Source organism: Mirounga leonina, unplaced genomic scaffold, assembly GCF_011800145.1.
Source record: "Mirounga leonina isolate KUSES-001 unplaced genomic scaffold, KU_Mleo_1.0 Mir_165, whole genome shotgun sequence".
NCBI lineage: Eukaryota > Metazoa > Chordata > Mammalia > Carnivora > Phocidae > Mirounga > Mirounga leonina.
In genome coordinates, this window is record NW_023270415.1 from 42,984,722 (window position 1) to 43,056,810 (window position 72,089).

Below are 72,089 nucleotides of genomic sequence, written 5' to 3' on the forward strand. Positions count from 1 at the left end.
CTTTGTAGGAGCTGGTGCTCTTGTTCTTCTGGTGAGCAACTTTATCTACTTGATGGCAACAGTGTTAGAAGCATGACATGGGTCCCATGCTGCCATCTTGCATTGGCATTGAGGGTTTCCTGGGTGAGGTTTGGCTCAGTCAGAACTCAGTACTACCAGTTGCCTACGCTGGTGGATGAAGCAAAACCCAACATAAAAATGTGAGATAAGTGTGGTACCTGAGTGGCTCAGTCGATTGAGCATCCGTCTGACTCTTGATTTTGGCTCAGATCATGATCTTGGGGTCCTGAGATCCAGCCCCGCCTTGGGTTCTCTGCTCAGCACAAAGTCTCTGTGTCCCTCTCCCTCTGCTCCTCCTTGTACACTCTCACTCTCTCTCAAATAAATAAATAAAATCATTTTTAAAAATGTGAGGTAAGAAATAGGGACCAGGCAGACCACCAGCTTATAGAAGTTAGTATTGAACTGGCCAGGGAAATGGAGACAAGCAGACCGAGATGAGGTGGCTCAGGTGTCTTAGTTTGAACTGCTATAACAAAAATACTATAGACTGGGTGGCTTAGGCAATGAACATTTATCTCTAACAGTCTAGAGGCTGAGAAGTCCCAAGTCAAAGTGCTGGCCAACTCAGTTCCTGGTAAGAGCCCACATCCTGGTTTGTGGATGGATGCTTTTTTGCTGTATCCTCACGTGGCAGAGAAGGATGACGGGTCATGGTGAATGAAGCAAGCTCTTTCAGGTCTCTTCTTATAAGGGCACTAATACCATCATGAGGACTCCAGCTTCATGGCCTAATTGCTTCCTAAAGGCCTTATCTCCAAATACCATCCCTTTGGGGACTAGGACTTCAACGTATGGATTTAGGGGTACCCAAACATGCATTCCCTAACACTTGGGTCACTGTCTATCAGAGTACTCAGCTTGAAGTTTCAGGAGCAAATAAGAGTACTCCATTATTAATGGTCTCCACCAACCAGTGGTTGAAGAAGATGATATTTGGCCAGGTGTCTGGGACTTTGGGGAAGGTACTATGCTAAAGGTTATCAGGGTCCTGGCCATAGACCTTGCAAACGAGAAGGGTGACCATGCCAGAGCCCATGTCCCCCACACAAAGTCAGCAGGAGACCCTGACACATAACACCTTTACATGCCCTGGATATCTTCCCATGAGGGAGTTTTGGTGGCTATTCAGACAACCTTAGCTGCCTTATCATGATGGAGCCTGTCATCTACTTTGTCCTTTCTGTGGCCCTGGCCTGCTCCAAACTGATTAAAGACAAAGTTGTCTGAAGATCTAGCCAAAAGGACTTGAGCAAGCATTATTTCATGGTCCTTGGCTTCTAATCATCCTGGATGACATGATGAACAAATCAACTACCTGTAGCTTCACTGCGATGTCTGGTGATCTGGTCCAGCTACAGCTTGCTGCTCCATCATGAGTGGTGGTGGGTCCAATGCCATGCTCATCACTGAACACCACCCGGAACTCGGCACCCACATGATTGCCATACTGCACAGTTTAGACAGGCAAGGCTCCCCTCCATGGGAAAATTTATTTTTATTTTTCACTCCCCTGAAAGCAGGAGGAGAACAAGAGAATCGCAATCGTACATTTTTTTCTGCTTATCACGCACTCGAAGAATGGCACGTGGGCCGGAAGCTGTAGCCACTGCCTCTGAGTCCACAGATCCTCAGACTCTGCAGCTCTTGAACTTCATTTCTTCTAATTGTTTTTGCCCGTGTTTGGTTAGAAGCTTCTGAAGGGCAAAAGAGTGTCTGGTCCATCCAGTTAACTGTCACTATACCGAGAAGAGTGTTCCAGCCTGGCCAGTGACTCAGCGATCACAGGCTGTTTAAAAGAAAAAAAGCTTTGCAGACTTGTCAACTTTACAGATACCTCTCATGCTCTTCATTTCTCAAACATGACACATGGGTGGAGTGGGCTTGAAAGAAGGAGAAATTTCAGTGGTATCAGGACAGCAATTTTTCAGGGCTCCATTTTGTTCCGTGGCTCACTTTTCCTGTTGTCAGAACTGAAGAAGCACCAGCTACACATACATCAAGATAAGAACTGCGCTTCCATTAATGAAAGGGGAGGGTTCACTCGGAATCAAGGAGTTCTTTACATTGCAAATGGTAAAAGGGAATTTGTTTGAAGGTCTTATCTGGCTTTTGATCATCTGGACAGGCTTACAGAAGGAGAAAATTTGTTTATTTTAAGGACAAAAATTGCTTTTTCATTGCATCAAATATGTGTTGTAGCTGCTCAGACTGTCCGGAGAGTCAAGCAGGGTGAGCCTGTTCTTCCCAGGTGGGCAAAACAGTCAGTATACTGACTAAAAAAACCAGCAGCAACTGTACTGAATGCAAGCAGTTTGTGAAAGTCCAGAAGACTTTCAAAATCCCCATCTGACTGCCTCAGTGAACAGCATCCTACAATAACCAGAGGTTAACACAGTGAATAAGCAAGTGTCCACTTGCATTAAGAGAAACAGAACAGGAAAACAGAGAGAACCATGTTCATCTGGTTCCTCTTTTCCAGTGTGGGACCGAGACTCCAAGAGAGAACAAAGCTCACCTAGACCGCCAGTGCCAGACCAGCAGTCATCTGACGCATCGGCTCGCTGCACTGCTTCTATTAACTTATTGTGGCCATGCAGATACCTCTCTCTGGCTCCCTCTGAGCTCAAACTCCTGCACTTCCCCCCCCCCCCCCCGGGTCTGCCAACGACCCAGCACCATAATGACCTCTGACTGCCGCCCTGTCTCATTAAAGCACTTCTACGCAGAAGACCACGTCTTTGCCTCCTGATTCTTACCATAGTGTTTTGCAGATGCAAATAAACTTTCACTGGGCAAATGAATGAGTGAATGAATGGGCTTCTATTAGTATTCCCGAGTGTAAATATCACCACAAGCTGTTGTCTTTGTGTACATGAGAGGAAAAATTTGAATCCCCAGGGCAGCTTCAACTCCTAGGCTGATATCCACTAGGGAAATATACTATACGCCAAGGATGCCCTTCATATATAAATGTCTAGCTAGTCCCGGTCAGATCAGCCTTTCCTCTCATCCCAACCAGCCTTATTTTTATAACCTCCAATAATCTCTTTGCTCCTGCCTCTCTTCCATTCCTACACTCAACCCTCTCCTCTCTTCAGTCACCTATATCCCTTTACACCCTTTATCAGATGTAGTTTTTTCTATGGCAAGGAAGAAAACCCAATCCAAATGGCATAACTGGAAGAGGATCGGTCTATTGCTCATGCAACTGAAAATCTAGTGCTGCACCCAGCTTCAGGCATGGAGCCCAGAGGGTGTCATGAAGACTCAGTTTCTCTCGCTATAAATTGTGCGCTCCACTATGTTGTCCATATTCTCTGATAGGCTCTCCCCTCAAGGCTGTAAAGTGTCTGTTGCCACTCCAGCTTATATCCTTCTCAGTTCTAGTCTAGCATTAAAGAAAGGGTCTTGGAATGCCCCAGTGGCTCATTCGGTTAAACATTGGACTCTTGGTTTTGGCTTATGTCATGATCTCAGGGTCATGAGATCAAGCCCCGCGTGGGGCTCCACGGTCAGCACAGAGTCTGCTTAAGATTCCCTCTTCCTCTGCCCCACCACCCCCCGGCTCTCTTTCTCTCTAATATTAATAAATAAATCTTTAAAAGAAAGGAAGGAAGGAAGGAAGGAGGGAGGGAGTGAGGGAAGGAAGGAAGGAAGGAAGGAAGGAAGGAAGGAAGGAAGGAAGGATCCTCTCCCTCAGTAGCTCAGTAATGAATCCCAGAATTGAGCTTCCCTAGCTCTGACATGAGTACAGTGCATACCCATGTATAAGCCATTACGCCCGGGGGTGAAATACAATGTGTAAGATTCTGGACCCAGCCTCACATTCCAGTGCTGGGCTCGGTGGAGTCAACTGAACACTAAGCACTTGAGCCAAACATTGAATAAGGGTGGTTTCCCCAAAACAAATTCAGGACATTCTCACATCAAGAAGTAGGTATGAATGTCAGGTGGCAAAGACAACAAACTCTCACCACCACCCTAATCTTGCTTTCTGGTTTTCTTGTCTTCTCCCGTGTCTCTGCACCCACATGACTCCCTACATTCTCTCGCTTTCTCTTTCCTTCTCTGCTGGTAGCTCTATTAATACCTCAGTCCCTTCGTCAAACACACAGCAGTTCATGTTGTCCCTGGCAGCTCTCTGCCTCTTCAGCCATGTTTCTTCTCCTGCCTCCCTGCCAATTTCCACCAAAATTGAACTCACCACTATCATCTGCAAGAATTGGAGTACCTGCTGGTGGTAAGCCTCGTACCAGAGCTGTAACTTTGGCTGGAGCTGTTTGCTTTCTCTAGTGAGCACAGAAATCTCCCTCATTCTTCATCAGCTTTTTCCTTCTGTTGCTACAACCCCATCAAAACCAAATATACCCAGGGTCCCCCCATCCATCTCAGGAAATAAAACCAACCACTTTCCTCCAGCCTTGGCTGCATGCCTGCCCCCACCCTTCTCCTCCCCATTTCCCCACCACACTGTCACCCCATCTCAGCCCCTCCAGCCTTAGACTCTCCCCACCCATCTCTGCTTTCTTTCACCAAACTCGCTTCTCACCTCCCTGAAGCTCTGTTTCTGGAGCTGCCTCCTTTCACCACCCTCTCAAAGATTTCCTCATAATCAAAATATTTGCGTCTTCTCTCTCCCTCGCCTTCTACATCCAAATCGCCCTGCATACCTTGCGAACAGATGAACCGACAGTGCAGGTGTCCCTTAGTTCCCTCTGCTACTCTCCGGTGCTTTCACCATGAAGAGTTCTCTCATGGTTCACCCTCTCCCTTGTTCCAGTCTCACCTTCCTTCATTCTGTCCTTCTGTGCAATGCTCAGAGTTCACTTGTGAAACACTCCCCTTCTCTAACAACTCTTCATGGTGAGCTGCAGGACAAAAGTGACATGCGCCAGCTTTGAACTCAGGATGCTCTTCACGTGCCCTCCTCTGTGGTCTTAACCCAACAGATACCCTGTGCTCCAGTTGCACCTCCCTGCACGTGCTCATCCTGATGGCTCCACCTGGCATAATGTCTCATCCTCCCTTCTGCCACTCCCACAACTAGAAAATTCCTAATCTTTCTTTGAGGACCCCATCAGTCATCTCCAACAATTTGACCCCTGCCCCCCAGGACCTTCATCCCACCTTCAAGGAGGATTAAGCCCTTCCTGACTGTACTCCTCTAACATCATCCCTTTGATTTGTAACTGAGTATCAGTGATTGTCTTAGAGTTCCAGACTGTGAACGCTGTGAGGGCTACCGCCATGCATCACTCAACTCTGTCTCATGCCTTGCACGGCGCCTAGCACACACTGCAAGCAAGATCTTCTCTGCGCCTCTGTTCTTGAAGCTTCATCTACTGTGTGTCTCTTTCGTCCCACAAACCATTGTCTCTCTATTGACTCTTCTGCCCCCTATTTCTGGCTCAGCCAAGAGCGAGAATCCAGAGAGCCCTCCACACTTTCTCCCATACATCTTTTCTCTGGAAAATCAATTCTGCTTCCAGGAGCTCCCTCTCAGGCTTTGATCTCGACTTCTTCACATCACGTTCTGCTTCCTCCACCTGTGCACAACTTCATCCTCCTCCCAAGTATGTATTATTGGCTCAATATTTTCATTGAATAAATATCCATTGTCCCTAGAGGTCTTGCTATCACATGGAGCAATGCATTGCTCCCTTATGGTCCCCCTCATGTCCCCTTGTGACAGGAGATCTCCAGTGAGGTGACTTTTCACTGTTCTAGTCATCCTGCTTTCTTTGTTTGCTTGTTTTATAGCAATCTCTCCAAAATCTATCCCTCCCCCTCCATATGTGTAGCTAAGTATTTGATTTATCCCTTGACCATGAACCATATGTAAACTAAGATTAAGGGGACTATATAATTTACCATCCAAGCCAGGACACCTGGACAGTGAACAAGAGAGCTAGTAATTAGTTTCAGCAGGTATAAACTGGGACCTTCCCTGGCCAATCAGTACATGTGGCCTCCCTCTTACTTGACACCCCCTCTTCCTTCTCCATTCCCCCTCAAGCAGGATCCACTGCTTTGAATGCTCCGCTGATATCTGAGCATGCCAGCATCATCATCTCCTTTCTCTTTATTCCAGCCTCAATACTTCCCCAGCCTTTAGCATCAAATTCATTCTCCTCTTCCTATAGTTTGCTGAAAGTCTACTTGATCCAAATTCTTTGTTCCATCCAATATCAAGCAGCCAAGGGTGACTTTTTTCTTCATTCATTTTCCTCTCGGTTTCTTCTTCGGGCAGTCCCCACCTAGAAGAATCACCTCCCCTTCACAGTTCCAATTTACTTTTCTCCTCCTAATTAAAACCCAACTTGAAGTTCACCCTCACTTGAAGGTTACCTTTGCCTGGAATGATAGTGAAGAATCAGGGGAGAAAATATTCCTATCCAAAGCCAAACACTGACCTCCCCATTTATTTGCATCCTTCATTATTTACAAGAGAGAAACAGAGAAAATAAAGAGGGGAGGTGGAAATCATGGTGTTTATCCACAAAATCTCTTTCACATTTTATCCTGTAAGTACCTTGCACTTAGGACTCAATGCTTTCTGCAGTTCAAACCCTAGCACATGCATACCTCAACAATAACAGTATCGAAGATATTAAGGGCTTGCTCAAGTAATTATTAAATGCACTTTGGGGGGCAGCTTCTGCTTGCCTCAACATAAATTTGCCCAAAACGGTACTTAGAAGCTCATAGCTACAAGAAAAAAAATATTGATAATTTTCTGTTCTCAGTAGCATTTTTCAATTTAACAAATGTTTTTAGTCAGGAAAGCATGAGCACACTTACAGATGGGTGCTCATTCTGACATGTGCCTGAACATTTCTCACCTTCCAGCTGAAGTTGCTCCCTCTTCTGGTCAGCACTGAGGGAAAGTGCAGAGGAAGGACCGCTCTCCCTTCCCTGGGAGGGCGCTGAGGTGGAGAGTGAGAAAGACAGTTGGTCTCACTTTGGCAAGACAAACACAAAGATGGGAGATAGGCTCCACTCAATTATCACATTTGGTTTAATCAGCTTTGTGAGGCTTTCATTCTAATCAGAGAGTCTGAAAATGCCCACCATCAGTCTCAGCAACTCCAGGGAGGGAGAACAATCACTTCCTTTCTCATCAAAGCCTGCAACCCTGCCAGGCACCATGGCTGGAGTGCGAGGCCCACCCCACTCCCTGTCAGCCCGACACCAGGGAGACCTGCCAAGCTGAAAAGGAAGGGGACGGCAGTTCGGGTCATTACAGCGCGCTGCCAAAAAGTGCTCAGAAAATGGACAATTAATTTCGGCTGTCAAAACAGATACTAGAGGAGCCCAGTTAGATTTCAAGCATTTTTTCTCTCCCAGCAAATCCAAGGCTTTGTCGGTGATAAGAGATGGAGCAGATTCTGGGGATGTTTGTGAGACAATATTACACAGTGGTTAAGATTGCTGTGGACTTTGAGATCAGATTGCCTGGTATGGGTCCCAGCTTTGCTTTTTTTGTTTGTTTGTTTGTTTTTCTGGCTGTATCCACAGGCATTTTATTTAACCTCTCTGAACCTCAGTTTTCCTGTCTGTATGTTGGGAATAGTACAGTAGAGAGGAGGAAATAGGGGAGGCACAGCAAGTATGGAAAGCACTAGGCATTGCTTCTGTCCCAGAGCAAGTGGTCTCTCATGGTTGCTGTTTTTTATGATTGTTGGTAGTGGTGATATTATCATGCAAAACCTCCTGCTTCTCTTGAAAGGTAATACGTTTCCTTTGTTTGCTCACTCTTCCTGAATGATTCCTGGTTTGCCCAAATTTCAGAAAATTTTCTGAAGATCGGTGCCTCTGGGGAACCCTCACTGGTAAGCAAGGATTTATTGACTCAGTAAAAATGTTCCACGTGAATGTAAAACCTCAAAGAAAAGAGAAATATTTTTTGTTGTTGTTCTCCCCCAGCGAGGTTGTAGTGTAGATGACACATACATAAGTAAAATGGAATTTGAAAAGCAAGAGGTAGAGTATTTTGAAAAATTAAAAGTTTCTTATAAATCTTCACGAAAATGCATCTGTGTCAACACAATAAAAATAATATCCCAGCCTACTGGTTTTCATCTTCCAGCCCTGGGTCAGCACTAACACATTAACCCTTCCACTGCGATCCAGTAGATGAGAAACCCATTGCCACTGCTCTTTAGGGCACATAAGTGAACACGCTTCCCTCACCTCCCATGGCAAACGCTTTGGCCCCGCACAAGATCATAATTTTCCAGATATCAAGAAAGCAATATCTTTTCTTTTTTTAAGTAGGCACAACACCCGGCGTGGAGCCCAACACGGGGCTTGAACTCACAACTCTGAGCTCCAGACCTGAGCTGAAATCAAGAGTCAGACGCTTAACTGAGTGAGCCTCCCAGGTGCCCCAAGAAAGCAATATCATAACTGCACATCCTACAACACCACTTAATGATATTCAAGATAAATCTTCTCCAAAATTGAGAAAAATAGGCAACTTTTTCTGGATTTTTGGTTTTGGGTTTTTTTTTTTTTTTTGAAACCTCACCCTACGTTGCTGGCTCCTCTCCTTCTCTATTTGCATTAACATGTCCCATACTATTAGGGAGAGTTCATGCAACACTGTCTTTTATTTTATTCTATTTTTTTCTATTTATTATTTTTATTTTTTAAATTAATTCAATTGTAGTTATATTAGTTTCAGGTGTACAATATAGTGATTCATCAATTCTATACATTACTCAGTGCCGGTCATAAGTGTATTTTTGATCCCCTTCATCTATTTCACCCATCGCCTCCCCCACCCCCTGGCAACCACTAGTTTGTTCTCCGTAGTTCAGAGTCTATTTTTTGGTTTGTCTCTTTCTTCTTTGTTCCTGTGTTTTGTTTCTTAAATTCCACATATGAGTGAAATCATATGGTACTTGTCTCTGACTTATTTGACTTAGCATTAAACCCTCTAGATCCATCTATGTTGTCGCAAATGGCAAGAGTTCATTCTGTTTTATGGCTGAGTAATATTCCAATGTGTGTGTGTGTGTGTGTGTGTATCTATATACCACATCTTTATCTGTCCATCTATCCATGGACACTTGGGCTGCTTCCATAATTTGGCTATTGTAAATAATGCTGCAATAAACATATGGGTGCATGTATCTTTTCAAACTAGTGTTTTTGTATTCTTTGGGTAAGTAATCAGTAGTGGTATTATTATTCTATTTTTAATTTTTGAGGAACCTCCATAGTGTTTTCCATGGTAGGTGCATTCCCACCAACAGTGCACGAGGGTTCCTTTTTCTCCACATCCTTGCCAACACTTGTTTCTCGTGTGTTTGATTTTAGACGTTCTGACAGGTAAGAGGTGAGATCTCTTTGTGGTTTTGATTTGCAATTTCCTGAGGATTAGCGATGTTGAGCATCTTTTCATGTGTCTATTGGCCATCTGATGTCTGTCTTTGGAGAAATGTTTATTCATATCTTCTGTCCATTTTTAAATTGGATTATTTGTGGTTTTGTGGTGTTAAGTTGTATAAGTTCTCTATATATTTTGGATACTAACCCTGTATTGAATATGTCATTTGCAAATATCTCCTCATTCAGTAGGTTGCCTTTTGGTTTTGTTGATTATTTACTTTGCTGTGCAGAAGCTTTTTATTTTGATGTAGTCCCAATCATTTATGTTTGTTTTTGTTTCCCATGCCTCAGAAGACATATCTACAAAAATGTTGCCATGGCTGATGTCAGAGAAATTACTGCCTGTGCTCTCTTATAGGATGTTTATGGTTTCAGGTCTCACATTTAGGTCCTTAATCCATTTTGAGTTTATTTTTGTGTATGGTGTAAGAAAGTGATCCAGTTTCATTCTTTTGCATGTTGCTTTCCAGTTTTCCGAGCACAATTTGTTGAAAAGACTGTCTTTTTCCCATTGCCTATTCTTTCCTCCTTTGTCAAACATTAATTGACCATATAACCATGGGTTTATTTCTGGGCTCTCTGTTCTGTTCTATCGATCTGCGTGTCTATTTTTGTGCCAGCACCATACTGTTTTGCTTACTACAACTTCAGAGGATTGAAATCTGGGATTGTGATACCTGCAGTTTTGTTCTTCTTTTTCAAGATTGCTTTGGCTATTCAGCATCTTTTGTGGATCCATACAAATTTTAGGATTGTTTGTTCTAGTTCTGTGAAAAAAATGCTGTTGATATTTTGATAAGGATTGCATTAAATCTGTAGATTGCTTTGAGTAGTATGGGCATTTTAACAATATTTATTCTTCCAATCCATAAGCATGGACTATCCTTCCACTTGTTGGTATCATCTTCAATTTCTTTCATCAGTGTCTCATACAGGTCTTTCACCTCCTTGGTTAAGTTTATTCCTGGGTATTTTATTATTTTTGGTGTAATTGTAAATGGTATTATTTTCTTAATTTCTTTTTCTGCTACTTCATTATTCATGTATAAAAATGCAACAGATTTCTGTATATTGCTTTTATATCCTGTGACCTTACTGAATCCATTGATCAGTTCTGATAGTTTTTTGGTGGAGTTTTTAGGGTTTACTATATACAGTATCATGTCATCTGCAAAAAGTGAAAATTTTACTTCTTCCTTATCAATGTAGATGTCTTTTCTTTCTTTTCCTTGCTTGATTGCTGTGACTAGGACTTCTAGTACTATGTTGAATAAAAGTGGTAAAAGTGGACATCCTTGTCTTGTTCTCAATCTTAGGGGGAAAGCTCTCCGTTTTCCACAATTGAGTATGATGTTAACTATGGGTATTTGATATATGACTTGTATTATGTTAGGCCAACACTCCTCTTAAAAACCTTACATGCTATTTATTTATATTCATGCCTGTTACCTCAGAGACTGCCAGTATCTTCCCAACATGCATGTTCTCCCTCCTTCCATGATTACAAAACCTCAGTTTTATTTCCATCAATAATGTGCCAGGCAAAAGACTACACTTCCCACCCTCCCTTGTAGCCAGGTGAAGCCTTGTGACTAAGTTCTTGTTGATGAGATACAAGCTCAAGTATTATGTGAAACTTCATAAAGGCTCCCTAAAGATAACCGACACTGCTAGGATGGGAGTGCACCCTTCTTGCCTTTCCTTCTTTCTCTTTCTTGCCTACTGGAACATGGATGAGATGACAGGAGCTCCAGCAGCTATCTTGGACTATGTGGCAAACTTGAAGATAAAAAGCACATTTAAATGATGAAAAATTTCTTGATATCTAAGAAATCACCATATCAACCCTGAAATGTCAAATTGCAAATTTATTTTTATAGGAGAGAAATAAACTATCTGGTTTGAGCCACTGTTATTTGGGGCTTTCTGTGTTACGCAGATGAACTTGACCCTATTGACACACCTATTTCCCCCTCCCCTTTTTTTTTGGCCCCAGGATGAATTCTCTGCATTGGCTTATCTGAATATCTGTTCTCAGAGTTTGTTCTACCCAAGATAACATAGCAAGGTTTATTACATTGCCCACCCTGTAACCTTTAAGATAGCTTACTAAAATATAAAGTCCAGGTGAGTTTGCTCAGTGGGGTTAATAAGATGTGTGTCAAAACTTTGATTCTTCAAAGGCCTATTTCATTTTAGGTAGAGAGAAAAAATAATTTTGTAATCACACTTTGCACACTAACTTGGCAACCCACCTCACCGATGTGAGAGATTACAAATCAGGGTGAATGGCTCACTAAAAACTCAAGGGAATGTCACTTTTGTGTGAGGGAGCTCTAGTTTCTCCTCCTCAGCCTGATACTCAAATCTCTAATGATACTTCCCATGTTGTGCTGCAATGGTTTTAGCAAGTCTTCTCTTTTACAAAGACTTTCCTATTTAAGTCTGTATTCTGAGTGCCAACCACAGCACCTAACAAATGATAGATGTCCCAAAAGTCACAACTCCTTAATGAATGAATGATGTCCCTTACTAGAGGCTCATTTGAACTATCATTTCTATCACCAGTCAAAAATTTATGTAACTTTCAAAAATCTATCCAAAAAATATAATAATAATGATAACATTAATTAACTTTCTACATACTAGGTCATTTGCTAAGCTTGAGAAATCTCTGTAAGAGAGCTAAATATATGTGTGTGTGTGTGTGTGTGTCTGTATTTTATCTTTATCTATGGTCCACACTTGCAGACCACACATACTCTCAAAAGAAGCTGTGTAATTTGGTGCCATGACCCAGTCATAGACCACTCCACATCCACAGAGCCTGAACTGGCTTCTGAGTGTCTTCCCGAGCATACTTTTTAGAAGACATATTTGTTCTGTAATCTACATTTAGGAAGCAAAATAATACATGAGGTTATTGGGCACTCAAGGCTTGGTCCATGAAAGGAATTCAACTGTTAACATTCATGTAGTTTACCATTTTGCCCATCTGCGGAATAAAGATCAGTGTTAAATAATGAACAATGAAGAATGTTTTAGGTGTGAGGCAAAAGATATCTTTTGAATGGCACGGCTTCACAAAACCCCACTGGAAACATCCAAATAGTGAAATATTGCTTTTGGTTTTGTTTTTTATCACAGAAAATATCACAAATATCATGATGCTAGGGGCGCCTGGGTGGCTCAGTCGTTAAGCGTCTGCCTTCGGCTCAGGTCATGATCCCAGGGTCCTGGGATCGAGCCCCACATCAGGCTCTCTGTTCAGTGGGGAGCCTGCTTCTCCCTCTCCCACTCTGCCTGCTTGTGTCCCCTCTCTCACTGTCTCTCTCTGTCAAATAAATAAATAAAATCTTTAAAAAAAAAACAGAAACAAATATCATGATGCTATATAGTTGACTCTTAAAAAATGGGTCCACTTACATGTGGATTTTTTCTGATGATACAGCACTGTAAATATGTTTTCTCTTCCTTATGATTTTCTTAATAACATTTTCTTTTGTCTAGCTTACTTTATTGTAAAAATACAGTAGATAATACATACAACATACAAAATACATGTTAATCATCAGCACCCCTACCAGTGGATTGTTCAAGAGTCAACTGTAATTTCTTGGAATAACCTGATCTTTTCCTCTATCTCATTAAAGATGTTTGATCTGGAGGCTAAGGAGGTTTCAGTTCTTCACTGTGGTGAGCCTGACTAGTTCTTACCTCTATCCACTGATTAAGAGCCCAGGTCAGCACTTCATTTCAGTCAGAGTAAGTATGGTTTTATGCCTACAACTAACGTGAGTTTTTACTTATTTTCCATCACTGATAAATGACAATGAAAGTGATATTCTTGTGACACATACCATGAGATTGCCTAGAATAAACTAATTGATAGCATTTAGGGGGACCAGAGCCCACACTGAAAATGTGGACCACATTGGGGTAAACAGAAGAGTCTGCTCTTGTGCAGAAGTGAGGCTGCTGTAGGCTTTGGCTGCCCCGGGCCCAATATCTCAGCACACCTTAATCCTTAAGGGCCCATTGATTGCAGAGCTCAGAGTTATAAGACTATGCAGTGTATTATATATACACAGGGAATCTATAAAGATACAGAATATTACTGTATACACAATAATGGGATTATTTATACCTCTGTAAGTATCTTAATCTAGATACACATATAGCCTAACAAGAACACCTGCAGGAGGAAAACTAAGGTCCAGATGGTATCTTCTACCTTCTACCTCCCACCTTCTCCCAGGAGGAGGGGTTCCTAATCTGCTTGGTCAAAGTTACCATTTGCCTTACTGGTCAACACTTCCCTTAATATGCACTTTCAGTTTAACCTTTGTTTCTACACTGAAGTCCCTAGATCAGAGTGTGCTATATAGATCCCAGACATTTCCTGGAGGGAGAGCGTGAAAGGCTTGTCTTCCAAGCCTCAGCATGTTTCTCCAGTCAAGCTTTTACTGGCAGTCCTGTGCTTCTCCACCATCACTTTAGGGACACTTGTTTTCCCTTAGAGCTAACTGTGCTCTCTGTGAGGAGCTCTCAGGGTTAGGACACCTTCAGGGAAGAGGAGGTGTAAGTGATAAGATTGGGTCCATGCCTTAAAACCCTAGGCTAGTTGTTGCCTAACCAAAAAACGATCATATGCTTTATTGAGTAAGACTACATTTCCTAGTCTCCTTGGAAGCCACGCGTGGGTGTGTTCTGGCCAATGAAAAATCAAGAGAAATGTTGTTTGGGACTTCTGGGAAGGCTGCTTAAAGGGAGCTCATCCAGCTGGGAGAAGCCCTTTTTTTCCCTTCTAGCTTTCCTCTTTCTTTTGGCCTGCGGCTGGGATGTGATGGTTGAACTTCAGCTGTCATCTTGGACCATGAAGTAACTTTGAATATGAAAGCTATGCACTAGAATGGTGGAGCAGATAGGAATCTCAGGCTCTGAAGACACTGTGGGACACTTATTAAGCCCTGGACTGCCTATCATTGAACTTTTTCTTTTTGTGTGTGGAAACTGAACTTTTTAAATTTAAGCTACTCTTATCCTGGAGGTTTCTGTTAAATGAAACTGAACAAAGGCCTAAGTGATATTACCCATCTTTTATTGTCAAAACTTTATCTCTAATTGCAAATGGTTAAAATGACTGACTCTTCAACCACCATTACCACCACTATTGTCGATAACATTATATAACTAGCAGAGAATCAAATTTCTCCACCAGCCACAAAAGCCACCAACATTCCAGCAAGAGTTAGCAAAATTCCTGCCCTAATGATGTCTCCCTCACATTCTTGAGTTTCTAGGGGAGGTACAAATTCCTTGCTACTTCCCTGCTAGAGAACAAGGGTGGACCTACACAGACCCAGGAAACATGATCTTAGGATAAACACCTACAGCCTGGGTCACATCAAGAGATTGGGAGATACTGATATGAAGGAGCCAGATCTGCCTGTCCCTGTACCCCACTGCTGGACAAACAGCCCAAATTCAAAGATTTGGCGGAATTCTAAGATAGAGTGGTTGTTCAGATCATGCCTCAAATGGGCTTTTAACCACCATGCTGTCCCAGTGCTCAATTCTGCACACTCCCACTGGCAGCTAGGCAACTAAACAGCTACCAATGTGCTGGCTAAGACGTCACCTTCCAATTAATACAAGTAATCTTTAGAAATCAGAAAATGGTTTTTTAATGAAACTATTATCCATTTATTTTGAAGAACCATTTGTTCACTGCAATGGCAGAAGTTCTTGCTCACTGGCAACCCATTCCCAACAAGCTTCAGCAGTCAGGTTTTGGCAAGAGTTGAAATCTAGAATGAATATATATACAGTTTTGTTTAAGCCTAAACCAAACATTCTCATAAGGTAAATGTCCATTTGCTCTGGACAGCAATTTTAAATTAAGCAACATTTAAAATTCTTTCTGGTGTGAATAAACTATGAACTGAGCCCTCTAACTAAGAGTCTTGAATAAATTTAAATTTTCTACCATGATTTGAATGCTAGGGGTGGCCAATAAACATCAACCACTAGTAGGGCAAAAATACTAACATAACTCAAAAGCTGAGTATCTCCAGGTTTGCTCAACTCACTGGAGATTTTAGGTATAAAACTGGAGATAAGGCAAGTCTCAAATTTGAAACTCCAAGACTTTAAAGACTATCTCAACTTAGGTAAATACTACCCTATGGAAATGACTATATTAGTTTCAAAGGAAAGGAGGGAAGACATTTGGTAGTCCAACTGCCCCTTTCTTCCAACAAATCGGAGCCCATCATTTCCCGAGAACTTACAAAAATCCAAAGTCAGGATCAAATCAAGAATTTTAAAAAAGAAAAGTTTATGGCACAACTGGCTGGTGTAAGTCAGTTGGCATTCACGAGGAAATCATCAGGTCTTCTGGACAGAGACACAAGATTCTCTCTGTTCCGAAGAGGGACAACCAAACATGGAGCTGCGGATGGCCAAATCGCATCACAGATGTCACCCCATTTGGTCATTGCCCCAGGTCAAGGGTAAATAATCCTGTTAAACTTGTTTTAAAATTCCCTGGACACATACTATTGGTTTCCTAGCTGTTTGCGGTAAAAAAAAAAAAAAAGGATACTAACTAGTCTCACATTCCTGCTACTGAATCATTATCATGATTAAGGACTCCCAATAGAAGTAAAAGAAAAATCACTTGGAAATATGAGTGTTCAAAAACAAAGTTGCATCAAGAGGTTCTAATTTCCACTCCTGTGATCATTCTGTTACATCTGGTTAAGTCTGCCATTAGTCAGAGATGACACCAATACATAACAAATATTCATTAAACCTTTTAAATCAAACACATTTTGTTCCTAATAAGTTTGGCCTTCTTGGAAAGGTTAGCATTACGCCTTTAATAATTTTGAATATCTGGATGGTAGAGAACTCATGGCTGTAAGTGTTTCCCCCATCCTTCAAAGCTGAATCCTATTCTCCCGGCTTCCTCGACAGTTATGGAGAAAGGCGGAGGAAGCTTTCAGGGAATTTGTGAGTTGGAAGGGAAAAGAATAAGCTATAAAAATGCAGAATATAGGTAAAGACAGCAGCCTGCCTTTACTCCTGGAACTCAGTTTTGGAACTTCCTGTATCTCTAGTTGGATGTGTAAAGTTTCCTAGAGCCTCACACAATGCCTGCCATGCTATGGGAACTTAGCAGTTACCTGCCAAATGAGTGAGCAGATGAGAATGTGCTCTGGATTCCACCAGATTACGTCCTAAGGCCTTTCAAGCAAGCGACTGACCCTGGCTCAGGCTCAGTTTTCTCATCTGTCAAGCAGAGTGATAATAACTAGAGTTTTCCTAAAGATTACCTCATAAGATAATAGTAGTAATAATAATAAAATTCCCGTGAACTCCTCAAGCATAGGGACTGTGTTTTCATTCATACGATTTTAGTGCTGTGACCATGGAACTAGACCAGAACAAGGGATGTGCAGCTTCCATCAGACGCCATTTTAATATCTCTAAGAGCTGTAGCTCTTCCACAAAGGAACATTACAGGAAAAAAGAATACAGAATTCTGATTACCAGAGTTTGAGAATAAAGTTCGAAAAGGTCATGAAAGAATTATGTAAGGGCAGAATAATTCAGTAAAGTGGCAGTAAAGTAATTTTATTAATTTTTTTAAGATTTTATTTTATTTTAGAGAGAGAGAGAGAGAGAGAGAGCATGAGCAGGGGGAGGGGCAGAGGAAGAGGGAGAGAGAGAATCCCAAGCAGACTCCGCGCTGAGTCTGGAGACCAACTCAGGGCTCGATCTCACACCCTTGAGATCATGACCTGAGCCGAAACCCAAGAGTCGGACGTTTAGCTGACTGAGCCACCCAGGCGCCCTGGCAGTAAGGTAATTTTAAAGCCAAAGGTGAAAACAAAGATGTGTCCTAAGATCATTAAATAAATGTGAAATCCAATTAATCAGGGAAGAAAGCTATAATCTTAATGAGTGTGGAATTCCATTTACTCAAATCAGGAGGAAAAATGAGTTAATGACCTATCTTGAAACCAAGAGAGACCAACTCATAAAATATAGGAGTTTGGGGTTCATGTGTTACAGTGAGTGTTAAAAGGGAGTTGGCATGTGGTCAGTGTCCCAGGGAGAATCCACCTCCTTTCTCAGCTGAAGCCTCTGGCAGATTGGCAGCCACAGTCTGCTGAAATGCTCTCGCCACCTTGCGTGTGACACTATAATTTTCAGGAGTGGGTCAGTGTTTTTGTTTTTTGGTTTTTTTTAAGATTTTATTTATTTAAGAGAGAGAGAGCATGAGAAGGCGGAGGGTCAGAGGGAGAAGCAGACTCCCCGCCGAGCAGGGAGCCCAATGCGGGACTCCATCCCGGGACTCCAGGATCATGACCTGAGCCGAAGGCAGTCGCTTAACCAACTGAGCCACCCACGCGCCCGTGGGTTAGTGTTTTTAACCCAAGGAAATTTCAGAGTAAATACAAAGATTAAGTAAATTGATTCTAAATCATTAGCACTGTTGTACTAAGTTCAAAAATAGGGTTTCTTAATCAATGAGACAATCTGTATATAAAACGTTTGTAAGCTTTAAGAAGTGTTGTTTATTAAGGTATCTAACAGGTTAGCCTTCTGAAATCAACTTAAATGTGTGATTGAGTAATTCATTTTAGATTCCGGATGTTAAGCTAAATGACATAAACAGTATTGAAATGCTTACTAGAACTTAAGAATCATCATCTTAAGAAGTTTAATTTATTAGCTTTACTTGGAGTGGTTCACATAGGAAGGTTTTTCCTCTTAGAGAAATCTGAAGGACTTTAAAAGAAAATTGAATATATTAAACTGATAAAAGCAGTACAATATTTAAAGGAAGTTTATTAACTAGGTTTATAACCAGAATTGATTAAGGGAGGTTGATCCATTCAACCTGAGGTGAAGAGGCATAAGTCTAAGGCTCCCTTCAAAGTGCTTGTTAAAATGATTAGATTAACAAGCAAAATAGGATTTGTAAAATTACTCATTCAGCATATTTATTGAGTGTATGCTGTGTATTGGGCATTATTTTGGATGCTGAGAACACAGCAACGAGCAAAATTAAGGGCAAACAAACTCTTTACGGGGCCTACATTCATTAAACTTAAGAGCTTTAGAAAAAAAACAAAACTAAGCTATTAAATGTTTTGCTTTAATACATTGGATATTAATTTTTAAAACAAGTTAGGTATAAATAGTCTCTTCAAAATATACCCTAGGGGACGTCAAAAATCTCACACGGGCAAGACTCTCCACTCACCCTGTATCATTAGCGCGGAGCTCACATTCAACTCTCCAAATTGTGTGTGGCTTGCATGTTGAATCTTCCATGTTGTTTTTCACATCACTCACAAGAAATCTGAGTTAACCAAGATTCTTTGCTTAAAATGCAAATGTCTCCAAGGCTAAGGAGCTAGGAGATATTTACATCTTCATGTAATTTAATCAGATTGTGTTTCTTCTACCATCTGAGTGAAGGAATAAACTTTCTGATGGAGGGAAGAGAGGAAAATAACTTTGGGGCTGGAAATATTTATGCAGAAAAGGGAACTCTCTGGAGTGGGGACATATTACAGTGTAGGGCTGGGAGTCCCCTGGGGCAGTTGGGAGGCTGGGGAATTGGGTGAGGGATATAGAAAGAGTGATGGAAAAATGCAAAGAATTCTCAACTGTTTCAAAAACTACCTCGACCCAGGAAAGAGAAGAGCAAGAGCCTCTTTTTTCTTTCCTTTCCCAGGTGATTATCTGTTCCCAAAACCCAGAAGTCAAAGTTGCTTTATTAAAAAGTTCCATTTGGGTAAATAAAACTTACGCAAAATGACCTGGAAACGCAAACCAACATTGTTTCCATAGGAAAATGTTTCTCAGTTCTACACAGACCACTTACAACCAGTCTATTGAAACATAACCTATTTGTAAATTGACCATTATTTTGAGAACCCAAACTCACATAACCACACCCAGGCAGTTCCAGAAAGCTGCAGAGACTCTACAGAAGCCCAGTAATGACCTAAAACGATGGGTTTCCTGAGGCAAGCCTAAGTGAAGAACTCACTGAGCTTTGCAATCCGTACCCATATTCAGCTTCCCACATCCCAGCAGTCACATATTCTAAAACCGTGAGCAATGTTGGTGGCCCCTGTGACAGCTCACCAACCCTCATAATTGTGACTAATTGCAAATTCCCCACTCTAACATTTCGGCACCAGTTGGGAGAGCAGGTAGATGATGTTGGGGGAGAACTGCACAGTGGTTAACACCTCAGGCTCTAGAGTCTGAAAGAACTAGGTTTAAAATCTAAGTACCATGCCCTGGCTGGATGACCACCGACAGGTTACTTAAACTCTCCGCACCTCAGTTTCCTCATCTGTGAAGTGGGGATAAAAATAATACCTACATCTTGGAGTTTCTGAGGGGTTTACACGAAATAATGCATGCACCTCATTGTACCTGACACACAGTGAGGGCTCAGACTTGTACAGCAAGTACAAGCCTAATTACAGCAAGGGAACAAAGACAGAAACGGTGCCTACCTTCTGCTTGCGGTATGCCATACCCGTAAACAGGAGTTACCGACAGTTTGCTTGGCTTAAGTGATTTACAGCTTTTTTTCAACATTAAAGAAAGCAAGAAAATAATCCGATTCTTACTTGGGGTCTTGGGATGCTGGAATGAGTTACAGGCTTATTAACACTGTTCTAATAGTTGACAAGGATGTGGCTTTAATCTGGTGAGTGCAAATTTCATGAAGACTCATGGCAGAGTTATGAAGAAAAAGTGCAATGCTCTAAGGGATGGACATTTAAATCATCAGTGCCTTTTCAGACATTCAGTCCCATACTGGACCAAAATACCATGGACAGTAGTTCCTCGAGAAAAGGATTTTTCTAAATAGATCCATATAAACCAGGCTGAGTGATTAAGGGGGAAAATGAGTTTAATAATACAGTATTAGATTGAATATCATCCAAGAAACGTATACTGTAAAAAATGTTCTGAATATAAAATCGACCTCTGGTAACTTTAGTGTTGTAAATACTTGTATTATAGTGAGGTAGACAGTTTAAAAAAACTCTCCATTAGACAGACTTAAAATTTTGTAATAATATTTAAGAAAATGATAACATTAGGACAGAATGAAATATCTGATTAATGCTTAACTTTGTACAACTCGAATATAAACTTTAAAAATATTAGAAATTATAACATTTGAGTGCATATAACGTTTGTACATTAAGATGAATTGCATGCTATCCACTTCCTCTTTGCACTTTCAGTCACCTTAAATAAACAAATATATACAGCCTTAACAGAACAACAGTGCATCCAAAGCAAATGTGCATTTTAAATTATTTCTCCTGGCCAAGTCTTTTTTTTTTTTTTACTTGACATTTTATATTAGCATTTATTATCATTCTCACCCTTTCTTGGACAGTTTGTAGTTCTCTGAACCAAACAAGTAACAGGCTTAGATTGAGAGAGCAAAACCGCTTAGGAAAAACAAAAACTTTTTAAATGGTTGGTACAAGTTCCCTTGTTTAAACCATTTCATGGTCAAAGATGAGAAGGAAACTAACTCTGCAAACTAACTCTACTCATTGGCAATGCTTGGAAATCATACTGGTGCAGGCTGGGGGAAAGTCCATGCATTTGGCAATCTGGGAATGGGTATTTAAATTGCGCTTTGCTCTCTCCTGCTTCCTTCCGGAAGATGAATCCCACCCCTGCCTCCTTCCTCACTGTCCCTTCCCCATCTCCCACCCCCCGAGCTCAATGTAACACTTTGCTCTTTTCACAGTTTCTCATTACTAAGTTTTAAAAACATTGCCTAACTGGTAATTACAATCTGAAACAATTCTTTTGGGGGAGCCCTGGGCTATCGCTGGCTGGTAGGTAATCTTTCAGGAATGTTAAGAGAGAAGGGAGGCAACATAGATGTGAAAGAAATCTCTGGGCACAGGGACCGGAATCCCTCTTCCCTGCTTCTGGACTGGCCCCTATGTCCCCATCCTTCTGAGGGGCCCACCACCTCCCCTCCCGACTTCAGCCTCTGCTTCTTGGCTCACTCCCCCTTCTCCGCACCTCTTACCTTACTTATATAGCTTCCCATCCCCTACTCGCTTTTAGTTTAACTGGAAAATCACCTTCCCCTTAAGAGGGGATGTCTGAATTTTGGCAAACTCTGTTCAAAGAAATCAATTAGAAACAGACCCCACAGAAGGGCCTTTCCTGGGTTACCTCCAGCCTGGTTCATACACCTCAGTGTCAGCCCCCTCAGAGGCAGGCCTGGTGGTTTCTCATTATCCTTCAGGGGGTTCCATTTGGGCTCATTCTTGTCATTCCATCCATACCAGTTCCCCTTTCTCCGACCAGAAAAAGCAACAGTAAAGGCAGCGACCTGAGCCCCCTTGAGTGAGATGCCAGTTGCCGGCTCCCTGTACTGGCAGAGGCCAGGGCAGAGCCCGGTATACAAGCAAGTTCTTCTAAAGGCAGGGCCCTTCCTGGCTTTCTTATTCTCCGTGCTAATTCCTCTATTGGAACACTCTCTGCTCGGGAGGTCACAAGGCACAGGCTAGGACATGGCCGGAGAAAACCCCACCTTCTTTGCATGGGTAGAAAACAATCAAACCAAGACGTGGTCAAAGGTGATTCTTCCTCCCACACTGTTTCTCTTCTTAAACTATACATTTTTCAATGCATGGAGCGGTTGAGCACCAGGTCTGCGTCTCCCCGCCCCCCACCTCCTATCAAAACCTGTGAGGCACACAAGGAAATCCAAAGCCACAATAATAAAGAAAAAGGAAAAAACAACAACTAAAGAAATCCTCCTTGGCTTGTTTTTCCTGGGTGGCCAGGCAAGGTGTGAAAATCCGTATCTCCCTCGGGGCTGGCAGGTGGAAGGTTCTGGGAAGGCTGAGCTCCCTCCTCTCCCACCCGGCTGCACGTCCAGGCTGTTCCTCCCACCCTCTGCCTCCTCCGAGGCCAGCTCCTCGGCCTCTCTGCAGTCAGGCCTCCCCTGCCGTCAGGGGCCAAGGCGGCAGGAAAGGCGCCGCTACCTGCAGCCGCAGGACTCCACCACCATGTCCTCGTACTGCTTGTAGACCACGTTATTGCCCGCGTCGATGTACAGGATGCTGATGGGAGTCAATTTGGTGGGCACACAGCAGCTGGGCGGGGTGGAGCCGGGATCCATGGAGTTCATCAGCGTCTGGATGATGGCGTGGTTGGTGGGCTCCAGGTGCGAGCGCAGCGGGAAGTCGCACACGCCTTCGCAGTGGTAGGCCTCGTACTCCAGGGGCGCGATAATCCAGTCGTCCCAGCCCAGCTCCTTGAAGTTCACGTGCAGGGGCTTCTTGCTGCAGCGCAGCCTCGACTTCTTGCCGTGCCGCTTACCGTGGCGGCTGGCGAAGGCTGTGCGCCGCCGCCGGCGGCCGGGCGAGGGCAGCCACGGCCCGGCGTCCGGGGCGCCCGACGGCGGCGGCCACGACCCCTCGGCGCCGGCGCCGCCGGGGCCCGCGACCTCGGCCGAGCCCAGCTGTTCGCGCATCTCGGCGAACAGGTTCTTGCGCTGGGATCTGGTGAACACGACGAGCAGGGCGCGCTCCTGGGGGGGCCGCACCCTCCGGCCGAAGCCCAGACTCCGCAGGTCCGGGGGCGGCGGCTGCTGGGGCGCCGGCGCGCGTGCCTCGGCCTCCCCGGCTCCCGGCTCGCCCCACGCGGCCCGCAGCTCCAAGCACAGCTGCTTCCAGGGCTGCTGGCGCAGGCCCTGCCACACGTCGAAGACCTCCCAGCCGGCCCGGGGCGCCCCCTGCGGGTCCAGGGTCCGCGCGTCCAGCAGCAGGGGCGACAAGCAGGGGAAGAGCTGCACGTGGAGCGGCCCGGCCGGTGGCCCCCAGGGCGTTGCGGGCTCCTGGCGAAAGAGCCGCAGCTCCGCGCCCACCAGCTCTTCTTTGTCTGAGAGCGTGGACACATCAAACAAATACTTCTGTCTCCGGAGAGGAGTGTGCGAGAGATCGTCTGCGAGATAAAAAATCATTACAGTCAGTTTCACTTAAGGGGGAGATCAGCCCGGTGCTCTGCGGCCGCGCCCGGGAGGAAAAGGGCGGGCAGCGGGGCAGGCCGGCTGGGAGTCCAGCTCGGCCAGCCCGGGGCCTGACCACCCCGGCTCCCCGCCCGGGCCCGTGCGCAGCTAGGGGAGGGGGAGCACCAGGGCAGGCCTCCCCCCCCCCCACCGCACCACCCCCTCACCCCCCCGGTCAGCCCGGGACTCCCAGGGCGGAAGTCGGTGGCTGCTGGAGCGGCGGCTGCGGCGGCGGCCTCCCGGGTTTTCCCCCAGGAGCCTGCGTAACCACTAATGTGCCCTTTGTGGTCGTGGGCCCGGGCCGCGCTTCCCCCAGGCCTCCTTTCGGCTGACTGGCTCGTCGTTCTCATCATTCACGTCTCGGTCCAAATGTCGCCTCCTCCGAGAGGCCATCTTCGACCACCCCGATCTAAAGTAGCCTCCCTCGGTCACTATCACAGGACCCGGGTTTATTATCTCACCCCACTTAGCACTATCTACGGTGACCTCGTTTCTATTTGTCTCCTTAGTGGTCTTTCCCAGCAACACCCTGCCCCGCCTCCACCGGCCCATAGGAGCTAGGACCATGTCCTGTCCTTCGTACCGCAGCCATGCCTGACCTGGAGTACATGCTGGTCAGTAAGTGGAAACTTCCAGACCAGTTATTCTCACTCTGGGTGCCCCTTATAATCATCCAGAGAATTTAAAAATTACCAGTGCCAGGGCTTGCTTTAACCAATTGAGACAAGGTCTCTGGACAGAGCCTGGGTACTGGGTTTTTGCTAGATTTTGTTTGTTCATTTTGGGTTTTGTTTTTGTTTTTAAGCTCCAAGATGATTTGAAGATGCAGCCCTAGTTAGACCTCCTGGTCTCGGGGAGCGTTGCTGCCCCTTAGACACTTTTGCTGAAGTATTTAGGCCCAGCACAAAGCTGACAGAATGAAGATCTGCTTTGGGATTGCTTGCTTGCTTTGCTTGCTTGCTTGCTTCCTTTTTCAGATTCACCAACCATTTTAACAACCTACAAAAGAGCAACCAAGCTTTCAGAAGTCTGCTGGGGGGGGGGGGGGGGGAGAAAAAGAACACACACACACACACACACACACACCAGGCAACTATCCATTGAGAAGACCCTGCAGTCAATGAGAAATACATCAGGAGAAAACCTCAAACACACACACAGTGACATTCTCCCCTCCACCCACCCACCCAACTTGAAATCTTGCTTTGGAACTAATCTTTTGAAGATTAAATTTTTGGTTACAAATAAGAAAAAGAAATTTAGGGCACATAATTGGGGGGAGGTGCAGGGAATAACAGGCTTTTAAGATCCAAGATGAATTCTTTGGGACCAAGGCAAAACTTGACTTCTTTTTTGACGCATTTGTGCATGAAGCCAACCCCACTTCAGTGTGCAAGGCGGAAAGCTAACCAGATTTTCCTGGGCTGCCTTCTCATAAAATATTTACAACCCAGCAAATACAAAAATCCCCAAAGCCCCCAGCTTTCCCCAGAAGCTAGTAAAGTTTGGTTCGATTTCAACAGTAAAAGTGTCACTGGGTCCCGGTCAGACCCTCACTGCCTGTCCGATGTAGCCCCAGGGCACTGGACCTGGAGCCTCAGCCAAACCCAGTCCCCACTACGGGCTGCCTGCAGGGCAGGCTACCTCACTCTCAGGCACATGTCCCAACCTGAGATGGAGCTGTGGGAAGGGTTAGAGAGGTGAAGAGGGAAAAGCTGCTGGAGGCGGTTGATTTATGGAAGCCAAGACCTTCAAACCGACCAGGGTCACATTAAAATCAGTGGGAACTCAGCACACTTTCTTCTCCTCCTTTAAAGAAACCTGCGTCTGACAACCTTCAGCCACCACCCAGATCTCTGGACCTATTGCCTTAGGCTTCACTTTCTTGCCTCTCATATTTCTCTCTCCCCCAACGAAGGATGTGATGAGAGGGACAAACCGAAGGCATTTGCTGCACCAGCTAAGTATTGTGAGGGCTGACATATTTTTCATCCTTACTTTATCTGCAAGCACAGACCAGTTCTGTGAGGTAGATAGTTCCCATTTTACAGGCGGGAAAACCAAGGTTTGGAGAAATTAAGTTGATTACTGAAGTCTGACAGCTAGTAAGTGGTAAAGGTTGAGATCCAAACTTAAGTCTATTTAATTCCAGAGTTGGAACATTTAGCCACTAAGCCCCACTGCCCCATTGCCTCTCTATTGGGAGTGCAGGTAGTAGAGTTTAAAAGCAACCAGCAATGGCTGGGGTATGAGGGATGGGGGATACAGTCCAAACTACATTCGCAGGCCTTGCTGGGAATAAAACATGGACGCCAGAAGGAAATCATTTCCATCTCTGCTTACATAACTCTTAAGACAGTTTGTCACTGGCTGGAGAGCATAGGAAGGTGTAAAGGGTAATTTATTTCTCTCTCATGAAACATGGAGAAATCAGCCTTCTTTTGTTTTTACTCTTTTTCTAAAAAAGTGGGGGCTAATAATAGTTAGTCTGTATGGCCAAGTCACATTTCTCTGGTCCTCAAGAATGGTCAGAACAGAGGAAAGCATCTGTAGAGGGCTCTGCTGATTCTGCAGCCTTGGGATTTCTGATGATCTTTCTAGCAAGACCAGCCAGCTCGTAATCTTTCCAGGGCTCAAGGAAAGAGTGCAAATGGGGTCTTCATTCTGTAACCTGCCCCCTTCCCTTTCCATACCAGCTCCATCCCACAGCTTGAGCAGCCATGCCTGCATGACTGTGGACACCCTTGCTCACAGTTCCGGGCTGCCCAGGCATGTTTCACTGGTGTCCATACACTCTCTGCAGGACAGACCCAATGAAGCAGCTGCCCGGGCCCTGAAAGGGGGCCCTGGGCTATTTGGGCAAGAGCTCTATGGTTTGGGTACCACAGTAGAGTAGTAGCTCTCAAGGCCACTAAACCTATAAGCGTCCCTAAATCTGCAAGATAAGCATCACATCATACAGCATCACCCTTGTTAAAAATAGAACTTCTCACTTCTCTCAGGCCCCAGGGGGTTGTTGTGGAGCCCAGAATTTGCATTTTTCTCCGTTCCCAGGTAATGCTGATTCTGCTGGTCTGGGATCCCACTTTAAGAATCACTAATTGAGATGAGCATGTTCCCTTGGCTCTTTAGATTTCCCCATTTCCCCACCTTGTGGATCAGGCGCCACTGGGGGCTGGGCAAAACAGGGTCCTCCAAAGCACAGGACCCAGGGCAGGGTCTAAGGTGGTACTCACCAGAACCAAGTCACTCTTTCTCTCAGCTCCTTTTTGCCCCCACCCCACAGCCACCCCCACATTTTTTTTTTTTTACTCTTTCTGCCACATGTACTCTCACTGGGTCTCCAGAACCTCTAACCCCTTAACAGAGGGTCCAAGAAGGTGGCAACTCCGCACAGCTCTCCTACTGACTACATTCCCCACCTGTCTGGACCTGCTCTGGAGCCATGAATCACAGAAATAGCCCAGAGGAGGCATCCGACCTGGGGAGTGCACACACCACCAGCCCCTGTGACCCTGAAGACACTTTGCCTGCTGACCTGGCATCAAAAAGCCTGGCCCTGCCACCATGGCGACCTGTGGGTGGGAAGCCAGCCCTTCACATTCCCTTCCACAAGCCTCCTCTCCCATTAAGTCCTGTGTAAATGAGGGCTGAAGTCCTTTATAAATTGGGGCCGATAGCATCGAATGACCCTCTCTCCCATCCCCCTCCCTAGAGACATGCACTTTTCATTTGGTCTGTGGCACTTTTTTTTTTTTTTTTAACAACTTGGAAGTGAATCCTAAGCTTTAGGCCTTTAAATTGAAATCAATCAGTAATAAATCATGGGAGTTTTTACTTTGCTTTTAATTTGCATGGACCTGGTTTGTTACAGCTTGGCTCAAACCCAGTTAACTCAGTGTTTGCTGTGTATTAGACGGAGGTACAGACCTTTCAAGTTACAATTGCTGAATTTGTGCTTATCAATTTTCCCAGGTGGGTGGATAGAGGAAGGAGGGGAAGGAGAGGAGAAGGAAGGAACAAACTATCTGCATATTTGAAGAAAAGTCTTCATAAATAGGTCAGCCTTTTTTGAATTAAGAGCAAGTTGGTAAAAGGCTGAGGTGAGGAGACCTCAAACATGCACATCTGGTATGGAATTTGATAAACAATTTTTAAAAAGAAGCAAATGAGGACACAGGGGGAAAAGAACTAATCACTTGCAAGGTAGGGACTATAACACCCATTTTAAATGAGAAAATTGGCCTAGGAAGGTAAAGTCATCAGTGCAGGTCGAAGCCTCAGTGCTTGGCTGGAGGAAGCTAAGAAACACACCAGATCAGAAAGGAAAGGATGCTCAGGGCACCAAACACCGAACACCCGGGAACCTGAGCCCCAGGAGGGCAGCCTCAGCGAGAGACGCGCAGCGGCAGGGAATGTGTCTTGAGGGTCCCCCAGGGCTGTTCCTGCTGGGGCCAGCTCAACTGGGCCACCCTGCTGAGGGTTTCCGAAAACCCGCAGCTTTATTTGGTTTGGGGCGGGAAGGGCCCGCACTGCATTTTTTCCAAGACATCTCTGAGATATGTAGGCTGCTTGAGGTCCCTCTTCAGAGTCCTTGCGGGATTTTCTGTCACTCGTCGCGCCGAGGGTGCCCCGCGGCCCCAGCTCTCTCAGAGAGCTCCTCCCTGCGCGTCGGGCTCCCATCCTTTGAATGGCCAAGCCTCTGGCAGGCCCGTACCCGCCTCTACCCGCCACCCCGCCACGCGTCCCACCCCACGTCCTCCGAAAGCGCAGATCTAGGGGTGCGACTAGGCGATGGCTCAGAGAGCCGAGATGATAGTGGGCTTTCCCACGCCCACTTCCCTAGGTGGAGGGATGGGAGGGGCGGGATCGGCACCCATCTTTACAAAGAAAACTCCAGATGTCTTTGCAGTTAAGCCTTTCCCCCAACCCCCGTCATTTTCGAGCCAACAGCAGCACTGAGCGCTTCTGGGGCGCGCCTTTGCGGCAGGCACGTGCTCAGGGCTTTGATGGGCTCTGTCCCTGAATCCTCACCGCGGGGTGTGAGGCCCGTTCTACGGTTACACTCATTTATAGATGAGGAAACTGGGGTTCTGCGAGGTATCTTCACTTGCCCAATGTCCTGCAGCTAGTGAAGTGCAAGATCTGAAGGTCCTAATTCCTAAGCCCTCCGACCTGCGGCCACGCCCCCTTCCACGGCTCTGATTGGGCGGTGGTGCAAAGAGGGAGGGAGGACACGCGACACACATTCATCACCAGTGCCATCAACTCCCGGCGATCTGGGTTCCCCCGGGATCTTCTTTCTTCTTCCTTTACTACAAGGAAGAAGATCTCCACGCAGGGATTTCATGGCTAGATTTGGAGTCGCTTGTTCCCTAGATCACTCAGCTTCAACACTGCCCTGAGGTGCCAAAGTCTACAGGTTGGAAATAGAGTCCGGTGTACAGGGTGAGTAAAAATGAGCCACCAGCCCTCTCCCCTGGGGTGTGAAGGCCTCTGAGTACTTCGTGCTCCAACGATTACCCTCTCCTGGGACACAGTAATAACCTAAGCCTCCCCCTGTATTCTTGTCCTGAATCCTGGCCCTGTTGAGATCTGTTGCAAACTGCTGAGCTCACTAAGCATCCTCACTGAGGGGCAGATTCAGGAGGCAGTCCACACAATTCAGCCTCTACTGGGTGCTCTGGCTTGACCATCCAGAATAAAAATCGTAATAGCAAACACTGGTGTAGCAATTACCATCTGCTGTGCATAATCTAAATTCTCATAACTCACTTAAGCCTCAAAACTAACTATGGAAAAGAAAAGGATATCATTACTATGCTCATGTTATGGACCAGAAAACTTAAAATACAGATTGTTGAATAGTAACTTGCCCAAGAAGAGGTAGACATGGCAGTCTGGCTCCAGTATCTGTGCTGTCACCCTGGACATCCCAGCCCTTGAACTCTGTGTTTGGCAGAAACCCTGAGAAGGCTCCTGCTCTTTCATGCAGCCCGTGCTTGGGGGAAGGGCATCAATCTCTGGTCTCCTAGAGTAAATCACTTCCTAAACAGCAGAACTGAAGGGATGTTAACAACTGGAGTTTTGAACGAAAACTTACAGGGAAACAATTCTCTCATCTACAAAATGAAGATAACACCAGCTCACAGAGTCCCTGAAGGAGGGGTAGCAAATGAGAGAAAGAGTAGAAAGATATTTATCTGAAGACATGTGCAAATATTGATTACTACTGACAACATGAAATTAGCACAGGAATGTAGAGTCTAAGAGACATGGATTTGAAACCTGATCTGTGACTTATTGGCTGGGTGACCCTGGATACTCTAGGTCACATAATCTCTCCCAGACTCATATGCCTCATCTGTAAAATGGGAGAACCATCCCCCACTTTGCAGAGTCATTGTAAAGGTCAGAGTCAAGGCACCCATGGCCGGTTGTGCGTGACACACAGAAGCGCCCAGTGAATGCAGTCAATATCGCTATAACTGCCTACATCCAGGCAGGCAGAAGATGCACCTATACTCCTCTTGGCCTTCTTTGAGGAGAGGCAATCCACTTATTTCGGCAGGACTTCCAGAAGTGAATGAAGGAAAGGTGCTGGGCAGAGGGGTAAAGAGAGAAGCATGGACTTCCAGTTCCTATTCATCTGAGGTCCAGGGAAGTGTAAGGCCCACAGGGGTTGTGGCCTCACCCCCATCACATGGATCCATCTCAGTGCTCCTGTGTCATTATGTCATCCACTACTGAGGTCTCTCACACAACTTCCAGGTGAACAACGAACCTCCAGCCAGAACCTCATCAAGGATAGGTCCCTCCCAGCAGGTTCCCTCCTCTGTGGGCTCAGGGCCAGCGCTAGCCCAGATGCTAATCCATTTGGCTCCCTGGCTGGGCAGATGCAGCCCTGAGAGGCCTGGGGGTTGGTCTCCTTGCCCCACTCCTCACCTCCCACTGTGGAGCCCTTTTGGCAGGGAGGAGGCACGATCTGTCCACAGAGCCAATCTGGGGTGGGGATGAAGGTGACATTTCAGATGTTCTTCACCCGCAAAGGGCCAGGCACATTTGGTGGGGAGATGGGCTGTAGCAATGAATGGCCCCTGAGGCTGAGTGCAGGGCCCAGATGCAGAGCAAGTCGCCTGAGAAAGCCCAGTCAGTGGGCAGGTGTGTGTCTCCTCACCACACACTCACCCGCGCAGCTTCTCTCTGGATCTCTTGGCTTCCTGTGTTTTCTCCAATAGCGTGCCCTGCGTTTCTCAGCTTCTTTCCTCCTTTCAAAGATCAGAGAGGCCCAAGGCGGGGCCTCCACGGAATCTGGAGAGGCTTTTCTAGTCTTTCTCCCAAGCCTGGCAGACGGCGCCCTCCTCCCTGCAAGAAGCCTGGGGCTTGTGAACCCCACAGGATTAAGCAGGCCTGGTGGCCCACCTGGATCCCACAGAGAAATCCTAGTGTTAGTGCACCACACTCTGGCCCAGCCAGAGGCAAATGAGTGAGGGTGGGAGGGGAGGGAAGGAGAACCCCAGATGCCACCCAACGGAAGGCAAACTTCCGGGGGCCCTCCTAGCCTCAGCACAGCCTTCTGTGGCAATAAGGCCAGGTTCTGGCGGGGAGACAAGGACCAGCCCTCTCCCCTGAGCACTGGACACTGCGCAACCCCAGCAGGACTCCCAAGGCACTTCGAGGAGATTCTTTTGTTTCTCTAAGATGAAATGGATTCCTTGTCAAGTGGGGTCCAAGAACTTAGTGCGAAACCTCGTGGCCTCGCGTTCTTGAGAGGGGTTCAAGAACCAGTGATTCGAAGCCGAGATCAAGAACACTTCGCGGGGCTCTCTTTTCAGGGCAGTCTCACCCAGGGCTTCCAGAATCTGAATCTGACACCACTGCAGATGAAGTCCAAACGGAAGCCCGGTTCTATTGCCACAAGCTGTACCCTTCTCTCCCCACCTTTCCGCCGGGTCCCCATGTCCTCCGAAGGTCACTGCCCTTCCCTTGGAGCTGTGCATGCAGGGCCCGGACCGGGTGATGTGCCAGGGGCCGCCCTCGCTGCACGGCGGACCAGCAGGGTCACTGGGAGCCCACTGGAGCCACACAGGCCCAGGGTTGGAGGGAAGGAGGAAATGCTGCCGCGAAGCAGCCTTCAGGGGTGGAATACGATCAGGCCTTTCGACTAGAGAGTTTCGAGAGCAAAAGTAGAAGAAAAGGTTCCCGTTTTATTTGGTTTCTCCTCCACGACCAGTTCTCGGGTTTGCAGGTGGGGAGAGGGGTTCACATTGGCGTGTTGTGTGGACAGGAAAGGACTTGAGTGCCCAGGGCTCCTGCGCAAGAGAAACCTCAATGGTGAGCTCTTGAAAGTTTTGGGCCGGGCGCGGCTTCTGAAGGAGGGGCAGTGGAAACTCTGCTCCACTGCGCTCACCTTGGGCTGACTTCCGAACTAACGTCGCAGCAGAATGAGATTCGCGGTGGCAGCTGTGGACCATCGTCTAACATTCAATTTCCCTCCCCACGGGGCGCGGGAGCCACAGTCTACTGGGAAGCGGGATGAGGGCTGGACCGAGGTGCCTGGAAGCCAGATTTGCAAAGCAGGCGCACGGATTTTCTTTGGTTCCTACGTTCTTAAAGGAGGGCAGGGGGGCGTGTAAACCACCGGGATCCCAAAGCCAACCCTCCGCGCTGCTCCTGCCCCCACTTTCTGCTCGGCTCCGTCAGCTAAACCGCTTCCGACTGGGCCAGAGGCCCGCCCTTCTCCTCTCCAGCACGCCCACTACCGCGTCCCTAAGCCGAACTCCGCCCCCAGACCCCCGGGCCGCGGGCGGCGCGGCGCGCGCATCTCCTGGAAAGCTGGACAGTGCGGCCGGGCGCCTGCAGCGGCTCACGCCACGCCGACCCAACCCTCGGCCCCCAGCAGCGCTAATGGACTGTCCTGGAAGGCAGAGAACAGCAACCCTGGAACCCATTAGGCCGACGAGGACCTATTTAATTCCTATAAACAGAAGACACCACTTAACCGCCATTGAGCTTAAAAATAAACAGCCAGGGCTTTAAGAGAGGCGGGGGTAGGGCGGGGAGGGGCGGGCAGGGAGGCGGTTGGTGCCAAGCAACGAAAGGACGCGGAGGACCCACGTTCCCGCTAACCACACCTCGCGGCCTCGGCTGGGATACGGTCCCCGGGGCCAGAGAGCAGCGTTTGCCCAGGGTTATTCCATACCCGAGGATTTATTGAACTAATGCCCTTCACTTTACTTAAGAGCCCCCCGGGATTATTGTTGATGCGCTCTGCATCGTTTACTGCGCGCAGCAGTCCTGCCAGGAAACCGTTTTCGTTCTGTCCTATCTCTACCATAACATCTTTCTCCCACCTCTGCGTCCCCTTCTCTTTTCCTTCCCCTGTCGCCGCCCCAGGAAAACGGCACCAATTGCAAGGAGGCGTGCCTCCAGAACCCGGAGAACTCCGACTGGGAAAAAGCCCGGTTGCGTTTGGACCACCTCCTGTGCAACGCCCGCGTTCCCTTCGGGTCCTTGCGGCGCGCAAACTCGCAGGTCGCGAGGGGGAGGTTTCCTGTCTTCATTCAGTTTGCGGAACGAGGGATTCTCAAGGCCTGCCGTGGGCTGTGGTTTAGGTAATTTTTGTTTTGTTTTGTTTTGTTTTGTTTTAATGTGGAGAAAAGACAAGGATGTTTGAGCACGTTTTTCGATCCCCTCCCCCACCGGCAACTCTACCGCGCAAACTCCCAGAGCCCAAGCGCCTCCCGCGCTGGGGAAAACGTTCGGAGTCCTTTTCAAATTAGCCTCCCCTGCAGAGGAAGCTCGCCCTGAATTCTGGCCCCACTTGCACTTTCGCTGCAGAAGGTACTAGGTGTTCCTAACTTACTTGCTAAGGTGGCCCTTTTAAGAGTCTTGTAAGGCAACCCTTAAGACCTTAGGGATGGGGGTGACAGTAACTGATACTTAACAACAAGCCAATGGCTAAGGCGTTTGTGGTTTGTGGCCTTTAAAATGTTTTAATGATTGCAACCAGAAGAGAAGAACAAACTCCTTTAAGGCTTCCTTCCGTCACCCCAGGCCTTTTTCCGGGACCTTCCAGTCCACAGGCCTGATAGAAGATCATGAACCTGGACAGCAATGCAAACCCCACGCCGGCGCGCACGCGGGCGCGCTCTCACACGCACACTTGAATGCCCAGCAATCCTTTTCCAAGGCTGTTCCCTCTTTCCGGGGAAATAAAGCCTAGATTGGAACCTTCTGCCGGCTTCCTCACTTGGCCGTCTGGTCTGCATTAGTGTTTTTATAAGGGACTCAAACAAATCGAATACAAGGTCACCAAATAATTAACAGTTGTGAATTCCCTCCGTCCCCATTAAAATACTTCCCTGCTTATATTTCATTTTCCGTTTGCCAACGACAACAGGGTCGGGGCAAAAGCGCTTCTGCGTTGATTACGCCACTCTGCGGCCCAGGTCCACCCAGAAACTCGCTGTTTTGCATAAACATGCTGTCCCAGACGAACTTCAATCGCGAGGGAGCTCTGTAGCTCTTAGAATACCCTCCCCGCAGCATGGCTAGCCCAGTTGTCCTGCCCTGCCCCCAGATAATCGCGACCCAGAAGGTAAACCAAGAAGCCAACAATGGGCGGTGGCAAACTTTTCAGCGATTCATTTCTAGGGTGTCAAGTTCCGATGTTCCGATATTCCGATCTCGTTTTTTGTTTTTATCTGTTCCCTACTGCCTCCTCTCTGAAAAGGCTATTCTAACAACAATAACCAGGAAAAAAAATTTTTAGGAGTCTTCTTATTTCCAAATCATCTGGAAACCGAACTCGCAGCAGTATTCCTAGACTCATTTGGTTTCTTCCCAAACCAAGGGGGAGGTTTCTTCCCCCCTTGTTGGAATTATGTGGCACTTCTCACTCCATAAACGGAAAGTCTGAGGTTTGTTTCTCTCTTTCTCTCCCCCTCTATCTCTCAGCCACGTTGAATTCACAGAAGTTCCAACTGTCTGCCTTTCTCAGGCCCCAGGGTTGGGGCCCTAGGGCTCCAGTACCAGCGGCCTTTTAATGGTTCCACCATGCACTAACTGTAATTTCTCTATATCCAACCTGATCCATTCTGATCTTATAACTGCACCAACACACACCTGCACACACTTTCCATCTTTGTGGATTCAAAATCATTTTAAGAGAATATGGAGGAATATTTAAAGATCAGGGATAGCAGGGTTTATGCCTTTCCAGAGAGCACAAAGAGGAAGCAAAGCACAGCACGGATTCGGACCCTCAAATCCAAAGTTCCACTCCAACTCCAAACTGGATCTTAAGAAATCACCGAAGAATATTAGACCAGATGGGAAATCTGCCCATTTTTTTTTAACTTCTGCTTCCTGCCACCATCCTTAGAAACCTCCTCACCCTTTACCCTACCCGTGTAGTGCCATAGTTAAGCATGCAGGATCTAGAATTGGATATGCGCTTCACCCCTCTGTATGACCTTAAGCAACTTGCTTAACTTAACCTCTTTGTCTTCCTTAATTCACCTGTAAAACAGTGATTATAGCACTTTCCCCAGGGGTTGTTGTTAGAATTAAATGAAATAATTCAGGTAACAGATTTTAGCACAGTACTTGGTATGCAGTAAATGCTCAATATATGTTGGTTAGTATTACCCCTGGATGTTTGGAGAGCAAATCGAAAGGAGGGACATTTAGAAAATAAAACTTGCAGTAAGTTCTCCTCTTTGGGTGTGTGTGTGTGGGGGGGGAGGTGGCAAGGGTGAGGTAATAGAGAACGTGCTATCTTTATAGACGCAAAGCGCTCTTCTTTCACTTCCGACTGATTTTTATCCCTGCTTGCCCACTCTTAATCTCAAGCCTGAGGGGTAACTTTTGAGCTTCCGGGGTTCCCGGGCGAGGAAGGCTATTTACAAATAGTGTACGTTAGCAAGGAGTTCTTGCCTCCTGAACAGGCTTCAGAATTCCTTCCATTTTCTTTGCTCCTCCCCCTGAGGGTCCCCAGCTCCGCCAAGCCAAGCCTGCCGCACTCGACGGCGATTTAAACATCCCCGAGGCAAGGCGCCAAGTCAGCGCGGCTGGCCCAGCTCTCGGCTGGCCGCGGCTCTTTCCTCCTTGCCCCGCCATCCACGGGGTGGGGGAGGGGATGTAGGCGGGTTTGGCGCGGTTGAGAGTCCCCACGTGAGAGGGGCGGAAGTCCTCGCGGGGAGCCGGGGATGCGCGGCTGGCGGGTCCCTTCCATCACGGGAGACTAGACACCGTTTGATGTGTTATGACATGAACCCTCAATTAGATCGCTGAGTTGAAACACTCCAATCAGGGGCCCGATGCTAAGCAAGCCCCGGAAGGTCCAGCCCGAGGTCACCGCCGGTGACACATCAAATCAAAATCAGTGAGAGGGAAAGTGAGGCTTTCCCTTTATCAAGCTGGCGCTGTAGCCCGCAACACACCCCCTCCTCTGCGCGCCCCCTCCTGCCTTGGGCTCCGCACTCCTTCACCCCGGAGCGGCGTGCGGCGAGCCGCACAGCCTTCCCAGCCAACTGACTGCCCTTCTTTGCGTTTGCTGGGAACCTGAGAGCGTGGAGGAGACCGTGCCTTCGAAGCTGCGGTCCAAGTGGTCACTCCCCGTCTCCTCCGGCTGGGGACCGCGTTCCAGAGTTGAAGCCGACGTCTGGATCTTGGTCCGGCTAGCCTGGAGACCTTGGCTCGGCAACAGAGGTCCCCTGGGCCTGGGCTCGCAGCCAGTCCCTTTCCCTACCTCCGGCGCCCGGGGACGCCCCCCGCGGTGCCGGGGGAGAGGATGCAGCGCCCGCAAGGGTGAAGCGAGCCCGCGTCTGCGCGGGACCTGAACTCCCCAGAGACCTCCCACTCCTGCCTGCACGCCCCAGGCTTCGGTAGACACCTCCGAACAGCCTGCAGGGTCTCTTGGTCCCGTGCCAAACTCGCAGGGCGAAGCTTACGAGTTAGGGGTGCCTGCTTGGGGGAGGGGCGGAGATTCTTGCCACTTCCTTTGGGGAAAAGAAAACTTGCGCCCAACCGCCCGCCAGCCTGGGCCTCCGAGATTCCTTCCCCTGGGGAAAGGCCTCTTGAGCTATTTTCTCTGAGCTTCCTTAGTGTCTCCACTAGGGATGTGCAGGGTAGTCTTTGACTAGAGGAGTAGAGAAGACGGACGGTAAAGACGATTTGGAGGGAGGGAGACAACCGAGGCAGGGCAAAGACTGGTGGGGGGGGGAGGAGGGGCGAGCTGCGCTGGCAGCACGGGGGTTAGGGATGCAGTTGCAGCACTACGAAGAAGCCGTGTGTATCTGCAAAGGTGACTTTAGTAGTCCTAAAATCACCATAAAATAGCAGGCGTTAATTTGCCGGCCGGACCTTTCAGCAGCTCATGAACCTCTCTGACCTCGGCTGCAGCGGCGAACCGAGCGTGGGCAGGAACCCTGGCCCACAAGGAAGGTGGCTACAAGCGTGGAGGCTGGGGTCTGAAGCCCGGGAAGAGCCCGGGGCTTGGGGGCCTGGGGGCTCTTAGCCTCCTCCGAAAAGCTCCGTGGACGAGCATGTACTCATGGCAGGCGGGGAGGGAGCAGCCCCGTCCGCCTGAACCCTGGCGCTCGCCGGTTCCCGAGCCACCCCACTTTCATTGACCTGGAAGTGGGAGGAAGTGGGAGGCGGGGAAGTGGTCAAAGCCGCGAACCTAAGTCTCTATCCTTAATCTTTTTTTTTTTTTTTTAATCTTCTCCTTCCTTTCTTCACGTCCCCTTCCGCCCCTTTCCCTTTTCTTTCCTTCATCTCCCTTCCTTTCCTGTCTCCTTCCACGTTATTGTCTCCCCTCTTTAGGAGCTGAGTTCCTGGCGCCTGTGGATCCCTCCTCAGTTTCTGGGACCAAGGGGAGCTCGAGGTTCTCTCGGAGGCACTCACCGCGCGGACGAACGCGGGTGGCAAGGAGTGGGTGCAGGAGTTTCCGAAGGCGCCCACTCTTGCACCCACGCCCTCAGAGGGGACCAGGGACAGGGACCCTGGGAGCTCAGAGAGGGGAGCGATGCCTGGCTGGAAAGGTGGATGTGCATATCCATGCACCCATATGAATTAAGTACCAACAAATCCCTGGACTTAGTTGCCCTGCCCCTGCCCCATCCTGCCGGTTGCTGCCCCTGCCCTAGCAGAAACTACTCGCTGGCCGTCTCGCAGCGGTGAGCGCGCTGGAGGAGCAAAAAACGCCCGAGGGCGCGGGGCTCCTGCCGGGCTGATGATCCCCACATCCAGTGCAGGGAAGGGCTGAGAACCCGTGCAGCGGCTGGGTCAGGGCATTGCCCAATGCAGTTCGCGGCTTGTTCCTCGGACCGCGGGACTTGCATCTGCCGGCTTTTCCCCCACCGCGATCGGATGGGAGCTCGGGACTTTCCAACGCTCACTCATGCCCCATGTCTCCCCCCACCCCCACCCCGCCCCGGCCCGGTCGGCCACGGCAGCTCAGGCCTTGTACCAAGCTCCGCGCACAACCCGAGACCCCGTGGCAAGTGTGCCCTCAGTCCCCGCCGCGGACCCTCTCCAGACCCAGTCATTTGCCTGCCACCTCCCGTCCTCCACGCTTCCTCCACCAGCCACCAGACGAGCGGCCACCGAGCTGCTTTCTGCAAAAGACAAGAGAAAGAAGGAAGGAAGGGAGAAAGGAAGGAAAGGAAAGAAGGAAGCGAGGAAGGGAGGATTGCAAACTGGAATAAAATCTGCAGCCGCATTCAGAAACTTACTGGGCTTGAGAAAAACAATTTAAGAAAAGAAAGGGGGAGGTGTCCAGAGCAGGAAGGGAATTCACAAATGTAGCCTCCTGCCAGAGCCGGAGCAGCGCCGTGGCTGCGGAGCTCCAGGGAGAGAGTCGTGGGGCATCTTCTTTGCCACTTACCTAGTCCCCTGTCTACAAAGCTAGTGATCGTATTAGCCGACTTGGAAGACTGGAAAAAGCTGGCATTGATGCCCAGCTTCTCGGCGATGGAGTAAGTCCTGTAAATTGACAGCATGTACTCGTGGGGCACCACGCGCGGGCCCCTGCCGGGAAGCTCCTGCGCTTGCGGCTGCTGCGGCGGCCGCCGCCGGGGCTCATCCTGTGGCCGCGGTCCTGGCTCGTGGCGCTCCAGGGGCGCCCGGGCCGTGGTACTGTCTCGTGGCGCCCGCGGCATCTTCCCTTCCTTGCGACTTCGCATTCCCTTGGCAGAGCCCAGCTCCGCGGACGACGAGGAGGAGGAGATGGAAGCCTGCTGGAAACCGGGCAAATCCCACAGGAAACTGATGAGGAAGACGGCCGACAGCAGGACTCTAGGGGTATCCATGGCGAGCGAGTGGCAGCGTCTCCCGGAGAGGCGGCGGCGCAGGGCGCGAGGGGCACGGAGCGGCTGGACAGCGGCCGGGGCCCGGCTCCTCGCGCGGACTCCGAGTGCAAGGAGCCGGGTCCCAGCCACACAAACCCCGGCCCTGCCACGCCCCCTCCCGCCCCTCGCCGGAGGGGAGGGGAAGGAGGGGAGGGGAGGGGAGAGGAGGGGAGCGGAGGGTGGGAGGAGAGGCGGGTGGTGCGGCCAGGAGGTGTAGGGGAGAGGGGCCGCCGTGTGTCGGTGTGGCTGGGAGGCGCAGCGCCCCCGCGGGACGCGCGCGGGGTTGCCGGGCGGCGTGCGCAGAGCGGGCCCAGAGCGCTGGGCGGGGGAAGGCGGGCGCGGTAGCCCGGCCGCATCCACAGCGCCAGAGTCCCCCGAGCACTGTCCGAAGCTCGGTCCCCCCGGGGCGCCGCGCGGGCCCTAGGGCCTCGCCGGTCGCCTCCACTGTCCGGGGAGCGTGCAGCCCGGGAGGAGGGAAGCGGCGGCGGCGTCCCCCAGAGACGGCTCCCGGCCGGCGCCTCTGCAGCGGACTGCGCTCTGGCTCCGGGTGGTGGTGGTACCGTCTTTCCTCGGCCCCAACCTCCAGGCCGGCCGTTCACTGCCTTCAGGGGCCAGCCCGGGGCCAGCGAAGCCTCGCCGCGTCCCAGGCGCAGGGCCCAGCCCCGAACAGCCCCATTCTCTCGGTGGGGTACCGCTCTCCACAAAGACAGGGCGTCTGTTCCCGACCCTCGAGGTCAGGCAAAGGCCACGAGTCTTTAGAGTCTGGATGGATGCTAAAAGCTGCCGCGCTCTACTGCAGGCCCCAGCCTCTCTTCTCGCAGTCCCCAGCCTCTTCTGACGCTGGCTTTAGCGGGTTCTTTTCTCCTCGGTCTGCTCCCCGGGTCCTCTTTCCTCTCGCGCCTCCACGGCATCCCCATTTTCTTTCTCTTGTTGCCCTCCCGCCTTCAATCCTTTCTCCTTCCCTAAGTTCCTTCTGCATTCCAATCCCCCTTTCCCCAGCCTGCTTTTCTTCGCACATTGCCCTCCCATCTCTGCCCTCCCACCCTCTCCCCCCGCCGCCTCCCCCTCCTCTTTCAGTGGACCCCTCCCTTTGCAGCTCTTCCCCAATCTGTTTCTCTTCAGCCCAGCCTCGCCCCATCACGAGTTTCCTTTATCTGTCCCCAGATTCCCCGTGCGTGTCTTCCCCGCCCACTGCCTCGTTCACTCCCGGGCCTGAGCGCTGGAAGTCAAGGCGGAGGGCCGCTTCTCTCCCACAGTGCTCTGTGCCCTGGAATGCTAGGGACGTAGAGTCTCCTTGTGCATTTATTGGGTGTCCCGCCACCAACCGCAAAATGCTCTCCTTTCGTCTCCCTACAGCTCTGTGAAGTTGGCCTTACTATTTTCACTTTCACAGATTTAAAAAATGAGACAGACAGGGGATGAGTGACTTTTCCAATGACACTCAGCCCAGAGGACATGCAGCCAGGGACAGAACCCACAGCCAGGACCCCAAATCCAGGGTTCCCATTCCAGCATAGAAGAATTGCTAGCCCACCCAGTATCTCTCATTCTTTTTTTTTATATTTTATTTATTTATTTGTTTATTTATTTATTTATTTGACAGAGAGACAGAGAGCACAAGTAGGCAGAGGGGCAGGCAGTGGGAGAGGGAGAAGCAGGCTCCCCGCTTGAGCAGGGAGCCCTAGGTGAGGCTCCATCCCAGGACCCCAGGATCATGACCTGAGCCAAAGGCAGAGGCTTAACCAGCTGAGCCCCCCAGGCACCCCAGTATCTCTCATTCTTGACTTTTTCTTTTCTTTATGGTTTTATTTGCTCTCAGATGATTTCCTCCCACACTGCTTTTTATGTGTGTGTTCCCAATCTTCTGTTCCCCTCTCACCATTGCTTTTCCCTGCCTTTTTCTGTCCCTGCACTGTCCACTCACCTGACTGCAAGGGGATGAAGTTGCACATCCCCGCTCTCTTCATGCTTTAACTGCCTTAAGGTCTAGGCTATGCCTTCCGTCCTGGACACTAGGCCTCCTCCAGGGCATGGCAAACACCTAAGAGAACTTGTGTATTGGCAGGGTTGTAAGCCCTTTACATATATCATTTCATTTAATCTTCAAAACAGTCTTATAAGGGCTGTACTATCCCTATTTTACAGGTAGGGAAACTGAGGCCCAAGGTCACACTGCTCCAGAGTCTGCCGGCTGCTCTCTTCCTCCTCTCCTCCACAGATGCCCCATGGCCCTATCCCAATCCCATATATATCCCCTAGTTTTGATTTCATAATTGTCAGGTTCCTACCTTTAAACTCAAAGGTGCTTTACCATAGCCTTATCTTCTTCCCTCTCTCTGTGCTTTAAAATTTTTTATTATTTACTAAATTAACAACATAAAAGGAAATGGAACTGAAACAGGACAAAATTGTTTCTCAGATTCTTGCCACTCCAACAAATCACCAAATCAAAATGTTTTTACCTTTATGGGTTCCCTTCCATTCCTTCTTTATTTGTCATGCCCATGGTTTTCCTATCCTTGCAATCTAGGGATAGATACCTTGCTGTATCCTGGCCTGTCACTTAATACGACGCCCAAAGCATGTCTGCTGGCCCTTCTTTTCATTTTTTTGGCTTGGTTTTGTATCACTGCCAAGTCTATTGTCCTCGACATCTCTCCTCTGTGCCTTTCTGCCCCTCTTTGCAAGTCTTCACCACCTCCCTCCTGGCCTGTGCAGGCCACCTCTTCAAAACCACAGGCTCAAAACTCATTGCTCACCAGCACAAGCCACATCGCCCCTTCTGCCTACCTGTCACCCCTGAGATGCACGTGGTCTAGCCGGGCCTGCCCGGCTTCTGGCTTCTTACATCCGCCTCTCCTGTGTCATCCAGGAGAGGCTTCCTCCTTGTGGTCTCTCTCCATCCCTTCCCTCGGGGAAATGAACACTTGTGGTTTGTGTTATCAGTGTTTTAATTTCTATCAGTATGGAGTCTGGTTCATGATGATTCATGGTTTCAGACCCCCCATCCAATAGGAATGTTCCTGCCTGCAACTGCAGCCCAGCATGTTCTCTCTTCATTTGCTCACAGCAATCATTATCAGCTACAAGTTATCGGTAAACAGGAAACAAAGTAATGAGCCTATTTGCTGTGGCTTGGGATCTCTCAGCACACTAGATGGAGTGGTGTGTTCGCGTAAATGACCCTGGGACAGGGACCACAAAGGATGTGGTCTGTCTTCCCGGCTCCAGGATTCCCCCAGGGCAGATATTCCTCCCTTTCATTGCTACCAGCCTCTGGTCTAGGCAAGGAAATTGCATTGTCTCCCAGGTGAGCAAACAAACAGCGGCTGGGCCCAAGGCCGAAATTCTAGTCAGTTGGTCCAGTCAGGACTGGGAGGCAAGTCTTTCTGACTTAAATATTTCCAATGTCGTGACAATGAGCCACAGTAATGTATAAAGCCTTATCTCTTCCTCCCTCATGGATATGTTTCAAATAGGAATTCACCCCAGTGTTAACGAGGCCATGCCAAGGCCTTTGCTCTGTGTGTGTGTGTGCGTGCACGCACGCGCATGGGTGCGTTAAAAATAAAGATACAGAGAAAAAACTACAAGTGAACATATGTTGTCAGATCTTCTCACAACAGTTTGAGAATTTGAACTAGTATATAGAATTTAAATTTTCAGTCCAGTCTTTGATTCTCTCATAAGTTCTTCAGTAGTTTCATCTATGAAGAACCTAAAAAAAAAGGCTAAGGGGTTCTTGAGCTGAATGAGGTCGGCCAGGTTGGCCGTACACACCAGGGCAGCTTCCCCCCGCATTCTGTGCTCGGATAGCTCTTTCCCCCAACACGGAAGGCAGCAGGAACAGCTGTGCAGTATGGTATGTCCTGCCCCCCTGTGGACAACGACGGAGTTACCTGCCAAGAACCAAACCCGCGCTGGAGGGGGAATGTTTACAGGAGCTTGGCAAGATGAACAAGGGAGAGTGACATCCATTAGCATGATTTTAAGAAACTAGAGAGTCACAAATGAGGTGTGTGGAGCATTCGACAACAAAACAACCATACATGAGAGATATGTGTGCCCAGAAATATTGGACCCAAAGCAAAGAGAATTGTCCTGTTCCTGTCTGAAATCCGTGCTGCTACTATCTTCAAGTTATTATTTCATAGTTACCCAGGGAGAAAGATTCTCTTAAAGAAATAAAGGAGTTTATCTCTTTTATTATGTCATGTTTCATTCAAGTGCCAGTCGAAAGGCAACTTTTATAAAAGTGAGTGAAGAAATCTGACTTTTTGTGCGCGCCCTCCCCACAGGGGAGGCGACGGGTTCTGGGAATATAGTCTAGTGACATATTTGCACAAATGAAAGAACTGCTTTTGTTTGAGGTACCATCTTCAGAAAGTCCTAGTTAAAATACAAATGTTCTTGAGTAGGGTCCCCATTCATAGTTTATGACCACCGTTACACTATTCTGAATAAACTGATAAAAGTGGTGATCTGATAAGACTAGCTAGTCTCACCTGTGTGGACCAAGAGAAATGAGACTTAAGACTGGTAGATATTGCTTAATAGAAAGCAAATGACAGAAAGGACCCAAGCAGTGGGTTTAAAACTCTGAGGAGGAGACCAACTAGCCAACCAGGCAGGGCTCATGATGCCCATCCTTACTCCACCCTAAGCAGCCCTGCTCTTATGGTTTTGACATTTTCATAAAATTTCATCTGCAGACAAGATCCCTCCAAAAGGACAAAAGAAGCCATTGGCTTAGAGTATTGGGCCATGTTCCTCAAAGAAAGTGGAAAATGTAGCAGCAGGAAGAAAGGTAAGGACTCTGCCTTAGAAAAGCAGGAGATAAGACAAAACAAAAACAAAGGAAACACTAAACGACAATAACAGCAACCAAACACCGCTGAGGGAAGGGTGCGCAGAAGCTACCACTTCTCCTTCACAGCTCAGACTGGGAGCTACCAGCTCTGTAATCCTTCCTGCTTTCCTCTGTTTATATTGAGACTGATAATTCCATTTCCTCTGTTTCCTTGCTTGTTGGCTTTGGCACTCCCAGTCTTTCACAGCAGGACTTACAAACAAGTTAAATGAAATGGAATGAAGAGTAGTGCCCGATGATCTAATACTCTCAAGCTCTCTGGGCCTCGGTTTCCCCACTCCACCAGCTGCCTCCAACTTGGTGTCATGCCTACCACCAGTATGACAGTACTGAGATTGGCAGGGAATGGTGACTTTGGGTTCTGAATATTGAAAGAAGCACGAAGACCCATTGGGGCATCCGATCAACCCAATCACTGCTCTCCTTTGGGGACACCACAGGGCATGTAGATGTCCAACCATATTGTAGTTTGTCAATACCAGTAGTTCTCGAGGGGACTCCCCTGGACCAGCAGCATCAACATCACCCTGAACCTCGTTAGAAATGCAAATTCCTAGGCCTTACCCCAGATCTACTGAATCAGAAACTCTGGGGCTGAGACCCAGCCACTGACAGGTCCACAAGCCCTCAGGGGATTCTGAGGCATGCTGGGGTTGGAGAACCTTTGGTCTGCGCCCTGAGATAGGGGTAATCTACCTGCCAAGAACTTCAAGAAATGCTTTGATTTTTAAGAGGGAGCTGTAAAGGAAATGCATAGTATGCAATTTTATTCTCAAATTAGTGATTCTTATTCCTAATGAGCAAATAATTTTCATTCCCCATGCGAACCAGGTGTATTTAATTGCCTACAGGGCTAGCAGGCAAAAAGTGCCTCATCTGGTCAGATCTCTCAAAGCAAGCAGGGTTGGGCCTGTTTGGAACCTGGAAGGGAGACAAAAACAGCATCAGAATGAAACGGGCCGTAGACATCTTGTGTACTATGGATGTGAAAGAAGGAGGAGGGGGTTGGAGCTGATGGTTCTGATCCCAGTTCTGTCTCACATGAACCCAGAATCTTCTAACTCAACTTTTGTCCCCTCCGATGGAGGTGAAAATCCATGCCTCTAGGTTTTTTATGCAGCTTACATATACAACAGCATATGACAATTTTTATTACAGATGTTTAGTAACTAGAGTGGTTGTTAATTACTTGAGAATTTGGATTTTTTAAGTATCAAAGAATTCTCTGTTAATTTTAGTAGTTCTCACTCTTTATACATTTGCTCTGAAATTACATCTTAAAACTTCAGTCTAACTAGCTTTCATATCCTCTTAAGAATTTCTTTTTGTTAAGTAACTCCTCTCAAAAGGCTAAATTTGTTTGACGTAGTGAGCTTTTACTGTATCTCACTGTGAATTTGTGGCAACACTTTTCTTCTGTAATGATTCGACATGTTTTATGTTTGTCCAAATATTCCAGATTAAAAACACATTGCAGTTTGCTAATAGGTATTGGGATACTTAAACTGAGCAAAGTGCCTTTCTCAAATGAGCGTAGAGGATGCTTATAAGAGTAAAGGTGATTAAATTCTAAGGATGATTTGATCCTTGCCAAATCTTGCATAGAAAATTACAATTACATAGGAAATTGTCTTTCCTGTTTAGGATCAGATTTGGTTTTAAAAATTACTACCAACTTTGTAAACATTAAAATAGAAGCAATAAAGATGTGAAATTTCACACAGGGGATCTACAATATTTGGATAATTATAAGCATATGGCTACTTTACATGAGATCTCTGTTAAAAGTGTATTTACTAGGGCTCTGGGAAAACAAAGGTTCTCAAATTCAGGGTTTATTTACAGGCACTGAGAACGTCACATTTACTATCAATTTATCATAATCTATTGTTGCTTCAGAACTCTAAATAGTATTAGCTACATGATTGCAGCATCTATTGGCTATTGCTCTCTTGTCTGTTTGTTGACATGCCAGGTTTAACCTGTAAAAGAAATTGCAAAGAACAACTACTCCATCAAAAGTGGTGAATGCTTTGTCAAGCATTTTAGAAACAATTCCATATATTTTATGTTAATATTTAGGGCATGAACCTACACTGACTAGTTTCAATATATTCTACTCAAATAGAAATGATTGATGTAACTATTTACTTTTGTGGACTTCTTAAAAACAATACTCCAGTGTCTCTGTGTCTAGGAATCACTAAAAATAAAGACAAAGGATTAATTCAATGAACACTTTAAATCTGAGAAATGGTTGAAATTTCATTTTGAAATTGATAAATATGGGATTTAAGGTTTGAACAGGCAGTGTAAGCCCTACCTTTCCTCAAAGAGACTTCTCTCCATAATTTTGCTTCTTAAATGCTGAGATTATGAAATGTCACAGTTACAAAAAGAAAGAAAGAAAGAAATGTCACGTTTATAATGAATTGGTCTTAAAAAAAAAAAAAAGCAGAGACAGAAAGTAGAATAGTAGTTGCCAAAGGCTTGGGTGGGGTTGAGGGGTCGGGGTGGGAATGGGGAGTTAGTGTTTAATGGATACAAAGTTTCAGTTTGGGAAGATGAGAATGTTCTGGAGTTGGATGGCAGTGATGATTGCACAACAACATGAATATACTTAATGCCACTGAATTGTACATGTAAAAAGGGCTAAAATGGCCAATTTTCATGTTGTGTGTATTTACCACAATGAAAAAAGTACAAAGATTTAATAAGACAATTCAATAAATGCCCATTTGTAAAATAATAATTTTAAAGATTTTTTTTTTTATTTTTATTTATTTGAGACAGAGAGAATGAGAGACAGGGAGCATGAGAGGGAGTAGAGTCAGAGGGAGAAGCAGACTCCCTGCCGAGCAGGGAGCCCGATGCGGGACTCGATCCCGGGACTCCAGGATCATGACCTGAGCCGAAGGCAGTCGCTTAACCAACTGAGCCACCCAGGCGCCCTGTAAAATAATAATTTTAAAGACAGAAATTTCTAGACAACTTTGTTGACAATTTTGGCTTTTTAACCCCTTTGCGCCACCTCTGTTAAGAAGCATAACTGAGGGTTAGTTTATACCTATCCACACAAAGGTCAAATGGAAAACTCATACTAGTCCTTTGGGGATTAAAATCCATCTCTTCTTCACCTCTCCAACGATATCATGTGAACCATCCTCAGTTCCTCTTATTTTTTTCCTCGTATAATATCCTTTCAGTTCGCCTTCAGTTCCCACTTTCCTGACTCCTTGAGACTTTGAGATCACAGCATCCTTCAGAGTATGCTCTTCCTGCTCAGGGACTGGCTCTCATTGTCTCCAGCCTGGTCCCTTATCCTCTCTTTCCCTTCTTGCCCCTGCCACCTCCCATCCCACCACTCCTCTTATTCCTCTCCTTTAACCAGCTACAATTTGGGACTGAAGCACATTTAAAAACTTTGCTTTCACGTTGATCCTAATTTAAGCACCAAGTGAATTGAACCTTATATTTTCCTCCTTAAAAAAACCCCAAACCCTACCACTTGGAACTAATCTACTTTTCTTTTTATTTAAATGTGTCCCTCGATAGATTTATTTTCCCGCAGTGGCCCTAATGGAGGGGGGGGAACCCTATCTCCCCATAAGGATTTTATTATTTGATATTTGTTTAAATATAGCATCAAATAAATACTGACTCCTTCCCTGTGGGGGCACTTTTACGATTGTGTGGAGGCAACACTATGATTCCCTTGCTGTATTTTTTTTTTTGGAGGTTTAAATGGCTGCCATGGATTGTTTGACCCTCTCTTAGAAGTTAGTTCATATTTAAGCAATATTAGGCCGTATCCAATGTGCCAAGAATATCACTGTAGGAGTGTAACATAATAGTACCTGGAAGGATCATTTTAATGCTAAAGGTCTTTTCAAGAGCCATGTTGGCTTCTCCTGGGGTTCAAGGCCTGTGACAGTTCAGCCTCAACTTTGCCTTCCGCCACTCCTGAGCGCACGCCTGGCAGTGGTGTTGACATGTGTTCCAGATTCTTCTGGACCTGCCTACGTCCTCTCTAACATCTTAGCTGTAACCGGCATGTTTGATGGCGTGTGTCCTGGGAGGGGCAGGGGGGCTGTGCTATACGTGGGTATGAAAGACAAAGGAAGAACCCTCCTTGGGTGATTTTATCAACTTGCCTGCCTCCCATGTTCTCTGACCACTTCCACACACACACCTCTTGCTGGAGTAAGAAGCATTGGCTGGGGCTTGTCTTACAGAAGCCATAATTCTCTACGGCCATATAACACAGCACTTTTCCCAAGGAGCCACAGGGAGGATCATGTGGGGAGACTCACTTTTGAGGAACTCTGAACCACCGTGACAGGGAGAATCCTAGAAACTCAGATTTGAGCAAGGCCTGGGAGATCACCCAGGTTCACTTGCCCCGGATAAGAGGTATAGAAGAATGTCCAGGCTGCCCAGGCACAGATCCTGGCTCTAGCGTTGTAGGTCTATGGGCTCAGCACAGCACATAACTTTCCAGGTCTTGACTTTGGGCTACAATGTGGGGTCAATGTAGCATCAAACTCACAGGTTTGCAGTGCGGTTAAGTGAATTAATTCATGTAAAACACTTAGAATAATGCCTGGCACATAGAAATACCTTAACTATTAATAGTATTATTTTATAGACAAGAGAAATGAGGGTGAGTTGGATCCTGTACAGGGCTCTCACATCTGGTGGCACAGCTGGGACCAGACCTGGGTTGAAAACCCTTGTCCTCCTGACCCGCATGTAACCAGGTAAGAGAAGGGTGAATGCCCCTTCATGAAGTTCATAGTGATTTATTTTTAAGGATGGTTAAAAAGATCAGAAAGAAGACTGATCAGAGAGCGGAGGTTCTTACTAACCTTCTAATCATTTTCCAGGCAAGCCATATTAAAAACAAATGGACAGTTTTACTATGGTGACCTAGTGCCTAGTGGTCTAGATTGCAGTATTTTACTGTGGGTGGTGCTATCAGAGCAATGAATAATGACGAGCAGTTTTTTAATTGAAAGAATGGAGTGGAACCAGAATAGAATAGAATAGAATAGAATAGAATAGAATAGAATAGAATAGAATAGAATAGAATAGAAGGCTTCCGGGTGGCTCAGCTGGTTTAGCTCAGCCGGTTTAGCATCTGCCTTCAGCTCAGGTCATGATCCCAGGGTCCTGATCAGGCTCCCTGCTCAGTGGGGAATCTGCTTCTCCCTCTCCCTCTGCTCCTCCCCCTGCTCATGCTCTCTCTCTCTCTCTCTCTCACTCTTGCTCTCTCAAATAAACAAATAAAATCTTAAAAAAATAGAATAGATCAGAATTCCTGTGCATAGCACAAATACTCTCTTAGAAAACTTTTAGTTGAGGGGCGTGTACGTATGTTCATGTGGGTGTGTGTTGCAGGTTGCCCCCATAAAATACTAAGGGATGCAGTTGACGTTTTAAAAAACAAACAAACCCACTTCTGTAGAAAGGTTCTCTCACACTGTTTTGCATGGTGTCTAGCTAGAAAATAAGAAACCAGTGAGGGGGCGCCTGGGTGGCTCAGTTGGTTAAGCGACTGCCTTCGGCTCAGGTCATGATCCTGGAGTCCTGGGATCGAGTCCCGCATCGGGCTCCCTGCTCGGCAGGGAGTCTGCTTCTCCCTCTGACCCTCCTTCCTCTCCTGCTCTCTGTCTCTCATTCTCTCTCTCTCAAATAAATAAATAAAATCTTTAAAAAAAAAAAAAAAAAAGAAACCAGTGAGTAATCACAACCTCCTTGATTCTTTTGGAATAAAAAGCTCCATCAGCAAAAGCACTTTCTGCTCATTTCTGTGCCTGCGTGCCCACCCCCTGCAGTGATGTCAGTCACCCCAGGTGGAAGAACCAAGAACCGGGAGAAAACTGGAGGGAAGCAGCAGTGGGCAGCACGAGGGCGCTGCCCATCACTGCTGCCGTTCTCCGGAAACCCTGACCATGGCCGCCGCATTTCCCCCAGGACAGGTTGCACTGGCCACAAAACTGATGGCTGAAAAAATATGAAAGGCATCAGCTCAAATGGAAGAAGGATTAAAAGCAGAGTCAGTGGCCCCGATGACAGACTTCACACAAGGAAGCCCGTTAGATGAGCTGATGCTCCCTTAAAAGTCGTCTGCAAAATGTGCAAAGTGACAAAGTGTTTACAGAATCGCTACTACCACCAGCTAGGTTTATCTTTAACAAATCACTCCGATTAGTCTGTAATTACCACAGTCCTGTGGTTATCTTTCTTGCATGGCTGGAGATTAAAACAACAACAACAACAACAACACGGAAACAGGCCAATTAATTCAGGCTGCCGTTCTGCCCCACAAAGAGCTCTTCGCGGCCACTGTGCAGTGTCATTATTTTGTTTGAGACTCTCTTTCATAAAACTCAAATACATACAAAGCAAACCTAACCCGATGATTCCTCACTCTCTCCCTCGCTCCCATCAAATCACTGTTTTTGAAATTTATTAATTTAGAAAAACCCAATCCATGCCATTTATTCTCACGGGACACCAACGTACTTTGAATGTTTATAAGGAAATGAATTAAAAAGCCTGCGGGAAACCCTAGCAGAGAGTCTGAGAGATGGTGGGGGTGTGACACACAGGCCAGCCATCCGGGTGCTGGTGCACCTTGCTGCCATGTGGGGGCATCCTTTCTTTAATAGTTAACCTTAAAATATCTAGAGCCTGCATCTTCTATAGGAAAACTAGCATCCTTCCTGTTCCTGACATTTCTCGGGGTTCTTGGAAGAGTATGTTTCCCCCAGCTTCCTGTTATTCCAATATCCTATTTATGCTGAATTCTCACCGCTTTCTGTCCTCCTGTGACTGTCTCTTGCCATCTTGCGTTGAATATCATCCTGTGACCTCGGCTTTCCCACAGCACACAAGGATGCCGCATCTGGCAGGCTGGTACTAAAGGTGTGGAGAAGTTAGACGGCCACATGGTCCACAAGACGACGTATAAAGCAACATCAGATGTCTTTGTTCTTAAAGGGTCCTCATTTGGTCTCACCTCGGAGGCCTTCCCTCTGACCGTCGCTCCTCGCCATCCCCCTGGTCTCTGCCACTTCCCTCATCCAGCTCCCCCTTTCCCCAGATAGTCCTGGGAATCTCAGGATCCCATTTTATTATATAAATCAAATCAACTCCTGTTTCTTCCCTTCCTGGTGCTCAAAAGATGTGAGGCGCGTTACAATGCCTTGCAAAAAAACAAAGTCAACCACGATGGTCAGCCTCCATTCGTTACACAGAGAAGCCTGCAGACAAGTGGACACTGAAGCTTATGTTTTCTTTGAATCAGGCTACATTCTTGGGTGAGGCATGCTTACCCTGATCTGAAACATGCTGCCCAAACTTTAAGAGCAGAAACAATATTGATTTTGCCAAAATTGGCTTCTCATCGCATTTTTCCTCTCCTTGCTATTATGCAAGGAGAGGAATTAATTTCATTTATTAAGTTTTCTTGACTCAGAAACTGATTTTTTAAAAAGATTTCTTTATTTATTTGAGAGAAAGAGACAGAGATAGCAACAGAAATAGCGAGAGAGAGCACGAACGGGGAGGGGAGGGAGAAGCAGTCTCCCTGACCTGAGCCCAAGGCAGACGCTTAACCGACTGAGCCACCCAGGCGCCCCAGAAACTGATTTTTAAAACACGTGACCTTAGAGTTTGTACAAACTGACCATACTGAAGGAATTTTCTGAGCAAGGGAAGATGTGCTCAGATTTCCAGGATTCTTCCGTGCTACATTTTATTGTTACTCCCGTTGGTAATACATAAAATCAGTGCATGTCAGCCCCTACGGGTGGGAAGAGCCTCCCAGAAGTTTCTCCTCACTGTGGGCCACATCCTACATGTGAGCTAGTTAGTGTCGAGCTTGCAGAGCCCCAATCGCTCCAGACTATGGGGACCTTGTAATGGAAGGCTTTGCACACCCCTACAATTGGAGTGTGCTCACTGCCTCACGGAGCCTGATCCCTAGATGCCTCATGATGAATCTGTGTGGAATGAATGAGTACACGATTAGGGGTGTGGAACTATTGAAGGAGAAACCACCTTTAACCCTCCCTAGGTTCGTTTCCTAGGTTCCTGGGACATTGTTTACATCCCAGTCCTCATCCATCAGACAGCGATGACATTTTACATGTATCTATCTCCCACAAGACAACAAACAGCCCCAGGGCAAAGGGCCACACTGAATTCATCTCCTATGGGGCACCTATGGGACTCAGTGGCAAATAGCCAGTAATTAAATGAATGATGAATGAATACACAGAGTCTGAATTACGATTTTTTTTTCTTTTCTCTTAAGTTTTTATTTTAATTCGTTAGTTACCATACAGTGTGATATTAGTTTCAGGTGTACAATATAGTGATTCAACCCTTCCATACACCACCTGGTGCTCATCAGGACAGGTGCATTTCTTATGACTTACACATTTTTAAAAATGTGTTTTTATTATTTTCAAAACCATAACCACTACCAGTGTTTCCAAGTGAATGCCCTGCTGAGACCAGCTTTTATGGCCCCGTGAGACTCATTTATAAGTTCAGTCTATTTACACACAATGGGCCGTGGACCAGGGGCTTTGATCACACACCCCCACTCCCCACCCCAAAATGTTCCTTACAGTTTTCATTCACTTGCCAAGCACTTTCTTCATAAGCCTAGTCTGGCTCAGGCCAGATTCAAAAAGGTGACAGACTCCCAGTGGAAGACCCAGATGGCTGTGTATTGTCCCCTGTGATGGGCTATTTGCCAATGGAAGCTCTGGGGAAAATACTGGACAAGGGGTGGCCTGAGGAGAGCTGTGGTTCTATGAGTGAGGAGGAGGACCTACCACGTGGTTTTCAGACGAGTGATGTGCAAAACCTGGAAAGGCTTCTCACTGAGATTATTTAAAAGATTTCCTCTTATGCTGTACACCTTCAACTTATACAGTACTATATGTCAATTACGTAGTGATAAAACGGAAACAAGCCTTCCTCATCCTTCATAGAAGGCCCCGTACTTCTCATGCCCAAAATCACTATTATTTGCCCCTATGCTTGGAATTATCAGGCCCTTGGAAACCATTTAAACCATAGTTTAGACCAGTTGCTTATTCACATTGAGGTTGGGCAGAAAGGAATGGAGGAAGTTCACAGCAAAGAGCCAAGTACTGGCTCTAAAATGGATCTAGGGGCGCCTGGGTGGCTCAATCGGTTAAGCATCAGCCTTTGGCCCAGGTCACGATCCGGGGGTCCTGGGATGGATCCCCACATTGGGCTCCTTGCTCAGCGGGGAGTCTGCTTCTCCTTTCCCCCCCCCCCCACCCACCCGCTTGTGCTCTCTCTCTCGCTCACTCTCTCTCTCAAATAATTAAAATCTAAATAAAATAAAAATATATAAAATAAAATAAAATAAATCTAAAATCCTGGGTGTTATTTCACCACCACACACCTGTCGGGTTCTTACTCAGATCAGCACAGCGACAAGAATCCAGAAACCGGGCTAATGGCGCCCTCTGGTGTTCAGACAGCATCGTGAACCTTTTTCATGCTGGGAGCTCGGGGCAGGGGCAAGGCCATGTTACTTAAGGCCTCCAGGAAAGCAACAGTCTTGGATACACCTTGATGGTTCTGTTCTTGGCAACTGCTGCCCTGGAAACTCGGCCTGGTAGCCCTGGGAATTTGCTGGCTGTGAGGAGTTTGATCAAACCAGCCTCCTTTTATGTTTAAAAATACAGAATGTCACCCTCCTCCTCCCACTGGGGAGAACGGTGTGGTCCCACACTCAGTGTGTCCCCCATATGCAGACGGAGCAGAGGGAGAGGAAAATGTGTGAGGGGTGCGCCACGCTGTTGGGTAAAGGATGGTTGAACACGTGGACACTGGGACCAGGGTGGCGTGGGGGTGGGGAGCGAAGAACGCACCACGGAGGGGCCACCGCTATGTTCCGGCCTCCAGGTGTCTGCACAGCCTGACTTCCTCCCACCCGGAGGGATTTTACCCTCAGATGGATCGAAAATACTTCTGCTTTCACCTCAGAGCGGCCCGCTAGCAACCAACCCAGCACAGGGGCTCAAAGAGGGAGAGGATGTTACCAGGGGAACTGCCCACCTGAGTGAGCGCCCAGGCAGACGGACAAGGGCATCTCCATGGCAACTGGGAGGGGGAGGGCTCCCCAGAGAATGGATGCCACCCCGTCGGTTTTTCTGAGAAGTATGACTCCTGGGCTCTGGTGGTCCAAGAAATGAGAAGGGAGCCATGGTAAGTAACTTCTCGCTGCCACTGGAAAATGGGGCTCAGAGCAGGTTTTCATTTAGAAAGGTAAGGAAATGAAAGGTTTCTTTCACCTTCTGGCATGGATCAATTCACATCCTTTGTATTTATTGATATCCTCCTATCCCACTTCATTCCGCAAAGATTTTGAAGTATATGAGGAAAAACATGCCTTCCAAACAAAAACAAACTCTAGTGGGTAGTTATTTTGTGTGTATTTTGTATTGTGTGTATTTTGGGTGAGATCTGAATGCCTCTCCCATGTTTGAGAATCCCCTACTGTTTGAGTCTGGCAGGGAGGCGGGGCCATGCCTCATACAGATGCCTAGAAGGCCAGAGACCCCCTGTGCACTGCTCCCCTCGCTGTGAGGGTCTCCGCGTGTGACTAGTCTTGTCCAAGCAGATGTCCCCACTCAGGACTCTGCATCTACAGTGGCGGAGACCCATGTCCAGGGCCTGTGGCAGGAGTATCCTCCCCAAGTTGCTCCTCTCTTACGTTTAGGCTGTAGTTTCCATAGCCCAGCCTCATTGGTACCTGCCCTTTTCTAAGCCAAATTTTTTTATCTTCTCAGAGATTAAGCATAATGAAGATGAATATAAAGCAAGAACTAAAGACTAAGGATAAAGAGAAAGGCAAATATGCAGGCCAGGAAAGCTTACATAGCTGCTATAAGGGAGTTGAAAATTTGGCCCTGAGCTTCCTGGCAGCTGAAGTGAAAAGGGAAACATGGCCTGCTACTCAACTCTTGAAGAAAAAATGCATACTAGTTCCCCAAAGGAAGTGAACATTTTGCTAAGGGTTGAAAATTGAAAGGAATTCTGATTGTTAGAAATAAATCAAGAGAATGGTAAAACTGACATCTTTTCCTGGGAAAATCATGATAATAAAAATAACATCATTGAGTTTTAGGTGCTGAATATACAGGTGCTTCTAATACATGATTTATCAGTCCGGTGGGCCAAGCCCACAGCACACAGCAGTGTGTATTCACGGGACTTAACACGCTAGTCTGGGGAGACAGATGCTAGCCCAGTAAGCAAATAAATGTCAATAATAAAATGAACTCGTAATACGGTTGTCATGAAGTGGCTATTTTTGATTAGGTGGTGAGAAAAAAAACCTTTTGAGGAGAAGATACTTGCTTTGAGGCCTAAATGTTGAAAAGAAAGTAATCAAACAAAAGGCTGGTGGGAGAGCCCTCTGGAGAGAGGCCCCAGGGTGGGAACAAGCTTCGTGTGTCTAAGAAACAGAAAGAAGGCTATTACTTCATGAATCCCTAAAAACACCCTTGATGTACTGCTGTTCTTCTCATCCTACAGAGGAGGAAAAGCTTGTGCAGTCAAGTAAGTAGGTCCGGATCCTGCAAATGGAGACAGAGCTGGGATCCCCATTGGGCTTCCCTGATGTCCCCCTGAGGAGACCAGCCCTCCCGTAGGTGGTCTTACTGTTCTGCATAGAAGAGAGTCAAGGATATCCCGAGGCCCCCAGCTTTCCATTTGCCTGCTTTCTTCTCTGCCCTTTTGCGAAATGTTCACCTTCCCTCTTGAGATTCTAGCCCTATGGCTCCTCTCTCCAAACCCAGCTGGGGCGGGGGGTTGGGGTGGTGGGGGTGCTCCAGGAAACTGAGGAGCAATCCCCCATTGATCTTGCAAAGCAAATGAGATGAATGGGAGGACATGTGGTGTTCTGGGTGAGACAGCCAGGGAAATCTGACCTGTCCTTTTTAGAAAAAGAATCTTTAGGGTAGGAGGAGATCATTTAGTCCATCCCTCTGCCTCCCAACAGAAGTGCACTCAACTGGGGTCAGGCAGATAAAGGCCTGATGCAATGCAAGGAATGGGGGCTTCATATCTCTTCAGAGATAAAAATGGTACAGCTGAGAATCTATGCATGCAGAAAGCGATTAACAAACACGTCCAAAGTAAACTTCAAGTAGAAATGCAACAAAGCAAGGCTCATGTTCAAGTAGATTCACTGGAATGGGGAAAATGTCCTTCCCATCCACACCTTTACTTTGCCCCCGGCTTTTTCCCTGGGCTCCGGGGCATCTGTTAGAATACCAGTAGTCATAGCTAACTTCCCTGAGGGTTTGTTACATTCCAGACATTGCCCTAAATCCTTTAATGTTCACAATACATTTTGAAGTAGGTGCAATTATTATCATTTTACATATTTTAGCCAACAAACGGCTTATTCAGCACTGTGTGCCAGAAACCATTCTAGTGTTTTCCACAGAGTGACTCATTTAATCCTCAAAGCCTATGGTAGGCATTCTCATTAACCCCATTTTATGGATGTGAAAATTGAGGCTAAAGTTGAGTAACTTTTCGTAATTAAGAGAAGCAGTTTTAAGTCCCGGCCACTTCTAATGCCGTCACTCTGTCTGCTTACAGCCATCATGAGGAGTCTCCCATTCGAGAGACTGTGTGGGGGGTGGTAGGGTAGGAGGGCTGAGTGGGGAGCAGTCCCTTCCGAGGATTCCTGTCTGCCACTCCTGTGGTCAGCAGCAGTCGCCACACGTAGGCGTGGGCAGGGGCCTTACCACAGCCCTCCCACCTCCTCCCAGGGCAGGACAGCAGTGGTTCTCCCCCAGGGGCCTCCCAGCCAAGGGCTTTTTGTCAGCACTGCCGTGGTCTCCCCGGACCACTCCTATTCACCTTGCACTTTGCACACCCGAGTGAGCTTTTCTCAGACCTATTTCATTGATTCTTCCCACACCCCTGTTACCTGTCTCCCTTCCTCAGTTCAACCTTCCCAAAGCTGCCAGAGACGTTTTTTTGCTCTAACCTTCCAACCCTTTCACCTCCGTGACTGGTTCCTCTGATGCTCTGGGTGGAGCCCCCACTCCTTAATCGGTGCCTAGAATGCTGTCCCAGTCTCTCCTCTCTTCCTGGAAACCCTCTCTTTACCAGTTATTCAATAATAAGAGCTAAAAGCTGGCTTTCCCTATGTTCTAGGCACCGATCTGTATTATCTTACTTCTCACCTATGGGGGTCGCTTGTATTATCTTACTTCTCACCTATGGGGGACATACTCTCATCCTCCCTGTTGGTCACATGAAGTTCCACAGCTGGTGAGGAGCAGAGCCTCGATTCAGGCTAGCTCTGCGACTCCAAAGCTTGAGGCTCCCACAGGCCAGGCTCACTGTCCCCAGCATCAGACGCTTGGACATTTCAGAGCTTTGTTCCAGCGCAGAGCTCACCTCCAGAAGGCTTCCCTGGCACCCCTGCAGAGTTAGACATTCCCTCCACTCCTCTTCTGTGCACCCTGTGGTGCGTACCACTAGAAAGCCTTGTAGCCACATTTGTCTCCGTCCGTAAATGCTCTTCGCCTTGCACCCTGAAGCTTAGCACATGCTGCACTGGAACCGAGTGGGTATCCCATAAATGCTGGCTGGGCTACTTCTCTGGGAAGCTCAGGTGGATTGCCTGGATCACACACTGCTAGTGCCTGAGTGTGAGCCCAGACTCACATCACCGATCCTCTCCAGAGTGCTTTTTCCACCTCCCTGGCCCACTGGTTCCCCCCACCTGGACGTGTGTATAGACCAGCACATGGGGGAAGACCGTTCCTGTCTCAGGGGCAGCAAGCCCATGAGAATTTGTGAAATTCTCAAAACTCCTCTTTTCTTACACAAGTATCTTTAATCATTTGTCGTTGTCCTATTGACAGATGCCTGAAATTCTATTTTAAAATTCCTTTCCCTGTAATATGCTTTCCCCACAAAATGCAAATACCCTAAAGGGAAGAGGTGCATGCTAAGCATTTCTAAGTTAGTCACGCTGTGGTGTGAACTAGTTTACTCACCCTTTACAACAGGAAACCTCACCAACTTCTTGGAGGAGGGAGCAGAGGGTCCTGAACAAGGGCACAGAGTGGGCGCAGCAGCCCCTGGTCATGGGCCCTGATCGGGGCAAGGATGAGAGTGGTTCATAAGAGGAAGGCACACTGGGAAGGAAGAGAGGCAGGAAAGCAGTAACTAAAACTCCGGAAGGGTCAAATGTCCATGGACCAGACCCCAAGAGATCAATGGACTGATAAAATCACCAGCTTCAGCTACCTGATGTGTCCAGGGTTTCAAGAGGCAAATAATTTGCAATAGATACATAGGCAGTGATAATTGTCCACTTTATTCTGGTCCCCGCTTCCCTTACAAATGAAGGTGTGTTGACCCATTTTATCAGAACTGCTCCAAGACCCTTCCTGTTTCTCTAGCTCCTCTGACCTTCCTGGTATCACAGTACCCTTTTGGGACTCCACACCTTGATTCTCACTCCAGAACCCTGGCCTGGCTCTGCTGCCCCAGCTTCAACTCCCCACTCCTCAAGGACACAATGCTAAGTTTCTTTTCCCCAGCTTGACACATCACTTTGAGACATCTGCTCAACTTTGTGAGATCTAGTCAAGCCAGGCTGGCCCTATCCACCCTGTGCTGTGCACCTCTGGGTAGAGAGGAGATCATGTATTGATAAATAATGGCCATAAATCGTGAGGTGGACTCAATCAGCACTCTTAAACCGAAGGCCATTAGCTAGATGTGCAATATGGTGCCACCTGGTGGCTCAGAACAACCTCAAGGCTCTCTCAAGATCATGGTCATCTTCCTATACAATATTCAGCTGTTTTGTGTTGAATAAAATTACATGCAGGAGAATCTGAAATTGAATGTAATGATTTCACTTATATATACACACACATGCCTGCATGCACTCATATTTTGAGGTTCTTGTGGCTGTTCCAGGATAACATGCTTCTAAGCATGTGCAGGTCTACATGTAGGCGCACTTTTTGCTTACAGGTTAGCCTCTGACAGTTGGGTGCAGAGAGAGGCTCCCACGGAGATCACCGTGGGTTGGTGGCTCCCAAGTGAAAAGGTAACCAGCTGCTTGTTTCCTTTCTTGATGCCCAGCAAGGTGAACTGAGCTCACATCCTCTCAGTCTTGTAATAGCAGGTAATTTGGGGACCAGGTCTGCTGGCTTTCATCTCTGCAGGCACCAGAACCTGATCTTGTCTTGACCATTGCCACTGAGGAGCAAGCCACGAGAGGTGCCCTTACATCAGTGGTTCTCAGCCCCGGCTGTACGTGAGAATTCCCAGGATGATTTATTAAAAACCCCATCACCTGGGCTGCACTCAAAGCCATTTAAATCCAAATCTTTGGGAGTGAAATCCAGGTCTTTTCTAAACCATCCAGATGATTCCAGTATGTGACCTAGGGTGAGAACCACTACTCTACAGAAGGCTGTGGTTCAAGTGACCACCGTCATTGCTAACATCATCATCATCATCATCTCCACCCTCGTTGTTGAACTTCTTGCCCAATCTTTTCCCAAAGCTACATATTTTGACATAACAGAAAAATCACTTGGCTGGAAATAAGGCAACTAGGGATTTTTAAGAGTCCATCACTGACTAGCTGTGCGATCTTAACTAATACCACATATTACTAATGTTACCGATGGTGATGATGATATTGATGATGATGTAACAGCTTCTATTTATTGCACCCTTGCTGTGTGCCAGAAACTGCGCTAAGAGCTTAACATCTTTATTTCACTTAATCATTGCAACCACCCAGTAAAGCATTAGTTTACAGAAGAAGAGACTGAAGTTCAGGGAGGTAAAGTCAATTGTCCAAGATCATAGATTAAGTAGCAGGAACAAGATTTAAACTCAAGCTGTCAGACCTAGAAGCCCGTCTTCTTAACTACTCTTCAATACCACCTCTCTCAATAACTTGCCCTGATTGTGGAACTAGGGATGGAGAGAATACAAGATTCCCTTCTATGTCTGCCCAACTTCAAAGCTCACCCTAGGAAGTTGTATTGCCCTTGTCATCGCCACAAAAGTTGAGTCAGGTTGGTATCTCTCCTCCTGACCTACTCACTTTCCAGAAAGAAACCTGGAGGACCACGAAAAAAATTTTCCTGTCTAGAGGGACTTAAACAATCTAATCCAGTGAAAAGGGTCTCTGCGTTGAACTGCAATTCAAGGGACAAGCAAGTGAGTCCTCTATTTAAATGTTCAGGGATTTCCATTTGTAAGAAGGAAAACATAATTCATAGGTAAGATTTAAGACCAGAAACTGCAGGTTTGCAGGCTGGTAAATTTTTCTCGCACTATATTCCATATGGCAATAGCAAATGGAGTCTCTGATTTCCTCCATTTCTTTAGAGACCATAAAAAAGTATACATTTGCAAAATCAATATGTGTTTCCTTTTCTGCCATTTCATATGATAGACAAACACAAGCCCTGTCCCATAATAGAAATTACATAGTGCTTTTAGATCGCCCCAGAAATAAGTACATAGCAATGTTTAAATTCGTCAGGCAGTTTAATTTCAGGGTACTCTGGTGTCCTGGGCCAGACTCTTATGGGAATGCACATTCAGATGGATCCTGCGAAGCTTCGAGGACATCTAAGGCAATGTCTAAAATTGATTAGAGCAATATATTCCAGGAGAAACGTTCTGCATGACCTTCCTGGAGGAGACTGTCATCACAGTGGGATGAGACCTGTGAGCCCACAGTAACTCACACCTGACAGCCGGACCTGGTAGGCAGGAAAGGGCGAGAGGCCCACAGTCATCCGAGTGGTATGTGACCAAGTGATAGAACCAGGTGAAGAAAGCACTTTCAAAGGCTGTATGCCCAGGAAATTGCATGAGGCTTGTTCTAAGCAGGGCAGAGGGAGAGAAGAATTAGGAGGGGCTCCCTCTGCAGATTTATCCCCTCAGGGTCCTGGACCATATCAGCCATATGTAGTGTGAAAAGTGTGAAACAGAATGAGAGAGGGGAGGAGGGGGGGCGGTGGGCAGGAAAACACAAGAGAGAAAGAGATGTCTGTTACCTTTGGGTGCTTCACAACCCCTCGAAGGTAGAAAGGTCGCCTAAAGTAGTGAAAAAGAAACGTTCAAGCTGTGCTCCATTTAAGCCAAGACTCAAACTCGGGCTCTATGATTTATCCATGTATTCATTACACATTCAACAAATACCGAGTCCCTATTTTGGAGATAGAGTAGTAAACAAAAGGCCCATCCTGTGACGTTTACAGTCTAATGAGGGAGATAAACAGTAAACCAAGTAACCAAATAGACATATAATGTCAGGTGGTGACAGGTATCACACATTAAAACAAATGAAGAAGAGGGTTCAGAGTGTGGGGACCAGCCAGGCGTGCATTCTGAGGACATGAATTCTGAACAGAGTCCTGAACCAAATGAGTGAGTGAGCCCTGTTCTCACAGCCAGAGTCTCGGGCCCGGAGGGAACCGTGAGAGTAACAGCCTTGAGCCGAGTACCTGCTTGGCTTGAGGAGGAACATGAGAAACAGGGAAGCAAATCACTGCGGTCAGGAATTCAAGGCACCGGCTCACGAAAGCCGCGACACCTGGATCTGAGAGCCAGACTCTACTTGCAACTTCTTACCACCCCATCGGTACCCTATTGCTCTGCTGACCATAGCGTAGATGAGGACTCGGGGTCACAACATGACTGATGTGCAGTCGGGAAGTGATGACCGGCCCGTCACGTGCACAATCAGAACGTGGTATTTCAACAACGCAGATATACTCTCTATTTATTTGCTGTATGTATGTATTACCCACAGTACAAATATACTATAGCATATATGGTATATAATGCCATGTGTACATTAAGAAAGTACAAGCCTGGTTTTTTATTGAATGCAGGCTTAAGGTGACTAGTAAAAAGTTGAATTTTAAAATTAAAAGTTAAAAAGCTATTAATATTTGACATACCTAACATTGCTCAGTAATTTTTAATGTCATTTATTTAAGTAAATTGTATGTGATTCAGTGACTTACATAAATATATAATAATAATAGCAATGTAATCAAATTTAAATAAATTCCTCAATTATTCAAGATTCAAGATTCAAGAAAATTATTTTCCAGCAAAAGAAACAATTAGGAAATTAAATTAATTTTTTTAAAGAGTTAAGGAGCAGAGGGGGATGCTTAAGCACACTCTGAGCAGGGAGCCGATGCAGGGCTCGATCCCATGACCCTGATCTCATGACCTGAGCAAAATCAAGAGTCAGATGCTTAAATGACTGAGCCACCCAGGCGCCCCAGGAAATTAAATTAATTTCTTAAATTATTTTTAGTGAACTCAACTTTTCATCTTAATTCAATCTGAGAAAATAATTTTTGCTTTAACTAGCAGATAGATATTCATTTGATATTGTGGACATTTTTTTCTTTCCAACACTTGACATAATTATTGGTGGAATAGCTTTTGTAGAGTTTAACAGTAAACATATTTTTATTCAACCAGTTATTTGTTAGTTAGCTATTTTTATTTAATTCTTAAAGACAGAGGTTCTGAGGAGCAAACACAAACAACATTCACAGAACAGCTACTATTAGCCATCTCTCGAGACAGGACTCCAAGATTGCACAATCAATTGAGAGAAAGGCCTTTTATTGCACCTGTTCACCATATTTTTGTAGCATTTCGTTTATTTTCCACGAACTCAGCGTTCGTGGTGAAATTATCGGTAACGGTAAAATTTAGTGTAAGACCATGGGAGTAGGCGGCTAACAGGGCTGCAAGAAAGGGTCACTGGAAGTGATGAGGTCAAGGGATGAAGGTCAGAGTGTTGGGGGAATTAACTGTGTGCATGCCAAAGCCTCCAAACGTGGTGACAGGAGTGAAGACTCACCAGCTTCCAAGCTGCTCTGAGCCATCTTATGCCTTAGTGTTGGTGATCCCTATGATGTTCAGTCGTCTCCATTAGAGGAATCCCCATTTCTGGAGCTGCACAGAGAGTTTCCATTCCTTGTAGCCAAAAAGCCACAATCAGAGTTCACCAGCAGTTCCTCCTATTTTCTCTTTAAAAAGTCAAGTTTCTATTTTATCTCTGCTGAACTAGAATGAAAGACCCTGGGGGCTAGCATGAGAGATGAGATGAGGTTGGGTCCCAGGGCAGGTAAGAAAAGGGAAGACTACATATACTTCAGTTGGTTTATTTTTGACAGTAGACTGGCCAGGTTGCTCTAAAATGGCCCTGGACTCTGTAGTTACAAGATACATGAAATCTCCTTCTTTGCACATTCTAGCCGTGGTGGGTGGAGACCCTGCTCTACACATGCAGACCAGCCCCATTGTGCTTTGTAAATTCTACCATTAAACTTTGATTCATGCCCCAGATTCTTAAACATCATCTTTTGCAGAGAAATGACAAAAATTTCCAATCAGATCATGCATTTTACTGGACTTTCTTGACTCTGGGTCAAGATTTATGGTGAGTTAAAACTCAGTTGAATCACCTAGAAAGATTCCTTTTTGAAAGGAAGGAAGGAAGGAAGGAAGGAAGGAAGGAAGGAAGGAAAAGGAAGGAATGGAGGGAGGAAGGCGGAAAGGAACAAATGAAAAAATATACACAATGGCATCATTGGACCGATCCTGCTTTATTAAAACTCATTGGCCAATCATTGAAAGTGATTGAAATTTTCAACAACTCCTAAGTTTGGGCTGCCTTCAATAGAATATAACTCACAGGGAGACACAGCCTTAGCTGTCCTTCTAAAATGAAGAAAAATCATTCTCAGAAATGAGTCCCTAAAACGTGTTTAATATGTGGCAGATGTGCCCCACAAGCTAGACTATCATCAGAATGCTGGTCTTTTCCTTGTTTCTCTGCAGGGAAACCATGTAACACAAATGGATTTATCAGGTGTATTATCACTAATGTTCTCTAGATGCTTACATGTCCCTGGGGAAAGGCCCAGATAACTTAAAAACAGCTGCTGCCTAACAGTGAGAACACATGGAACAGATGAACGAGGATAGCACATCACAAGAAAGAAACAAAATCCTAAGGGAGTCCCCCACCCCATCATGATCATCAAAAGGCACTTGGCATGTGGAATGCTTACTTCCCTCCCCAGTGATAGCACCAACATGTGGGAGATGTATGAGAACCCGAGGCTCCTGTGAATTTGTCTGCCTTTTCCTCACCAAGGAGCCATAAGGGGATTCTGGACACAAGCCAGAAGACTTGCCTACGGATTTCTATGTTCTCAGACTAGCCATGCTCCGACTTACCGCTCTATGAGCACCACCAGCCCAGTGCGAATCTGGACATGAGGAGGTTTTCTTTGTTATTTCCAGAATGTGTGCTTAATGCTGCACCGTGTGTGTGTGTGTGTGTGTGTGTATTTAAGTTCTATTAGGTCCTGGGACTTTCTCTGGAGAAGGGAAGGAAGGCAAGAAAACTAACCTCACTTCCTGAGTGAGAAACTGAGACATGAAACTAGAAATTTCTATCTGTAATTATCAGAAGAAAGCTAGCACTTGGTGGAGAGTTCCTTACAGATGCAAACTGTGTCTCATTCATCTTTGAATCCTTAGTGCTCTGAGGATTCAGAAACAGTATAGGACTTGAATACAAATTGCACGTTCGAGGAATGTTTGTTGGAATGAAATGTGTTCTCCCTGTGATACTCCAGCCACATACATGATCTTGTGGATCTGGAAATTATTCTGGAATCTGGAAACTGGAAACTATTCTGTTAAATAGATGTCATTGCCCCCATGTCCCAGATAAGAAAACGAAAACTGAGAGGGTCAATAACTTTGTTAAGGTCACACAGAGCTCATCATACAGTGTGTAAAATCAAGTCTTGGCTCCCCATTCAGCCTTGCTGCCTCCTTTTCAAGTGCAGATTAGTGGCCTCACCACCAGCCTGCTTCCTGCAAACCTTGATGACCTTGCTGAAACCCTGTTTCCTCCTCTTGTCTTTGCAACCTTGCAACCAAAAAGACCTCTCTTAGGCCAGACCTTTAGAAGAAAACACTCTACCCTGGGCTGCTGTCTTATTTTTTTATCCTGAGTGTCTGGCTCAAGGTGTGGCACATTGTAGGTAATAATGAAAGTAAGAAAAACTGAGAAAATCAATAAGCAAATTGATTTTCAGTCTAAATTACTCTCCACAGAAACCAAACCCTTGCTATGAACCATATGAACTGTGTTCAGGAGCTTCATGTCCATTGTTTGATGGCTCTGTGAGTCTTACCACGTAAACGATTTCTCAGCGATTCATTCCTCCATTTGTCCCACAATGAATTGTCATGTAACCATGACTATAAGGAAGCAGACTCTCTTTTGGGCCCTTGTCCACTTCTCCAGCCCCATCTCCCCAACTGGCTGCCACCTACTTTGCCATTTTAGGTGCCCCAGAGGACCTGTAGCCCTCTACCCCCCACCAACCCCACAACACCATTATCCTATCTCCTGCCTCTTTACCTTTGCTCACATTTGCCCTGGATTCCTTCTCCCCACTCCCCACTCTGCCTACCTGCCCCTACTCCTAACTGTATCTTAGGACTCAATTTAGATGTCACCTTTTTTTTGGGAGGCCTTCTGGGATTTCCTCCCAGGCTGACAGATAGACCTTTATTTGGAGTTTCCGTGTATCTCCTGAGCACCACATTTCCTCCCACCAGGCTGTGTTTCTCAAGGACAAAAACTGTGTCATCCATCTTTGTGTCGCCATTTCCATGGAAGCTTAGAAAAGGAGGAAATAGAGGGAGAGAGAGGTTTTCCATAGATGGAAATAGAGGTTGGGACAACAAAACATAAGGAACGAGGGTAGCGATTCCCAAAATTGGGGGACAACTTAACAAAAGACTAAGTTGGCCAGAACATTTTAAAATATCAGAGAAAAGGATATAATTACAATAGGACTAACAGAGGGGGAAAAGCAGGAGAGAACAGAATGAACTTCTTGGTATTCGCTGCCCATAGCAAGGGGACAGGCAACAGCAGAAGCAATCTGATTCTCTAGGTATATAGACATTGCCAGGGTTTGTATTCTCACTACTTAAGTGATGCTTACAGTATGTGCTGGACTTTTCTAAGCTTATATGGCTGGGCCAACTTTGCATAGTGCGCATATTCTGGAGAAATGAATATTTATGCTGAGTTAGTTGGACAAATACACAACTCGTTGAAGTTTCTTTCCACAAAAGCTATCAAAGTGAAAGAGAAGTCGAATCCATGGTATAATGGGATTTGCTGAATGTTCTTCCCTGGGCTGTGCCAATGTGGGACTAGTAGGAAAGTAATTCTGTGTCTGTTAGGTGGTTAAAAAGCAGTTGCATAAAATCATCACCAAGTATCATTTTCATAGGGCCCCAATTCACTCTCACCAAGTAATTCTAGAGTTAGGAATCTTTCCAAAGAATTCCTGCAGAGCTATCCTGGAATAAAATCTGGCCCATTGTGAATATAAAATGACAATTTTATTTAAACAGTTGTAACTCTTTGGGTCTCTTCTGGCTGACTCTAATATTGCTCCTTGTCTATATACTTTGGACACATTTTCACTTTCCTCTAAAAAGAGTTTTACTGCTTCATCATCTTCCTCCTGCCACCTCTCCCTTCTAGCGAGTTCTGTGTCGGGACAATGGAATAATTTGTACTTGGCAGTCTGTTGATGAATTTCATAGGAAAGTTATCACTAGTGACCCTCCATACATGTCCCTGAATCTGGCACCTGACTGGGCCACTTAACCTTGCTATGCCATCATTTTTCTAGCTGTAAAACTCAGCTGATGAGTCCTAATGCCTCCAGTTTCTCGGCAGCCAAGGGCTGCATGGCCTATCTATGGTTTCTTTGCCAGCGTGAGTCATGACTTCCAATTAAAAAAGCTGACTTCCATTATTGTCCCCCCTGTGTCACTTCTCTGGCACGGATGTGACCTGGAAAAGCTTTAGTGTTTTTTGCAAGGTATTCCTAATTTATGGCCATACAATGGAATTGACTGTGCATGGGCCAAGGAATCTCATCATCAGACTTAGTCGGCAGGATGGCTTCGAGCTTCATCCAATAATAGATTATGACTTAATGTTTGATTCGAGGGAAGCATAGATTGATTGATGCAGCCAAGAAGTATTTGGTATGTAGTATGAGCCAGGCATGGTGAAGGATGGTAAGGGGGTGGGTTGGTTGGTTTTTCCCCCACTGGTAGGAATGCGCTGAAGAGTAAGAAGTCAAATGCTCAGGGGCCATGCAAAAACAGTTTCCATGGCAACAGGTGTTAACAAGAGGTGTTTATCAGTGCCTGACAGTGTCTGAGCAAGGGCTCTGTCCTGGTTCCATTCTGCCCATACTACCTGAGTATGGCCATGACTTTATGCTTTTCTCTACCAACCCTGTGGCTGGAGTAAAGGACCAAACCCACATCCGTGGGAGTGAATGAGACCGGTGGTAGGGCATGACCATCAGCTGCATCAGCCTGAATTTGAGCCCTTCCCCAAAATCTATCCTAAAAATTCCCCTCAAGTTATCAGTTTTCCTTCCCTTTGCAACCCAGTGTCTTGAAACAGAAAGCCATCTTTGCTGCCTTATTTTTTTTTTTTTTACCCCACTTTGTCCCCTCTCCAGTTAATCTTCAGCACCACTCATATTGAAGATCCAATTGCATGATGGCTCAAAGAGCTTTTCTGGCTCCCAAGTTAGTTTCTACCCTCTAACGAGATGTATTGATATGGGAAAATAGTTAATCTTTATTGGAAACCTAATATGTGCCAGGCATTGTGCTACAAGCTTAATAACTCATTTTGTTCTCACAGCAGTGTGAAATTGATGCCATCATTAGCCCAGTTTACAGATGAGCAAAATAAAGCCCAGGGAGCTTTAGTAGCCAGCCCAAAGTCAGTTGCTCAGGGTGGAAGAGGCAATCGGACCCAGATCCCTCTGGTTCACCTGGAGCCATCAATGCCTGCTGCTTCTTGTCACTTTCCCGGAGGCCCATTTAAGTGAGCCCTTCCTCCTCCCCATCTCCCATCCTCACAGGATGGCCCAGTGCAAGAGGACAAGGGGTCATCCCCTGAAACAATGTCCTTTTCCTTTTATTTCCTTATAGTTCTTGGTGTAGACAGAGGCCTCCTGACCAGCCTCCCAGCTGGAGGCCAAAACCATGTGGGAACACAACTGAGGTCCAGAAGAATAAGCCCAGGGTTTCTGAACGACACCAAAAGCTGCACTCCTACGACAAGACATGGCCCATGTATATTGTGTCATGTTGGCAAAGACCTTCTTCGGACAGAGGAGGGAAAGTGTGTCTTTGAATTACTTTCAGCAAATACCTGTATTTTTTACCCGCCACCTTGTCTGCTCTCCATCTTCAAAATCACCTACAATGAGATCCAATCACATGCTTGTTCCAAGAGCTTTCCTGACTCCCTTAGGTCTGCTCTCTGTGGTGACCCCATGCCCTATACACACCACACACCACCGACTTCTCCTTCGGTGGGGCTCCACTGTGCCCTGTGCAGACTTCCAGGTCAAGTGTTTGCTTGTTTACATTTTTTGATTTGAGTATAGTTGACACAGAATGTAACATTAGTTTCAGGTGTGCAACATAGTGATTCAACAAGTGTATACCTTATGCCCACTGCAAGTATCGCTACCATCTGTCCCCATCAAGTCAAGTATTTTGTTTCATAATCTCAGTAGATTGTAAACCCCTAAAGGACAAATACCTTGTCTTCTTGTCTTTGCCCCTGGCATTCAGCAGAGCGTGAGCTTGTGTTGAGTGGCTCAGCTCCATTTCTGGCTCTCTGAGAAGCCTTCCCTCACACCGACCCGAGAGAATTAGCAGAGCCTTCTGCATCCCCAAAGCACCACATTTGCACCTCCAGCAAAGCACTTGTGTTATAGAGTCACACATCTATCTGTTCCCTGCCACCTGACCCCTGGTTATCTCTCCAACCTCACCTCCTTTACTGTCCCCTTGTTTTTCCTGCTCCATCCAGACTGGCCCCCCACCCATTTCTCAACCAAGCACATTCCCACCTCAGAGCTGTGTATTTTCTGGGAACTCTCTCGCTTCCTTGCTTCCTTCAGGTCTCTTTTCAAGGGTCACCTCCTCAGAGAGGCTGCCCCCAAACACACTACCAAAGTACCAACCCTACCATCATTGTCTAGCCCACTTTCCTCAGAGCACTGATGCCAACCTGGCTGATATTATCTACTTCTTCGTGTGCATGATTACTGTCACCTACAGTAAAATGTAAGCTCCTCAAGGACAGGGATTTTGTCTGTTCACTCTTAGAACAGAGCCTGACACATAATAAGTCCTTAATGACTATCAGCTGAATATATAAATTCCCTAAGGGACTGTGAGACCCTCAGGAGCCAGGATTGTGTCCTTCAACCTCCAGCATCTGGTAATTGTGGGCCTAGGACAAAACGTGAGTTTGTTACTTGATTTATGATGCAAATGAGAGGTGTGTGCAGAAAAGCAACTGCAGAGTGTCTACCCTGGGACAGGTCTCTGCTGCGGGCTCAGGTATATGATTCGTTCCATCCTCACAGCTTCATGAGGCAGTTGCTACAGCACCCCAGCCCTTACGAAGGGAGGAGACTCAACGTCAGAGAGCCGAGGTGACTTGTCCCAAGTCATGGCTAGTGTAGGGCAGACTAGGGTCCTGAGACCCCACTTACACTTAAACAAGTGGATATTTGATTCATATAAAGTTCTATAATCAATGAAGTAAATCAAGGTAGAAAATTTAGAAAAAAAAATTTTCTTAGTAATCTAGTTTACTTTCTGTGATTTTTAAATTTATTTTCCCCCCTAGGTCTGTGATATTTTCAGCTTCCCTTTCCAGAGGAGGGAGAATGGAACTGGTTATGATAATGAACACGACAGTCCTTGAAACCAATTAGGAATATAAAGTGCTGTATAAAGCACAGCAATTATGAAGCTAAAGTCATTGTCATCGCTTTCAAATGAGCCACATCTCTCTCAGAAAAATTAAGTAACTCGTTCTTGCAGCTCTTCCAAGTTAACCTGAAGAAATTCATAAATGTTTCATTAAAAAAAAAACAAGGGATTTGCAAATATACTCCATTTCCACGGGTCTCAAGGAAACACTCCCTTTTCTCATAGGTGTGCTGGTTGGGGTCTGCCCTTCTGCGGTGGGAGGGGAAACGCAGCACCAAGTAGAGCTCTTGTTTAAGCTGTGTTCACAGACCACTGTCTGGAGACTGGGGATGAGGGGGAGTATTTGGCAAGAGAGCTGAAGCTTGGACTGATTTTATAAAATTACTGATTTTTAAATATTTTGCATTTTCCTAAGTCTGAAGGCAGTAGCTTTGCCAGATGACGCCATTATCCCGGTGGTTGCGTTCCATGTGCTCAGAGTCGATTAAGGACACATCAAGAGCCAACCATTATGAGTTTAGACATCTAGAGGCAATCAAGGTTTTGCAGTGCGGCGGTCCTGTCCGTTAAAACGCAACAACACAAATGGAACAAACACTTGCTCCCACTTGAAGAGCTACCACGTCTCGGCCTAACTACCCCCCGTGTGCCACTGACACCCCGATTTACATTGCTAGCCTAACCCCTCACACAGACTCTGTGCCATATAGCAGGGCCCTTTACTGGCCCTTCACCTCGCCCACCAAAACCAGGTCCTACTGTCAAGAGCCCCATCTCAGGAGCAGCAACTCAACTCTTAGATCCTGTTGGCTTTACCTTTGACATGTATCCAGAACCTGACCCTTCTCACCAACTTCACTCTGCCTTCCTGGTCCTAGCCCCCATCTTTGCTCACTTGAACTCTAGCAGGGGTCTCCTAACTGGCCCCACTTCTGCCCCCTTGGGCCCCACACCCCGACACAGTCCCCAAGGAGATTTTTTTAAACAAGGTCAGATCATGTTGTTCCACTACTCAGAACCCTGCAAAGGTTCCTTACAGCATTCAGAAGTCAAATTCCTCAATATGAGCTCTCAGGCCTGTATTACTTTCCTAGGCCTTCTCTAACAAATTTCCACAATCTTAGTGGCTGAAAACAACAGAAATGTATTCCCTTGCAGTTCTGGAGGTCAGAAGTCAAGGTGTTGGCAGGGCCCCTCGCCCTCTGGAAGCTCTAGGAGAGAAGGCATTCCTTGCCTCTTGCAGCTTCCGGTGCTGGCGCTCTGGCTTATGGTGCATCTCTCTACTCCGTCTTCCTCTCTCCTTCTTCTCTGTGTGTCCATCTTATAAGGAGATATGGGATTGCCTTTAGAAACCACCTGGATAATCCTAGACAAGCTCCACCTCTCATGATCCTTAATCGTATTTTTTGCCATACGTGAATATTACTTCAATTCACCATTTGTCATATAGGTTCCTTTCACAAGCTCCAGGGATTAGAGTGTAGACATATATTTTAGGGGCTACCATTCCATCACCATAGGGCCCTACATGACCTGCCCCTGTCACCTCTCTGGCCCCATCTCCTGCTCCTTTTACCCTTGTTCTCTTCATACTCACTGGCTTCCTTGCTGTGCCTTGTGTAAACCAAGCTCATTCCCACCACAGGGCCTTTGCATTTGCTGTTTCCTCTGCTGGAGTGCTGGCTCATTCACTTCCTTCAGGTCTTAACTCAAAAGCTACCTACTCAGTGAGGTTTTCCCTGGTCACCTTATTTAAGATTTCAATACCTCCTAGCATTTCATTTATCCCTTCCCTGCTTTACTTGTCACTTATATTATATATTTTGCCATTTCATCTAACTTACTATAGATATTACATAATTGTTTATTATCTGTCTTCCCCCACCAGAATGAAAGCTACCAGAGGGCAGGTGTTTTGTCTAATTTACTGGTATGCCCCCAGCACCTAGAACAATGCCTGGCACATAGTCTTTCAGTAAGTATTTGTTGAAGGAATAAAGGCATCGAGCACTTAACTCCTTACTAAACACTGTGCTAAGGGTCTTATATGCATTGCCTCATTTTAACCCTCACAACGTTACAAGTTAAACCATTATCCCCATTTTGCAGAGGGGAAAACTGAGGCTTCCAGGTTTACTAAATCATCCAAGATCCCACAGCCAGAAAGAAGCCCAGCCAGGATTCAGACCCACACTGGCTGGCCCCAAAGCCTGTGTACACAATGATGACAAATACCCGTTGTACTGGTTAGCTAGAGCTGTCATAACAAAGCACCACTGACTGGGGGGCTTGAACAATGGAAATTTGTTTTCCCATAGTTCTG

General features: G+C 46.7%; 1 protein-coding gene across 1 annotated transcript; it reads right to left on the reverse strand.

Annotated features, from left to right (window-relative positions):
- Nucleotides 1–22,531: 22,531 nt before the first annotated feature.
- On the reverse strand, nt 22,532–38,877 carry GDF6 (growth differentiation factor 6). Its single transcript, XM_035011098.1, has 2 exons — nt 38,454–38,877; nt 22,532–23,496 (listed from the first exon to the last, which is right to left on the reverse strand). The coding sequence occupies exons 1-2, from the start codon at nt 38,875–38,877 to the stop codon at nt 22,532–22,534; spliced, it is 1,389 nt and encodes a 462-aa protein (XP_034866989.1).
- Between the last annotated feature and the right edge of the window lie 33,212 nt (nt 38,878–72,089).

What these genes read in the sequence shown, in the direction of transcription:
- GDF6 (XM_035011098.1), bottom strand. Translation starts at nt 38,877, where the DNA reads ATGGATACCCCTAGAGTCCTGCTGTCGGCCGTCTTCCTCATCAGTTTC. An exon ending in CTTTGTAGACAGGGGACTAG is followed by an intron (nt 23,497 to 38,453) that starts GTAAGTGGCAAA and finishes TTTATCTCGCAG; the next exon opens with ACGATCTCTCGCACACTCCT.